This window comes from Leptodactylus fuscus, unplaced genomic scaffold, assembly GCF_031893055.1.
Source record: "Leptodactylus fuscus isolate aLepFus1 unplaced genomic scaffold, aLepFus1.hap2 HAP2_SCAFFOLD_185, whole genome shotgun sequence".
Lineage (NCBI taxonomy): Eukaryota > Metazoa > Chordata > Amphibia > Anura > Leptodactylidae > Leptodactylus > Leptodactylus fuscus.
This window is the reverse complement of record NW_027440208.1, coordinates 22,250-94,338: the sequence shown is the minus strand read 5'-3', so window position 1 is coordinate 94,338 and position 72,089 is coordinate 22,250. Positions and strand designations below refer to the sequence as shown.

The window sequence follows — 72,089 nt, the reverse complement described above, 5'->3', positions numbered from 1 at the left end:
ATATTTTTGTGCAATTTTTGAATATTTTCATGGCAACCCTCACCTTCCCAATTACCACAGGTTTAGAACCTCTTAAACTACTGTATATTTGAGGTTGCCTTAAGGACCAACTGCCAGACGTTAAAGTTTTCTTTACCAGATTCCAATCAAAGTTTTACCGCTGTAACACATCACAATATTCTTACACAAGGCATAAAAGTCAAATACTGGCATTGCTACAAACAGCTTACACTATACAATTACAGATTGAACTATATATTCGTAATTTTCCATACATTATACCAGTGATGTTACAATCAATCACTTATAGCTGAAATCTTAGTTCCCCGCCTTGTCTCCTCCTCCACCTTCTTGCTAAGTTCTACCAAAGCATGTACTGTATACTTCTGCTGTAATCCTTTTCTCAAATGAACCTTCCATTTTCTTGTCTAAACTCTACCAAAAGGGTCCATTCAAATAGACGCCATTAGGAATCTATCCTGGTCCGGTTTCTGCTCTGTTTGGCCACATCTGTTCCTTCAGATCTTCTAATAAACTCATATGGGGGCAACCACACATTGGATCCAAAAGCCCCCTTCTTTGGTGGATAGCTAGTCAGCCAAACGATAGTCTGGGTAGTGGCTCGCACTGTGGCCTATTACTCTAAGCCAGACTATCGTATTCCTGGGCAGTGAAAGCACAGTGTCCATTACTCTACGCCAGGAATCCGACTATACTGAATCCCCGATCCTAGGATATCTGGGCAGTGGAAAGCACAGTGTCCATTACTCTACCCAGAAATCTAGGGAGCCAGAATAGCCCAAGGATCGAAACCTATCACAGTTCTCTTAGAAATCTTATAACAGATGTAAAGCGCAAACAGAAGCAGACAAAGGCCTACTATGCAGAAATGCAATACTTTGGAGATCAATACCAGACAGCATCTCCCTTTTTAGGTTCTTCCGACTATATAACAGTCTCGAGAGACATATAAAGCATGCAGCAGACTGACCTTGATCAATGCAGGGACCCAACACAGGAACTCGGATACTAGTTTATGGCAAGTCAAGGGCTTACCTACAGCGCTGTTTTATGTATCCGGGGTCCTGGGTGAATCTCCCAATCGATTGATCCTGGTCAGCCCTTCTATTGGCTACAAGCAATGTCTTTCCTCGAGCCCCACGTTTTAAGGGCGCCATGTTTTTGTAAAAACAAAGCCCGTAAGAAAGTCGCAGAAATGCAGTTTTTCTCCAATTCCACCTCATTCTGAATTGTTTTCCAGCTTCCCAGGACATTGTACAGAATAAGTAATGGCGGCATCAGGAAGAACAATTTGTCCCGCAAATATTAAGACCTCACAGGGCTCTGAGAGCGGAGAAATAAATATGTTATGGGGTTTGGAAGGGAGGGGGGGAGTCAAAAATGAAACGAAAAAAAATGAAACGAAAATTGAAATATGCTGTCAGCGGGAAGGGGTTAACAGCGGGAGGTGTGACAGCGCAGATGTCATGGTCATGGTGGTGAGAAACTCTACTGACTCCTTCAGCTTTCCTAGACTTTTGCAGAGCTGAGGTGGCACCTGATGGTCAGGGGGTATAGGGGGGCTGAGATAGCAACTAACACATGAGTATTATAGACAGTAAGTGGGGCCCAAGAGCCCTAAGTTATGCCTCTGCTGAGGGTGCAGATCACATTCCCCTGGGGTATCACTCCGCCTGGATCACCAAACCTCATCATATACAGGTAAGTAAGGATGGAGATTAGCAGCGAACATGTCAGGTCAGAGGTAAATAACATCCTGAGATAAAGATGGAGAAGATCTCCGATCCCAAGCAGATCACTAAGAGCGGACAAATATCAGTACCGGAAATGGAAGGGTTAAACACGTCACTATACAGGAGTCAGGGGGTGATGGTATATGGCGCCGCTCGGTGGTGGGTGTGTGGAAGTGTTTGTTCTTTGCAGATTATTGACACTTTGATCATTTCTATGTGACCATGATCTATAGGGATCTCCTGGGATCGGCCTCCAGTGATTGAGCAGATTTGGGGTGGTCACCTCTAGTGACCCCTGCACTGTATAGTGCCCCCTCAGTAGCCCCTCACTGTATAATGTATGAGACTATGTAGGTGGTATGTATTTCCACCGATCTCCTATTGTTTAACCAAAATTAATAACAGAAATAGCAGTCATCGATCTCCGTATGTGCCCCCTTATAATACCCCTGTATGTGCCCCCTTATAATGCCCCTGTATGTGCACCCTTATAATACCCCTGTATGTGCCCCCTTATAATGCCCCTGTATGTGCCCCCTTATAATGCCCCTGTATGTGCCCCCTTATAATGCCCCTGTATGTGCCCCCTTATAATGCCCCTGTATGTGCCCCCTTATAATACCCCTGTATGTGCCCCCTTATAATGCCCCTGTATGTTCCCCCTTATAATGCCCCTGTATGTGCCCCCTTATAATGCCCCTGTATGTGCCCCCTTATAATACCCCTGTATGTGCCCCCTTATAATGCCCCTGTATGTGCCCCCTTATAATGCCCCTGTATGTGCCCCCTTATAATGCCCCCTGTATGTGCCCCCTTATAATGCCCCCTGTATGTGCCCCCTTATAATGCCCCTGTATGTGCCCCCTTATAATGCCCCTGTATGTGCATCCCTTATAATGCCCCTGTATGTGCCCCCTTATAATGCCCCCTGTATGTGCCCCCTTATAATGCCCCCTGTATGTGCCCCCTTATAATGCCCCTGTATGTGCCCCCTTATAATTCGCCTGTATGTGCCCCCTTATAATGCCCCTGTATGTGCCCCCTTATAATTCGCCTGTATGTGCCCCCTTATAATGCCCCCTGTATGTGCCCCCTTATAATGCCCCTGTATGTGCCCCCTTATAATGCCCCTGTATGTGCCCCCTTATAATGCCCCTGTATGTGCCCCCTTATAATACCCCTGTATGTGCCCCCTTATAATGCCCCTGTATGTGCCCCCTTATAATGCCCCTGTATGTGTGCCCCCTTATAATGCCCCTGTATGTGCCCCCTTATAATGCCCCTGTATGTGCCCCCTTATAATGCCCCCTGTATGTGCCCCCTTATAATGCCCCCTGTATGTGCCCCCTTATAATGCCCCTGTATGTGCCCCCTTATAATGCCCCTGTATGTGCATCCCTTATAATGCCCCTGTATGTGCCCCCTTATAATGCCCCTGTATGTGCCCCCTTATAATGCCCCCTGTATGTGCCCCCTTATAATGCCCCCTGTATGTGCCCCCTTATAATGCCCCTGTATGTGCCCCCTTATAATGCCCCTGTATGTGCATCCCTTATAATGCCCCTGTATGTGCCCCCTTATAATGCCCCCTGTATGTGCCCCCTTATAATGCCCCTGTATGTGCCCCCTTATAATTCGCCTGTATGTGCCCCCTTATAATGCCCCTGTATGTGCCCCCTTATAATTCGCCTGTATGTGCCCCCTTATAATGCCCCCTGTATGTGCCCCCTTATAATGCCCCTGTATGTGCCCCCTTATAATGCCCCTGTATGTGCCCCCTTATAATGCCCCCTGTATGTACCCCCCTTATAATGCCCCCTGTATGTGCCCCTTATAATGCCCCTGTATGTGCCCCCTTATAATGCCCCTGTATGTGCCCCCTTATAATGCCCCCTGTATGTGCCCCCTTATAATTCCCCCGTATGTGCCCCCTTATAATGCCCTTGTATGTGCCCCCTTATAATACCCCTGTATGTGCCCCCTTATATTGCCCCTGTATGTGCCCCCTTATAATGCCCCTGTATGTGCCCCCTTATAATGCCCCTGTATGTACCCCCTTATAATGCCCCTGTATGTGCCCCCTTATAATGCCCCTGTATGTGCACCCTTATAATGCCCCCTGTATGTACCCCCTTATAATGCCCCCTGTATGTGCCCCTTATAATGCCCCTGTATGTGCACCCTTATAATGCCCCCTGTATGTACCCCCTTATAACACTCCCTGTATGTGCCCCCTTATAATGCCCCCTGTATGTACCCCCTTATAATGCCCCTGTATGTGCCCCCTTATAATGCCCCTGTATGTGCCCCCTTATAATGCCCCTGTATGTGCCCCCTTATAATGCCCCTGTATGTGCCCCCTTATAATGCCCCCTGTATGTGCCCCCTTATAATGCCCCTGTATGTGCCCCCTTATAATGCCCCCTGTATGTACCACCTTATAATGCCCCCTGTATGTGCCCCCTTATAATGCCCCTGTATGTGCCCCCTTATAATGCCCCCTGTATGTACCACCTTATAATGCCCCCTGTATGTGCCCCCTTATAATGCCCCTGTATGTGCCCCCTTATAACACTCCCCTGTATGTGCCCCCTTATAATGCCCCCCTTAGTGGCCCCTCGCAGTATATACTCCCTTAGTGGCCCCTCGCAGTATATACTCCCTTAGTGGCCCCTCGCAGTATATACTCCCTTAGTGGCCCCTCACAGTATATACTCCCTTAGTGGCCTCTTGCAGTATATACTCCCTTAGTGGCCTCTCACAGTATATACTCCCTTAGTGGCCTCTTGCAGTATATACTCCCTTAGTGGCCTCTTGCAGTATATACTCCCTTAGTGGCCTCTTGCAGTATATACTCCCTTAGTGGCCTCTTGCAGTACATACTCCCTTAGCGGCCTCTTGCAGTATATACTCCCTTAGTGGTCCCTCACAGTATATACTCCCTTAGTGGCCCCTCACAGTATATACTCCCTTAGTGGCCTCTTTCAGTATATACTCCTTTTGTGGCCCCTCACAGTATATACTCCCTTAGTGGCCCCTCGCAGTATATACTCCCTTAGTGGCCCCTCACAGTATATACTACCTTAGTGGCCTCTTGCAGTATATACTCCCTTAGTGGCCCCTCACAGTATATACTCCCTTAGTGGTCCCTCACAGTATATACTCCCTTAGTGGCCCCTCACAGTATATACTCCCTTAGCGGCCTCTTGCAGTATATACTCCCTTAGTGGCCCCTCACAGTATATACTCCCTTAGCGGCCTCTTGCAGTATATATACTCCCTTAGCGGCCTCTTGCAGTATATACTCCCTTAGTGGCCCCCTCACAGTATATACTCCCTTAGTGGCCCCTCACAGTATATACTCCCTTAGTGGCCCCTCACAGTATATACTCCCTTAGTGGCCTCTTTCAGTATATACTCCCTTTGTGGCCCCTCACAGTATATATTCCCTTAGTGGCCCCTCACAGTATATACTCCCTTAGTGGCCTCTTGCAGTATATACTCCCTTAGTGGCCCTTCACAGTATATACTCCCTTAGTGGCCCCTCACAGTATATACTCCCTTAGTGGCCCCTCGCAGTATATACTCCCTTAGTGGCCTCTTGCAGTATATACTCCCTTAGTGGCCCTTCACAGTATATACTCCCTTAGTGGCCCCTCACAGTATATATTCCCTTAGTGGCCCCTCACAGTATATACTCCCTTAGTGGCCTCTTGCAGTATATACTCCCTTAGTGGCCCTTCACAGTATATACTCCCTTAGTGGCCCCTCACAGTATATACTCCCTTAGTGGCCTCTTGCAGTATATACTCCCTTAGTGGCCCTTCACAGTATATACTCCCTTAGTGGCCCCTCACAGTATATATTCCCTTAGTGGCCCCTCACAGTATATACTCCCTTAGTGGCCTCTTGCAGTATATACTCCCTTAGTGGCCCTTCACAGTATATACTCCCTTAGTGGCCTCTTGCAGTATATACTCCCTTAGTGGCCTCTTGCAGTATATTGCCCCCCTTAGTGGCCCCTCACAGTATATACTACCTTAGTGGCCTCTTGCAGTATATACTCCCTTAGTGGCCTCTTGCAGTATATACTCCCCCTTAGTGGCCTCTCACAGTATATACTCCCTTAGTGGCCCCTCACAGTATATACTCCCCCTTAGTGGCCTCTTGCAGTATATACTCCCTTAGTGGCCTCTTGCAGTATATACTCCCTTAGTGGCCTCTTGCAGTATGTACTCCCTTAGTGGCCCCTCACAGTATATACTCCTCCCTTAGCGGCCTCTTGCAGTATATACTGCCTTAGTGGCCTCTTGCTGTATATACTCCTCCCTTAGTGGCCTCTTACAGTATATTGCCCCCTCACTGTATGGCGCCTCCGTAGTGATCCCCACACCTAATAATTCCCCTTTTAGTGCCCCATCATCCATAAGATCATTGTGAAGGCCGCCTTAGTTCATCCATTGGGTGTTGGATGGGGTTGAGGTCCGGGCGGGTTACCATACTCCCCCATCCATGTCTTCATGGCCCTGGAGCACTGGAGCACCGCCATACTGGACACAACAGAAGCCCCACACTCTTTATTTCTCATTTATTAGTAGTATTAGATACGTCCAGGTCTGGTGGAGAACAAACCTCAGCCAAGTCTATAGACAATGGAGACCTCCCTATAGGATACAGAGCTGGAGACGCTGAAGAACCGGACATAGGTGAAGGAACATCTCATATCTTCAATTTCTTCTGGAACCCGGCAGCTACCAGCAGACTTTATACTCCTTGGTGTCACCTTCTACCGGATCTCCATAAACCTCGACCTCACACAGCGACAATGGCTCGGCGCGTCCTGGGATGACCACACTGACGTACTGACCCTCCATCCCGTTACAGCAGAATGACAAGGTGAGAGACGAAACATCGGTGACCGCGCCGCACCTGGAGGAGAAATCCAGGAGAACCTTGTAATGGCTGACGGCTCGTTCCTCCATAGATAACGTCATGTAAACAATGTAGAATGTTTGTGTTCGGCTGTTTCCAAAGTCCCATGACTAGCTGAGGAGGGAGGACCCCTTTAAGGCCTAGAGGACAGGTCAGACTTAAAGGGATTGTCCAGGAGAATTCCTTGTTTTCATAGTAGGATGGATGGGGTGCAAGAGGTATAACACAAACCTACCTGACCCTGATGCTGCAATGTCTACAAGGGAGGTCCGGCTGTCCCGCTGTCTTGTTTTTAAAAAATTATCCTGGACAACCCTTTAAGATGGCCGGCTGCTCCTATCAAAACCATCCAGAGCATCGTAGGCCTAAAACTAACTGTTTTTGCAAATATAAGTAATTAAACATTCTGCAGACCTTTAAAGATTTTCTCTAAATATCTTGTGGTCATGGTCTTGTTGTCAGAAAATCCACCATGATGTCCTTATCGTGTCCAGGATATCTTCTGATACATGTAGTGTCCCTGCCTGATAACCCAGGTACAATAAGAAAATCATGGCTGGGTTCCTGACAAGTCCCAGACCATAGAAAGTATCTGCATTTGTGGTCGGAACCACTGGCAACCGATCAAGATAAAAGACTGTCACTACTAAGAAAGGGAGAGAAAAATCTTTAAAACTTTGCAGAATTGTTAATTACTTATATTTGCAAAAATGTTTAACTTTTAATTATCTACAAAATATAGATACGATTATGTACATGGGAGACCCCTTTAAAGTCCAAGAGAGAACATTAGAGAGAAGCACAAGATGGGACATTGTGGAGGAGGAAGAGAACAAGATGGGACATTGTGGTGAGGAACACAAGATGGGACATTGTGGAGGAACACAAGATGGGACATTGTGGAGGAGGAGCACAAGATGGGACATTGTGGAGGAGCACAAGATGGGACACTGTGGAGGAGGAGCACAAGATGGGACATTGTGGAGGAGGAAGAGAACAAGATGGGACATTGTGGTGAGGAACACAAGATGGGACATTGTGGAGGAACACAAGATGGGACATTGTGGAGGAGGAGCACAAGATGGGACATTGTGGAGGAGCACAAGATGGGACATTGTGGAGGAGGAGCACAAGATGGGACATTGTGGAGGAGCACAACATGGGGACATTGTGGAGGAGGAGCACAAGATGGGACATTGTGGAGGAGGAGCACAAGATGGAACATTGTGGAGGAGGAGCACAAGATGGGACATTGTGGAGGAGGAGCACAAGATGGGACATTGTGGAGGAGGAACACAAGATGGGACATTGTGGAGGAGCACAAGATGGGACATTGTGGAGGAGCACAAGATGGGACATTGTGGAGGAGGAGCACAAGATGGGACATTGTGGAGGAGGAGCACAAGATGGGACATTGTGGAGGAGGAGCACAAGATGGGACATTGTGGAGGAGGAGCACGAGATGGGACATTGTGGAGGAGGAGCACGAGATGGGACATTGTGGAGGAGGAGCACAAGATGGGACATTGTGGAGGAGGAGCGCAAGATGGGACATTGTGGAGGAGGAGCGCAAGATGGGACATTGTGGAGGAGCACAAGATGGGACATTGTGGAGGAGCACAAGATGGGACATTGTGGAGGAGCTCAAGATGGGACATTGTGGAGGAGGAACACAAGAAGGAACATTGTGGAGGATGAGCACAAGATGGGACATTGTGGAGGAGGAGCACAAGATGGGACACTGTGGAGGAGGAGCACAAGATGGGACACTGTGGAGGAGGAGCACAAGATGGGACATTGTGGAGGAGGAACACAAGATGGGACATTGTGGAGGAGCACAAGATGGGACATTGTGGAGGAGGAGCACAAGATGGGACATTGTGGAGGAGGAGCGCGAGATGGGACATTGTGGAGGAGGAGCGCGAGATGGGACATTGTGGAGGAGGAGCGCGAGATGGGACATTGTGGAGGAGGAGCGCGAGATGGGACATTGTGGAGGAGGAGCGCGAGATGGGACATTGTGGAGGAGGAGCGCGAGATGGGACATTGTGGAGGAGGAGCGCGAGATGGGACATTGTGGAGGAGGAGCGCAAGATGGGACATTGTGGAGGAGGAGCGCAAGATGGGACATTGTGGAGGAGGAGCGCAAGATGGGACATTGTGGAGGAGCACAAGATGGGACATTGTGGAGGAGCACAAGATGGGACATTGTGGAGGAGGAGCACAAGATGGGACATTGTGGAGGAGGAGCACAAGATGGGACATTGTGGAGGAGGAGCACAAGATGGGACATTGTGGAGGAGGAGCACAAGATGGGACATTGTGGAGGAGGAGCACAAGATGGGACATTGTGGAGGAGGAGCGCAAGATGGGACATTGTAGAGGAGGAGCACAAGATGGGACATTGTGGAGGAGGAGCACGAGATGGGACATTGTGGAGGAGGAGCACGAGATGGGACATTGTGGAGGAGGAGCGCGAGATGGGACATTGTGGAGGAGGAGCGCAAGATGGGACATTGTGGAGGAGGAGCACAAGATGGGACATTGTGGAGGAGGAGCACAAGATGGGACATTGTGGAGGAGGAGCACAAGATGGGACATTGTGGAGGAGGAGCACAAGATGGGACATTGTGGAGGAGGAGCGCGAGATGGGACATTGTGGAGGAGGAACACGAGATGGGACATTGTGGAGGAGGAGCACGAGATGGGACATTGTGGAGGAGGAGCACGAGATGGGACATTGTGGAGGAGGAGCGCGAGATGGGACATTGTAGAGGAGGAGCGCGAGATGGGACATTATGGAGGAGGAGCGCGAGATGGGACATTGTGGAGGAGGAGCGCGAGATGGGACATTGTGGAGGAGGAGCGCAAGATGGGACATTGTGGAGGAGGAGCGCAAGATGGGACATTGTGGAGGAGCACAAGATGGGACATTGTGGAGGAGCACAAGATGGGACATTGTGGAGGAGGAGCACAAGATGGGACATTGTGGAGGAGGAGCACAAGATGGGACATTGTGGAGGAGGAGCACAAGATGGGACATTGTGGAGGAGGAGCACAAGATGGGACATTGTGGAGGAGGAGCACAAGATGGGACATTGTGGAGGAGGAGCACAAGATGGGACATTGTGGAGGAGGAGCACAAGATGGGACATTGTGGAGGAGGAGCACGAGATGGGACATTGTGGAGGAGGAACACGAGATGGGACATTGTGGAGGAGGAGCACGAGATGGGACATTGTGGAGGAGGAGCTGCACAAGATGGGACATTGTGGAGGAGGAGCACAAGATGGGACATTGTGGAGGAGGAGCACAAGATGGGACATTGTGGAGGAGGAACACAAGATTGGACATTGTGGAGGAGGAGCACAAGATGGGACATTGTGGAGGAGGAGCTGCACAAGATGGGACATTGTGGAGGAGGAGCACAAGATGGGACATTGTGGAGGAGGAGCACAAGTTGGGACATTGTGGAGGAGCACAAGATGGGACATTGTGGAGGAGCACAAGATGGGACATTGTGGAGGAGGAGCACAAGATGGGACATTGTGGAGGAGGAGCACAAGATGGGACATTGTGGAGGAGGAGCACAAGATGGGACATTGTGGAGGAGGAGCACAAGATGGGACATTGTGGAGGAGGAGCACAAGATGGGACATTGTGGAGGAGGAGCACAAGATGGGACATTGTGGAGGAGGAGCACAAGATGGGACATTGTGGAGGAGGAGCACGAGATGGGACATTGTGGAGGAGGAACACGAGATGGGACATTGTGGAGGAGGAGCACGAGATGGGACATTGTGGAGGAGGAGCTGCACAAGATGGGACATTGTGGAGGAGGAGCACAAGATGGGACATTGTGGAGGAGGAGCACAAGATGGGACATTGTGGAGGAGGAACACAAGATTGGACATTGTGGAGGAGGAGCACAAGATGGGACATTGTGGAGGAGGAGCTGCACAAGATGGGACATTGTGGAGGAGGAGCACAAGATGGGACATTGTGGAGGAGGAGCACAAGTTGGGACATTGTGGAGGAGGAACACAAGATTGGACATTGTGGAGGAGGAGCACAAGATGGGACATTGTGGAGGAGGAGCACAAGATGGGACATTGTGGAGGAGGAGCACAAGATGGGACATTGTGGAGGAGGAGCACAAGATGGGACATTGTGGAGGAGGAGCACAAGATGGAACATTGTGGAGGAGGAGCACAAGATGGGATATTGGGGAGGAAGACAAGATAGTGGAGAAACACAATGAGACAATGTAGAAGAAGTCAGGACATTGTGAAGAAAGAGCAGATGAGGTAGTATGGAGGAACATAATATGGGAGCTTCTAATTGCATTCTAGTGTACAATAAAGAAAAGTGGATTATTGACCTGATAGGAAAACTTACACCGGGTTCTTGTTGTCGGGTGAGTTCCCGATTCGGACCTCGGCTCCCAGCAGTCGCTCCTTACAACAGTCCCCTCGGTTTGTTAGGACAACATTGGATATCTTGTAGATCTGTTTGAGATTCACCTTCCACCAGGGATCTCTTACTGCGGGCGTGTGTGTGCAGTAACCCTTGTGGTAATCTGTGTCTCTGACACCATCTATGGCATTCTTGGCGTATCCCATTACGTAATATTGGAAGTCAGATATCTGGGAGGCTTCTCCATTTCTCGCTATATTTGTAGCTGAGGAGATAAGAAGAGAAGATCCTTCAGTTATAAGAAGCTGAAATGTCCATGGTGGGTTTTTGTCTTACGACAGAACAGATGTAAAGAGGCAGATGTGTTTGTTTAGACTCTGTTCGCACTTGTGTTGGTCACTATTCAGCAGATTTGTAGGAAGAATACTGATACTGAGATCTGATCTCACCTCCAGGTCCAGGAGGACTACACCCCCGAGCCAGGGCCAGAGACCCCAGGAGAGTCAGAGACAACAGAAGATTCATCCTGGAGGAAGAAGAAGATGGAGGAGAAAATGACTGATCCCAAGAAAGTTATAAAATGTCACATACCCCTGATATGAATGATGGAGCCCCCTATAGTCAGTGACTAGTCCCTGCAGTCATATCTGGCCTGTACTCACATGAGGAGTTCCCTGCAGTCTCGGTGACTGGAGCGCTCTCAGAGCTGTCTATTTATATCTTTATGCTCTCCCCTCCCGCTTTGACTCTGGACACACTGTATGGTTTTCCAGGGAATCTACTCCCTGATGTTTACTCTAGACTTATGGAAACAAACAGACGGATCGGACGGCGAGGAGATCAAGAAACAATCAGTAATATCATTTCTTTCTGTGTAAAATGAACAGAATGAAATGAAAAAAAAACCTCAAAAATTTTTTCTGCAAAAATCGCAACATAAGAAAAATCTTCAACCCCCTGTACAAAGCACAACACAAACCACCGCTGACATCACTACTACTAATGCTGTGATGTCACAATATAGGAATAATACACGTATAATGTATACCCTGGTACAAGTCTGTCAGTGGAGAATAAGTTCTACTGCTCAGAGAAGCCAAAAAACTGACCCGACAATCTGGAGCATTACATGTATAGGCCAGAAAAAGAAACTGGCATGAAACTCTACAGTCAATTCTTAGAAATGAAGGCTATTCCATACAAGAAATTGCCAAGAAACTGGCTCCATGGTGCTGTACATTATTATATTAATCCCATGGTGATGTACATTATTATATTAATCCCATGGTGCTCTGTACATTATTATATTAATCCCATGGTGCTCTGTACATTATTATATTAATCCCATGGTGCTCTGTACATTATTATATTAATCCCATGGTGATGTACATTATTATATTAATCCCATGGTGCTCTGTACATTAGTATATTAATCCCATGGTGCTCTGTACATTATTATATTAATCCCATGGTGCTCTGTACATTATTATATTAATCCCATGGTGCTCTGTACATTATTATATTAATCCCATGGTGATGTACATTATTATATTAATCCCATGGTGCTCTGCACATTATTATATTAATCCCATGGTGCTCTGCACATTATTATATTAATCCCATGGTGCTGTACATTATTATATTAGTCCCATGGTGCTGTACATTATTATATTAATCCCGTGGTGCTCTGTACATTATTATATTAATCCCGTGGTGCTCTGCACATTATTATATTAATCCCATGGTGCTGTACATTATTATATTAATCCCATGGTGCTCTGTACATTATTATATTAATCCTATGGTGCTGTACATTATTATATTAATCCCATGGTGCTGTACATTATTATATTAATCCCGTGGTGCTCTGTACAATATTATATTAATCCCATGGTGCTGTACATTATTATATTAATCCCATGGTGCTCTGTACATTATTATATTATTCCCATGGTGCTCTGTACGTTATTATATTAATCCCATGGTGCTCTGTACATTATTATATTAATCCCATGGTGCTCTGTACATTATTATATTAATCCCATGGTGCTCTGTACATTATTATATTAATCCCATGGTGCTGTACATTATTATATTAATCCCATGGTGCTGTACATTATTATATTAATCCCATGGTGCTCTGTACATTATCATATTAATCCCATGGTGCTCTGTACATTATTATATTAATCCCATGGTGCTCTGTACATTAATATATTAATCCCATGGTGCTGTACATTATTATATTAATCCCGTGGTGCTCTGCACATTATTATATTAATCCCATGGTGCTGTACATTATTATATTAATTCCATGGTGCTGTACATTATTATATTAATCCCATGGTGCTCTGTACAATATTATATTAATCCCATGGTGCTGTACATTATTATATTAATCCCATGGTGCTGTACATTATTATATTAATCCCATGGTGCTGTACATTATTATATTAATCCCATGGTGCTCTGTACATTATTATATTAATCCCATGGTGCTGTACATTATTATATTAATCCCATGGTGCTCTGTACAATATTATATTAATCCCATGGTGCTCTGTACAATATTATATTAATCCCATGGTGCTGTACATTATTATATTAATCCCATGGTGCTGTATGTTATTATATTAATCCCATGGTGCTCTGTACATTATTATATTAATCCCATGGTGCTCTGTACATTATTATATTAATCCCATGGTGCTGTACATTATTATATTAATCCCATGGTGCTGTACATTATTACAGTGTTGGCCAAAAGTATTGGCCCCCTGCAATTCTGTCAGATAATACTCGTGTTCTTCCAGATAATAATTACAAACACAAATTATTTGGTATTTTCTTCATTTAATTTGTCTTCAATGGAAAACCACAAAAAGAATTGTCAAAAAGCCAAATTGGATATAATTCCACAGCAAACATAAAAAAGGGGGTGGACAAAAGTATTGGCACTGTTTGAGAAATCATGTCATGCTTCTGTAATTTGTGTAATTACCAGCACCTGTTACTTACCTGAGGCACCTAACAGGTGGTGGCAATAACTAAATCACACTTGCAGCCAGTTGAAATGGATTAAAGTTGACTCCACCTCTGTCCTGTGTCCTTGTGTGACCACATTGAGCATGGAGAAAAGAAAGAAGACCGAAGAACTGTCTGAGGACTTGAGAAGCAAAATTGTGAGGAAGCCTGAGCAATCTCAAGGCTACAAGTCCATCTCCAAAGCCCTGAATGTTCCTGTGTCTACCGTGCGCAGTGTCAGTAAGAAGTGTAAAGCCCATGGCCCTGTGGCTAACCTCCCTAGATGTGGACGGAGAAGAAACATTGACAAGAGATTTCACCGCAAGATTGTGCGGATGGCGGATAAAGAACCGCGACTAACATCCAAACAAGTCCAAGCTGCCCTGCAGTCCGAGGGTACAACAGTGTCACCCCGTACTATCCAGCGTCAGCGTCTGAATGAGAAGGGACTGTATGGTAGGAGACCCAGGAAGACCCCACTTCTTACCCACAGACAGAAGCCAGGCTGGAGTTTGCCAAAACTTACCTGAGAAAGCCAAAACCGTTCTGGAAGAATGTTCTCTGGTCAGAGGAGACAAAAGTAGGAAAAGCATCAACATAGAGATTACAGGAAAAAGAGGCCTTCAAAGAGAAGACGACGCCCCCTACAGTCAGACATGGCGGAGGTGCCTAATGGTTTGGGGTTGCTTTGCTGCCTCTGGCACTGGACTGCTTGACCGTGTGCATGGCATTATGAAGTCTGAAGACGACCAACACATTGTGCAGCATCATGTAGGGCCCAGTGTGAGAAAGCGGGGTCTCCCTCAGAGGTCAGGGCTCTTCCAGCAGGACAAGGACCCAAAACACACTTCAGGTCAGCACTAGAAAATGGTGGTGAGAGAAAGCCCTGGAGACTTGTAAAGTGGCAGCAATGAGTCCAGCCCTGAATCCCATAGAACACCTGTGGGGGAGGGGGAGAGATCTCTTGGTGGCAGTTTGGAGAAGGCCCCCTTCACATCTCAGGGGGGACCGCGAGCAGCAGCCAAAGAAGAAGGGTCTGAGATTCCAGCAGAGCCTTGTAAGAAACTCATTGCTGGTTAGCGGAAGCGGTTGTGCGCAGTTATTGTGTCTAAAGGTTGTGCGACCAAGTATTAGGCTGAGGGCGCCAATACTTCTGTCCAGACCATGTTTGGAGTTTTCTGTAAAATGATCAATGATGTGACTTTTTTTTCATTCTCTTTTGTGTTTTTTCATTGCAAACAAAATAACTGAAGATATTACCAAAGAGTTTGTGCAGTGTAATCATTATCTGGGGGACAGCGAGGATTATCTGACAGGACTGCAGGGGGCGATACTTATACTGTATATACCCTGTGTCACTTATATACTATAGAAGAGTCTGTGCTGTGTAATCATTATCTGGGAGACACCGAGGATTATCTGACAGGACTGCAGGGGGCGATACTTATACTGTATATACCCTGTGTCACTTATATACTATAGAAGAGTCTGTGCTGTGTAATCATTATCTGGGGACACCGGGGATTATCTGACAGGACTGCAGGGGGCGATACTTATACTGTATATACCCTGTGTCACTTATATACTATAGAAGAGTCTGTGCTGTGTAATCATTATCTGGGGACAGCGAGGATTATCTGACAGGACTGCAGGGGGCGATACTTATACTGTATATACCCTGTGTCACTTATATACTATATAAGAGTCTGTGCTGTGTAATCATTATCTGGGGACAGCGAGGATTATCTGACAGGACTGCAGGGGGCGATACTTATACTGTATATACCCTGTGTCACTTATATACTATATAAGAGTCTGTGCTGTGTAATCATTATCTGGGGACACCGGGGATTATCTGACAGGACTGCAGGGGGCGATACTTATACTGTATATACCCTGTGTCACTTATATACTATATAAGAGTTTGTGCTGTGTAATCATTATCTGGGGGACAGCGAGGATTATCTGACAGGACTGCAGGGGGCGATACTTTTGGCCAACATTGTATGTGGAGAGGACAGGTGAGGATGAGATCAGAGATATATGGAGGGGACAGGTGAGGATGAGGTCAGAGATATATGGAGGGGACAGGTGAGGATGAGGTCAGAGATATATGGAGGTGATAAGTGAGGATGAGGTCAGAGATATATGGAGGGGACAGGTGAGGATGAGGTCAGAGATATATGGAGGGGACAGGTGAGGATGAGGTCAGAGATATATGGAGGGGACAGTTGAGGATGAGGTCAGAGATATATGGAGGGGACAGGTGAGGATGAGGTCAGAGATATATGGAGAGGAAAGGTGAGGATGAGGTCAGAGATATATGGAGGGGACAGGTGAGGATGAGGTCAGAGATATATGGAGGGGACAGGTGAGGTCAGAGATATATGGAGGAGACAGGGGGGATGAGGTCAGAGATATATGGAGGAGACAGGTGAGGATGAGGTCAGAGATATATGGAGAGGATAGGTGAGGATGAGGTCAGAGATATATGGAGGGGACAGGTGAGGATGAGGTCAGAGATATATGGAGGGGACAGGTGAGGTCAGAGATATATGGAGGAGACAGGGGGGATGAGGTCAGAGATATATGGAGGAGACAGGTGAGGATGAGGTCAGAGATATATGGAGAGGATAGGTGAGGATGAGGTCAGAGATATATGGAGAGGACAGGTGAGGATGAGGTCAGAGATATATGGAGGGGACAGGTGAGGATGAGGTCAGAGATATATGGAGAGGACAGGTGAGGAGGTCAGAGATATATGGAGGGGACAGGTGAGGATGAGGTCAGAGATATATGGAGGGGACAGGTGAGGATGAGGTCAGAGATATATGGGGGGGACAGGTGAGGAGGTCAGAGATATATGGAGGGGACAGGTGAGGATGAGGTCAGAGATATGTGGAGAGGACAGGTGAGGAGGTCAGAGATATATGGAGGGGACAGGTGAGGTCAGAGACATATGGAGAGGACAGGTGTGGATGAGGTCAGAGATATATGGAGGGGACAGGTGAGGAGGTCAGAGATATATGGAGGGGAAAGGTGAGGATGAGATCAGAGATATATGGAGGGGACAGGCGTGGATGAGGTCAGAGATATATGGAGGGGACAGGTGAGGTCAGAGATATATGGAGAGGACAGGTGTGGATGAGGTCAGAGATATATGGAGAGGACAGGTGAGGATGAGGTCAGAGATATATGGAAAGGACAGGTGAGGATGAGGTCAGAGATATATGGAGGGGACAGGTGAGGATGAGGTCAGAGATATATGGAGAGGACAGGTGAGGATGAGGTCAGAGATATATGGAGGGGACAGGTGAGGATGAGGTCAGAGATATATGGAGGGGACAGGTGAGGTCAGAGATATATGGAGGGGACAGGTGAGGTCAGAGATATATGGAGAGGACAGGTGAGGATGAGGTCAGAGATATATGGAGGGGACAGGTGAGGTCAGAGATATATGGAGAGGACAGGTGAGGATGAGGTCAGAGATATATGGAGGAGACAGGGGGGATGAGGTCAGAGATATATGGAGGAGACAGGTGAGGATGAGGTCAGAGATATATGGAGAGGATAGGTGAGGATGAGGTCAGAGATATATGGAGAGGACAGGTGAGGATGAGGTCAGAGATATATGGAGGGGACAGGTGAGGATGAGGTCAGAGATATATGGAGAGGACAGGTGAGGATGAGGTCAGAGATATATGGAGGGGACAGGTGAGGAGGTCAGAGATATATGGAGGGGACAGGTGAGGATGAGGTCAGAGATATGTGGAGAGGACAGGTGAGGAGGTCAGAGATATATGGAGGGGACAGTTGAGGTCAGAGACATATGGAGAGGACAGGTGTGGATGAGGTCAGAGATATATGGAGGGGGCAGGTGAGGAGGTCAGAGATATATGGAGGGGACAGGTGAGGATGAGATCAGAGATATATGGAGGGGACAGGTGTGGATGAGGTCAGAGATATATGGAGGGGACAGGTGAGGATGAGATCAGAGATATATGGAGGGGACAGGTGTGGATGAGGTCAGAGATATATGGAGGGGAAAGGTGTGGATGAGGTCAGAGATATATGGAGGGGACAGGTGAGGTCAGAGATATATGGAGAGGACAGGTGTGGATGAGGTCAGAGATATATGGAGAGGACAGGTGAGGATGAGGTCAGAGATATATGGAGGGGACAGGTGAGGATGAGATCAGAGATATATGGAGGGGAAAGGTGAGGATGAGGTCAGAGATATATGGAGGGGACAGGTGAGGGTGACGTCAGAGATATATGGAGGGGACAGGTGAGGAGGTCAGAGATATATGGAGGGGACAGGTGAGGATGAGATCAGAGATATATGGAGGGGACAGGTGTGGATGAGGTCAGAGATATATGGAGGGGACAGGTGTGGATGAGGTCAGAGATATATGGAGGGGACAGGTGAGGTCAGAGATATATGGAGAGGACAGGTGAGGATGAGGTCAGAGATATATGGAGGGGACAGGTGAGGTCAGAGATATATGGAGAGGACAGGTGAGGATGAGGTCAGAGATATATGGAGGAGACAGGGGGGATGAGGTCAGAGATATATGGAGGAGACAGGTGAGGATGAGGTCAGAGATATATGGAGAGGATAGGTGAGGATGAGGTCAGAGATATATGGAGAGGACAGGTGAGGATGAGGTCAGAGATATATGGAGGGGACAGGTGAGGATGAGGTCAGAGATATATGGAGAGGACAGGTGAGGATGAGGTCAGAGATATATGGAGGGGACAGGTGAGGAGGTCAGAGATATATGGAGGGGACAGGTGAGGATGAGGTCAGAGATATGTGGAGAGGACAGGTGAGGAGGTCAGAGATATATGGAGGGGACAGTTGAGGTCAGAGACATATGGAGAGGACAGGTGTGGATGAGGTCAGAGATATATGGAGGGGGCAGGTGAGGAGGTCAGAGATATATGGAGGGGACAGGTGAGGATGAGATCAGAGATATATGGAGGGGACAGGTGTGGATGAGGTCAGAGATATATGGAGGGGACAGGTGAGGATGAGATCAGAGATATATGGAGGGGACAGGTGTGGATGAGGTCAGAGATATATGGAGGGGACAGGTGTGGATGAGGTCAGAGATATATGGAGGGGACAGGTGAGGTCAGAGATATATGGAGAGGACAGGTGTGGATGAGGTCAGAGATATATGGAGAGGACAGGTGAGGATGAGGTCAGAGATATATGGAGGGGACAGGTGAGGATGAGATCAGAGATATATGGAGGGGAAAGGTGAGGATGAGGTCAGAGATATATGGAGGGGACAGGTGAGGGTGACGTCAGAGATATATGGAGGGGACAGGTGAGGAGGTCAGAGATATATGGAGGGGACAGGTGAGGATGAGATCAGAGATATATGGAGGGGACAGGTGTGGATGAGGTCAGAGATATATGGAGGGGACAGGTGAGGATGAGATCAGAGATATATGGAAGGGACAGGTGTGGATGAGGTCAGAGATATATGGAGGGGACAGGTGTGGATGAGGTCAGAGATATATGGAGGGGACAGGTGAGGTCAGAGATATATGGAGAGGACAGGTGTGGATGAGGTCAGAGATATATGGAGAGGACAGGTGAGGATGAGGTCAGAGATATATGGAGGCGACAGGTGAGGATGAGGTCAGAGATATATGGAGGGGACAGGTGAGGATGAGGTCAGAGATATATGGAGGGGACAGTTGAGGATGAGGTCAGAGATATATGGAGGGGACAGGTGAGGATGAGGTCAGAGATATATGGAAAGGAAAGGTGAGGATGAGGTCAGAGATATATGGAGGGGACAGGTGAGGTCAGAGATATATGGAGGAGACAGGGGGGATGAGGTCAGAGATATATGGAGGAGACAGGTGAGGATGAGGTCAGAGATATATGGAGAGGACAGGTGAGGTCAGAGATATATGGAGAGGGCAGGTGAGGATGAGGTCAGAGATATATGGAGAGGACAGGTGAGGATGAGGTCAGAGATATATGGAGAGGACAGGTGAGGAGGTCAGAGATATATGGAGGGGACAGGTGAGGATGAGGTCAAAGATATATGGAGGGGACAGGTGAGGAGGTCAGAGATATATGGAGGGGACAGGTGAGGATGAGGTCAGAGATATGTGGAGAGGACAGGTGAGGAGGTCAGAGATATATGGAGGGGACAGGTGAGGTCAGAAACATATGGAGAGGACAGGTGTGGATGAGGTCAGAGATATATGGAGGGGACAGGTGAGGAGGTCAGAGATATATGGAGGGGAAAGGTGAGGATGAGATCAGAGATATATGGAGGGGACAGGCGTGGATGAGGTCAGAGATATATGGAGGGGACAGGTGAGGTCAGAGATATATGGAGAGGACAGGTGTGGATGAGGTCAGAGATATATGGAGAGGACAGGTGAGGATGAGGTCAGAGATATATGGAAAGGACAGGTGAGGATGAGGTCAGAGATATATGGAGGGGACAGGTGTGGATGAGGTCAGAGATATATGGAGAGGACAGGTGAGGATGAGGTCAGAGATATATGGAGGGGACAGGTGAGGATGAGGTCAGAGATATATGGAGGGGACAGGTGAGGTCAGAGATATATGGAGGGGACAGGTGAGGTCAGAGATATATGGAGAGGACAGATGAGGATGAGGTCAGAGATATATGGAGGGGACAGGTGAGGTCAGAGATATATGGAGAGGACAGGTGAGGATGAGGTCAGAGATATATGGAGGAGACAGGGGGGATGAGGTCAGAGATATATGGAGGAGACAGGTGAGGATGAGGTCAGAGATATATGGAGAGGATAGGTGAGGATGAGGTCAGAGATATATGGAGAGGACAGGTGAGGATGAGGTCAGAGATATATGGAGGGGACAGGTGAGGATGAGGTCAGAGATATATGGAGAGGACAGGTGAGGATGAGGTCAGAGATATATGGAGGGGACAGGTGAGGAGGTCAGAGATATATGGAGGGGACAGGTGAGGATGAGGTCAGAGAAATATGGAGAGGACAGGTGAGGATGAGGTCAGAGATATGTGGAGAGGACAGGTGAGGAGGTCAGAGATATATGGAGGGGACAGTTGAGGTCAGAGATATATGGAGGGGACAGTTGAGGTCAGAGACATATGGAGAGGACAGGTGTGGATGAGGTCAGAGATATATGGAGGGGACAGGTGAGGAGGTCAGAGATATATGGAGAGGACAGGTGTGGATGAGATCAGAGATATATGGAGGGGACAGGTGTGGATGAGGTCAGAGATATATGGAGGGGACAGGTGTGGATGAGATCAGAGATATATGGAGGGGACAGGTGAGGTCAGAGATATATGGAGGGGACAGGTGAGGAGGTCAGAGATATATGGAGGGGACAGGTGTGGATGAGGTCAGAGATATATGGAGAGGACAGGTGAGGATGAGGTCAGAGATATATGGAGGCGACAGGTGAGGATGAGGTCAGAGATATATGGAGGGGACAGGTGAGGAGGTCAGAGATATATGGAGGGGACAGGTGAGGATGAGATCAGAGATATATGGAGGGGAAAGGTGAGGATGAGGTCAGAGATATATGGAGGAGACAGGTGAGGGTGACGTCAGAGATATATGGAGGGGACAGGTGAGGTCAGAGATATATGGAGGGGAAAGGTGTGGATGAGGTGAGAGATATATGGAGAGGACAGGTGAGGATGAGGTCAGAGATATATGGAGGGGACAGGTGAGGTCAGAGATATATGGAGAGGACAGGTATGGGTGACTTTGTATGTCCGTGTTGTATATACACCAGTATATCTATTAGACCTTTCCAATCCTTTCTTGATAAGTTCAGGTACCTGCTGTCCACCCTCCGGCCCCAGGGCCGCACCCTACGAGAATCCAGCGACTATTCAGTAAATAAGTGCAGGGTCAATATCTCGTGAGGTTCTGTGTGCGGAGGGTTTTGTGGTTTCATAGAAGTAAGTCTCTGTGTGTTTCTCGCCCTCAGTGATATTTATTTGTCATCAGGGAGTGAGATCGCTCTTATGTATATCCGGGGTCAGTAACCGCAGAGAGCCCAATATACAGGGAGCCCGGAGTCCCCGACCATCCTGACCGCATAGACCACACTCTCATATTCACCATGACACTTATGGGGTTTATGTGTTGTGTAGTTGTTAGGGCTTTGCAGGGGCCTAGATATTGGGGGTTTAGAGGGTCCGATCACTCGCAGTCCTGTAGACTCAGGTGGTCTTTCCAATATCAGAAGACAACAGATTATTGATAGAACATGTTATATAGGGGCCCTGTGATAGATTTTGCATTGGGGCCCGAGGCTTCACTTACACCTCTGTAGTTGTGTGCGTATATCCTTTACCCCCGGACAGAGAATGGGAGAGAAAACCCAAGAACCAACCGGATCTGCCTCATATTGTCCCGTAATATAACACTAAACCTCTGGGCTACACTAAAAAGACCAACCCATAACCACGAGTGTCGCCCACCACCCTTATTAATACACTATATGGCGTGACACAGGTGCAGCCCCATCCAAATGATTTATTTCAGTGACACCCATTGCAAACAAGGTCTTACAATCGGACACCGGCCATCCCCATAAACAAACACTACTAGTATCACGGGTCACACTGGGTGACGGTAAACTTGGCCCCGTCAGGACGCCTCTGGTGATACAAGTCTGATTTCAATCATCTCGGTCTCTTGTATTATTGTGGAGTAGAAATATCTGGAAGTAACAAAACCTCAGCTGTGACGCAGGATGTAACGTGCGGGTTGTCTTAGGCTGCATTCACATGCACTGAATTTGGTGTGGAAGCTTCCCACCTTCCATTGACTTCAATGGTTCCTTTTTTCTGCTAAGAGTTTATGTAACTGTACTTCCTCCGAGCACCTTTAGGGGCACTATTCTTCTTCCTCTTATGAATTTGCTGAATGATTTGCATATTAGCTGTGAGACGCCATGTAGTGAGCGCCCTCTAGTGTCAGCTGCAGGAGAATACACTTTATATTGTCGTCCTACAGATGAGTGATCACATAACCCAAGCGTTACTAATATTTACCGAAAATGTTACAAGTACCCCATCCTGCCCGAGACCCCAATTTACCCCGGCACCATGCTTAATATAGGATAATACTATATTATTAATGCTAAAGCACTTTAGACCTCCAGGGATATTATATGGTATATACAGTATATCTATAACCATCATGTGTAACATATAGCAATGTATAAAGTGACCCAGCCATTGTATTTAGGTAAATGGATAGTGCAGGTGAATAGAAGAAACTTTCTATTATATCTTATTACAGAAATCTGTTTCCTTCTCCACCTATCAGGCTCAGTTTGTTCTTACATAGAAGTCTACGGAGAGGGGAGGGGGAGGAGACTGCTGGATAAGACACACAACTCACTGCAGCTTCTGTACTCGACATTCAAAGGACTGAAAGAGGGGAAAAATGTTCAAATATGTTTATAATAAATTCCACCATCAGACCCGCCCACTTCCAGTTTGGCTCCACCCATATCCCATCCATATCCCTTTGTGTCCCCACAGAGTATAATGTCCATATAGTGGCCCTGACACAATATACTGTCCCCTTGAAATACTTATTGTATATTGTCCCCAAATTATAATATCCTCCACATTATAATGTCTCCTGCATACGCCCCCATCTGGACATTCCCTCCAACAATCTCCTCTCCATAGACTTCTGTGTGTGTGAGCTGATAGGATACAGACTCTATATAGACAAACAGACAAGAAGGAGGAGATAAGTCTAAAACATGGAGAAGGAAACAGACCTTCTTATAGTCACACGTATTAGAAGAAGAGAGTGGAGTTGCACTTCTTGCACTTGGTTTTTCCCTTCTTCACCCTAAACCCCCCTATATATCAGTCACTGTAGACCACCAGATGCACGGCTAGCACCATCCACTGTAACATGTATGATGTCATCTATGTGAATAGATGGAAAAGTTGTCGTCTTTGAGGACAATTACACATCTAGAAACTCCTCAACCCAATCCAAGTAGCAATTGCCCCCCAAAGGAAGAACCTCCAATGGGGCGGCCGGAGTAACACCCGAGACCTCCGAGACCTCAAGAGGCAGAACAAGAAACCTGCACCCCGAACCAAATCGTGGAAATGATCACTGAGGAGATTATAGACGATTCTGTAGGTTCTTGTCCTAAAATAAAGATGTCTTGGTTGAAAACAAGAGAGACATTTATTGATGCATCAGTGGAGAAGATTGAAGGCTCCTTCCAACATCAAACAAGTAAATGAAAGCCTCCCCTAGAATACGGAGCTGGAGATGGAGGAACTGTCCGAAACGTGAGATCTGATGCTTGGACTTGGCGGCTACCAGCAGGCTTTATGGTTCTCTGTGACCTCTTGTCCATAGACCTCGACCTCACATAGTGTCATGTACTCGGAGCGCCCCGGGGTCACCACACTGACGTACTGACCCACCATCCCATTACAGCAGAACGTCAAGGTGGCATCTGCAGGATTTGTGATCTTACCACACCTGGAGGAGAAATAAGAAATAAACTTGTGATGACCGACTGTTCGTTCCACCATATTCACCACGTTCAGGTCAAATATCAAAGATCAGAGTGAAGAGACATGAAACCGTCCTGCAACTTCTAGATCTAATGGGACCAATGAGAAGGACAAAGTGGGTGAGGGATGTGAATGGCGTCATTGTAGAATTGATTAAACCCATCGTGTGACCTGCACCCCATATAATAAAACTAAGGGGGGCAAATTATAGTCACAGAATCAGCCCCCAAAGATTCAGGAGGGCAAATAGTAATCCTGGCTCCATCACTCAGGAGACGTCCGTCAGGCTGTCCATAGACGAGGTGAGAACTGACAGCCAGATACATGACAGAGGGGTCACATGTGCTGTGGGCCAGTAAGATTACCAATATTTATAGCCAAGGATAGTCAGACCTCGGCCAATACAGTAGGGTGAAAAATATATCGTAATGTCACATTTATACCCTGGAGATCAAGAGAAGAATATGTGAAGACCATCACAAGAAACGTGAGGGACATTGAGAAGCTCAAAGCTTAAGACAGAACAATGAGACATTGTGGAGGAACGCACAAGAGGAGATTGTGGAGGAAGACATTATGGAACACACTGGGGGGTCACAAGAAGGGTCATTATGGGGGGTCACAAGATGGGGTATCATGGAGGAACATAACATAGGATATTGTGGAAGAATGAGCAAATTGTCAAGGAACATTTACTTCGGTACCTGGATGGGAAGGCATTAATTAACCAGAGCCAGCACGGCTTTATGAGCAATAAATCTTGTCAGACTAACCTGATTTCCTTCTACAACAAAATCACTGAATGGTTGGACCAAGGGAATGCCGTGGACATAGTATATCTTGACTTCAGTAAGGCATTTGATAAAGTATCACATAACCTTCTTATTGAAAAAATGATTAAGTATGGCTTTGACAAAAAATCAGTTCGGTGGATTCACAACTGGCTTAATGATCGGGCACAACGAGTAATACTAAATGGCTACACATCCAACTGGAAGAACGTCAAAAGCGGGGTGCCGCAGGGCTCTGTTCTGGGCCCAGTACTGTTTAATATCTTTATAAATGATCTGGACGATGGAATTATTGGGGAACTCATTTGCAGATGATACGAAGATAGGAGGAATAGCCAACACTAGAGAGGAGAGAGAGTGTATTCAAAAGGACTTAGACACACTGGAACAATGGGCGGAGGCCAACAAAATGGGATTTAACAGGGACAAATGCAAAGTTCTACATCTGGGTAACAGAAATGTAAAAAACATATATAGTATGGGAGGAATAGAACTAAGTGATAGCATAGGGGATAAGGACTTGGGCATAATAGTAGATCACAAATTCAACATGAGCCAACAGTGCGGTGCTGCTGCAAAAAAGGCGAATACAATTCTGGGATGTATTAAGACAAGCATTGAATCTAGATGAAGAGAGGTCATTATTCCGCTGTACTCTTCCCTGGTCAGACCACACCTGGAATACTGTGTACAGTTCTGGGCGCCTCAATTCAAGAAAGACATCGATATATTGGAGCAAGTCCAGAGAAGAGCAACCAAAATGGTGGAAGGTCTGCAAACCATGTCCTATGAGGAGCGGCTAAAAGAACTGGGATTGTTTAGTTTGCAGAAGAGAAGGCTGAGGGGAGATTTAATAGCAGTCTACAAATATCTGAAAGGTAGTCACAGTGCAGAGGGATCTCCCCTATTCTCATTAGCACAAGGAAGTACAAGAAGCAATGGGATGAAACTAAAGGGAAAGAGATACAGATTAGACATTAGGAAAAACTTTCTGACAGTGAGGGGAGTGAGAGAGTGGAATAGGCTGCCACGGGAGGTGGTGGGCGCTCCATCAATGGAAATCTGCAAGCGGAATCTGGAGAAACATATAGCTGGGATGATTTAGGAAAACCTGCACTTGCAGGGGGTTGGACCCGATGGCCCTTGAGGTCCCTTCCAACTCTACCATAAGATAAGATAAGATAAGATAAGAAGACAAGGTAGAACGTACTGGAAGATCACTAGATGTGGCATTGTGGAGGAACACAAGAGGGGACATTCTGGAGGATTATAAGAAAGGGCATCCTAGAAGATCACATGTAAAAAGTATGGAGTAACATAAGATGGGACATTGTGGAGGAGCATGTGATGGGACATTGGCAACTCACACAAGATGGGACATTCTAGAGGATCACAAGAAGGAACCTTGTGGAGGAACACAAGATGGGACATTGTGAGGGAACACAAAATGGGGCATCAAGTAGGATCATAAAATGAGGCATTGCGGAAGAGCACAAGACAGTGAATCCTTGAGGATCGCAAGCGGAAACTTTGTAGATTAGTATAAGATGAGACGTTGAGGAGGAGCCAAATAAAACAGCAGGATGTGGAGGAGCATAAGATGGGAGATTATGGAGGAGCATAATATGGGACATTATGGGACATTGTGCTAAAACAAAATTTCGGTTATATGATCAGAACATCTTACACTGGGTTGTTGTTGTCGGGGGAGTTCCCAATTCGGATCTCGGCTCCCATCAGCATGTCCTTACAACAGTCCCGTCTGGTTGTGATGACAACATTTGATATCTTGTAGATCTTTTTCAGGTTCAGCTTCCACCAAGGATCTTCTTCCTTTTCAGTGAGGATACAGGAGCCCCCCCTGAATTCGGGGTTTTTGTTACCATCTATGGCATTTTTAGCATGCCCCTTGATCCTGTAGATATAGTCAGATATCTGCGAGGCTTCTCCATTTCTTGCTATATTTATGGCTGAGGAGACAAGAACAGAGAGCTGAGACATGAGGCCGACTGTCCACCATTGGCAATCAGGTTGGATCCACTGCAACAATGGAATAGAAGTGGAGACTATATCTGTAGGGCAAGTGATCTGATCTCACCTCCAGGTCCAGGAGGACGACACCCCAGAACCAGGGCCAGAGACCCCAGGAGAGTCAGAGACGACAGAAGGTTCATCCTGGAGGAAGGAGAAGATGGAGGAGAGAATGACTGATCCCAATAAGATGCTTTAGTGGCATAATTCATGGTGGGCGACAGATTAACATGAGTGAGAACATAAAGCGCCATTACACAGAAATACTGAGAAACCCTATAAATACCCTAAACATGAGTATGGATTAACAGAGTAATGAACATACGGGAGCTGATGGCGGCGTCAACCCCTCAATATCAAGTCTAGGTCAACCGGCCGTGGTAATAAAGACCTACATGAAAGGAGCCTGACCGGCTAAACCCCGGGATATACAGGGCTACCGTCTCCCCCATGTTATATAGTGTCCAACCTCATACAGCTATAGAGTGACCACTCAGGACAGATAAGGGTAACGAATAGAGATGAGCGAATAAGATTCGAAACTGCAGTTTTGAATACCTTGCTCCATAGGAATGAATGGGAGCGGCCCGCGCCAGCTTTCGGCGCTTAACCCCTTGCTGTTCGCCCGCTTACATTCATTCCTATGGGAGCGAGGTATTCGAATCAACTCTAGTAACAACTAATGGATGTTATTAGAGTTGAGCGAGTACTGTTCGGAACAGCACGCTCACAGCACGCTCCCATAGAAATGAATGGAAGCGGCCGGCACGCGGGGGGTTAAGCGGCTGGCCGCTGGCAAAGTCTGCGTGCCAGGTGCTTCCATTCATTTTTATGGGAGCGTGCTGTTCGGATCGGCTGATCCGAACAGTGTTCGCTTATCTCTAGATGTTATAAATTCTTATCATGAGTCTCTCGTCTACTGAATATCTCAAGATCATCAGGAGATAGTAAATAACGAGATAAATAAGGAGAATTGCACGTAAAACCACATATCCTTAATGGTAGATCCCGATACCTGTAACATGGCTCTGGGGGTCATGACCTCTAGGAGGGGTCTAATGAATAAACTTAACACATAAATACGTCAAATAATGAAAAACACAAATCCCTCCTCCATCCTTAGAACACAATTACTATGAAGCCCATACACATGAGGTATCTCTGAGTCCGAAACCGCCCGGTCTACAAAATTATACTAATATCATTTTCTGCCCGGCCCCTTAAGCCCCCTCTTCCGGAACCCTATGTTCCCTCCCGGGGTCTCCTCTTGCCGCTTCCTGGGGTGGTCCACATCCGCAGACGTTCGTCTGGGTTCCCTTTTCGGTTCTGCGTCCTCTCCTCCTCCTCTGAGTCAGCTGCAGGCTGATTGTCCAGATTTTACCCTCCCCTGGTTGGAGTATCATCAACTGACCGACTTCTGGCGTAAGTTCTCGCTGCAGCCCCTCCTTTCCTCTCCCCCCACTGCTTTGGAGGCCTTATTGGCGTGACCTGAGACTCCCTCCCATGTCCTCTCCCTTCTCTATGACATCCTTTTGAAGGCTGCGACTCCTGGACTCCCCCCCTATGTGCGTTCATGGGAAACCGACTTAGGCGCCCACGTTCCTGCTGCTGATTGGGACCGATGCTTCCTCCTGTCTCATAAACTACCCCTGCCTTGTAGTGCACAAGAGAAGAACTTGAAGATTCTGTCCCGTTGGTACCGATGCCCGACCCTGCTGCATAAGTTTTATCCTGCGGTCTCTGACCTCTGTTGGCGTTGTGGAACTGCGGAAGGCACCTTTTTTCATGTCTGGTGGGAATGTGGCTTAATCCAACCCTTCTGGTCCTCGGTGTTCGCTTTGTACGAGAAAGTCTCTGGCTGTTCCCTGTCCCCATCCCCTCAGTTAGCCCTCCTTTCCGTTATCCCAGGTAAATTGTCGAAGGTGAAAGGCGATATCCTGCGTCACTTTCTCACGGCCGCCAGAGCTGTTAACCCCCGCCATTGGCGCAGTCCTGCACCTCCTTCCCTTGTGGAATGGCTTCATGAGTTCCTCCATATTCGTAGAATGGAGAGCCTGGTCGCGAGGGATTCACCCGATTCTTCCAGGTTCAAAGATCTCTGGCGGCCGTGGGTGGTGTCCCAGGAGACCTCGGATTTCTCCTCCCAGTTTGATTGACCGCCCTGTCCCCCCAGTGCACCTCTTTCCATCCCTTCTGTGTTCGAAGTTTGTCTTGTCTCTCCCCCCCCCCCCCCCCCTGCAGTCTAGTTTGTCTCTTTTGTGTTGTTTGTTCTCACATTCAGTTTCATCAGTTTGGGGCTGTGCCCCTACAGTTTTATATGTTCTTATTTAGGTTCCCAGCTTGTTTATCCTCTAGTTGGGGGTCTCCCCCTCGATTTGTATTCTATTGTATGGTCCTGTATGGCTGTCTTCCTTGGGAACCTAGGGCCTGTGGCCCTGTCACTCTGCATTTGGAGTATGTTCTTTGTTTTGTTTTTTCTATTATTGTTCTTGTTTTGCTTAACTCCTCGAAAACTCAATAAAAACCTGATTACACCTAAAATCATTTTCCCATATAGAGAACTCCATAGAGGGGACAAAGAGAATCTAAAGTGACAAATGGCTGTTATATAGCTGTGTCACCAAAATGTAATACAATGTGATCAAAGTGATAGACGTTCCCCAAAAAGGAATAATTAACAAATACCCCCACCCCCCATACACAGAAATATAAAAAAAAATTATGGGTGTCAGAGTAAAGAAAAATAAAAAAATTTGCAAAGTTTTAGATTTTTATTAATGGGATAAATTGTAAATAAAACTGTAAATGTGGTGTCCTGGAACAGGCCTGAAACATAGAATATAGGTGGAGTATAGAATGTAGGTGATATATAGGATATAGGTAATATATAGGATATACCTGCAGATGATGACATTCTGGCTAAAGAGTTAACACTGTAAAAAAGAAGCCCATAGGAAGGTCGAAAAAATGCAATTTTTCTCCGATTGCACCCCATTCTGATTTTTTTTTCAACTTTTTAGTACATTGTACAGAAAAATAAATTGAAGAATCATGAAGAACAATTTGCACTGCAAACAATAACCCCTAATATGTCTCTGAGAATGAAAAAAGTTAAGATATATATAAAATTATAGGGTTTGCAATACGGTCATAAAAAAACTCCCAAAAAAGTCACCAGCAGGAAAGTCTTAAACTAGTAAGTAGTGCAATAGTAAAAAAAAATAGTAATAGATTGTATTCCCCTGTCCTACAGTCGGCCTCTCCTCTCCTGATATGGCTGATAACAGATAGTAATAGATTGTATTCTCCTGTCCTACAGTCGGCCTCTCCTCTCCTGACATGGCTGATAACAGATAGTAATAGATTGTATTCCCCTGTCCTACAGTCGGCCTCTCCTCTCCTGACATGGCTGATAACAGATAGTAATAGATTGTATTCCCCTGTCCTACAGTCGGCCTCTCCTCTCCGGACATGGCTGATAACAGATAGTAATAGATTGAATTCCCCTGTCCTACAGTCGGCCTCTCCTGACATGGCAGATAACAGATAGTAATAGATTGTATTCTCCTGTCCTACAGTCGGCCTCTCCTCTCCTGACATGGCTGATAACAGATAGTAATAGATTGTATTCTCCTGTCCTACAGTCGGCCTCCCCTCTCCTGACATGGCTGATAACAGATAGTAATAGATTGTATTCCCCTGTCCTACAGTCGGCCTCTCCTCTCCTGACATGGCTGATAACAGATAGTAATAGATTGTATTCCCCTGTCCTACAGTTGGCCTCTCCTCTCCTGACATGGCTGATAACAGATAGTAATAGATTGTATTCCCCTGTCCTACAGTCGGCCTCTCCTCTCCGGACATGGCTGATAACAGATAGTAATAGATTGAATTCCCCTGTCCTACAGTCGGCCTCTCCTGACATGACTGATAACAGATAGTAATAGATTGTATTCCCCTGTCCTACAGTCGGCCTCTCCTCTCCTGACATGGCTGATAACAGATAGTAATAGATTGTATTCCCCTGTCCTACAGTTGGCCTCTCCTCTCCTGACATGGCTGATAACAGATAGTAATAGATTGTATTCCCCTGTCCTACAGTCGGCCTCTCCTCTCCGGACATGGCTGATAACAGATAGTAATAGATTGAATTCCCCTGTCCTACAGTCGGCCTCTCCTGACATGACTGATAACAGATAGTAATAGATTGTATTCCCCTGTCCTACAGTCGGCCTCTCCTCTCCGGACATGGCTGATAACAGATAGTAATAGATTGTATTCCCCTGTCCTACAATCAGCCTCTCCCCTCCTGACATGGCTGATAACAGATAGTAATAGATTGTATTCCCCTGTCCTACAGTCAGCCTCTCCCCTCCTGACATGGCTGATAACAGATAGTAATAGATTGTATTCCCCTGTCCTACAGTCGGCCTCTCCTCTCCTGACATGGCTGATAACAGATGGTAATAGATTGTATTCCCCCGTCCTACAGTCGGCCTCTCCTGACATGGCTGATAACAGATAGTAATAGATTGTATTCCCCTGTCCTACAGTCGGCCTCTCCTCTCCGGATATGGCTGATAACAGATAGTAATAGATTGTATTCCCCTGTCCTACAGTCAGCCTCTCCCCTCCTGACATGGCTGATAACAGATAGTAATAGATTATATTCCCCTGTCCTACAGTCGGCCTCTCCTCTCCTGACATGGCTGATAAAAGATGGTAATAGATTGTATTCTCCTGTCCTACAGTTGGCCTCTCCTCTCCTGACATGGCTGATAACAGATAGTAATAGATTGTATTCCCCTGTCCTACAGTCGGCCTCTCCTGACATGACTGATAACAGATAGTAATAGATTGTATTCCCCTGTCCTACAGTCGGCCTCTCCTCTCCGGACATGGCTGATAACAGATAGTAATAGATTGTATTCCCCTGTCCTACAGTCGGCCTCTCCTCTCCTGACATGGCTGATAACAGATAGTAATAGATTGTATCCCCCTGTCCTACAGTCGGCCTCTCCTCTCCTGACATGGCTGATAACAAATAGTAATAGATTGTATTCCCCTGTCCTACAGTCGGCCTCTCCTCTCCTGACATGGCTGATAACAGATAGTAATAGATTGTATTCCCCTGTCCTACAGTCGGCCTCTCCTCTCCTGACATGGCTGATAACAGATAGCAATAGATTGTATTCCCCTGTCCTACAGTCGGCCTCTCCTGACATGACTGATAACAGATAGTAATTGATTGTATTCTCCTGTCCTACAGTCGGCCTCTCCCCTCCTGATATGGCTGATAACAGATAGTAATAGATTGTATTCTCCTGTCCTACAGTCGGCCTCTCCTCTCCTGATATGGCTGATAACAGATAGTAATAGATTGTATTCCCCTGTCCTACAGTCGGCCTCTCCTCTCCGGACATGGCTGATAACAGATAGTAATAGATTGTATTTCCCTGTCCTACAGTCGGCCTCTCCTCTCCTGACATGGCTGATAACAGATAGTAATAGATTGTATTCTCCTGTCCTACAGTCTGCCTCTCCTCTCCTGATATGGCTGATAACAGATAGTAATAGATTGTATTCTCCTGTCCTACAGTCGACCTCTCCTCTCCTGACATGACTGATAACAGATAGTAATAGATTGTATTCTCCTGTCCTACAGTCGGCCTCTCCTCTCCTGACATGGCTGATAACAGATAGTAATAGATTGTATTCTCCTGTCCTACAGTCGGCCTCTCCTCTCCTGATATGGCTGATAACAGATAGTAATAGATTGTATTCCCCTGTCCTACAGTCGGCCTCTCCTCTCCGGACATGGCTGATAACAGATAGTAATAGATTGTATTTCCCTGTCCTACAGTCGGCCTCTCCTCTCCTGACATGGCTGATAACAGATAGTAATAGATTGTATTCTCCTGTCCTACAGTCTGCCTCTCCTCTCCTGATATGGCTGATAACAGATAGTAATAGATTGTATTCCACTGTTCTACAGTCGGCCTCTCCTCTCCTGACATGGCTGATAACAGATAGTAATAGATTGTATTCCCCTGTCCTACAGTCGGCCTCTCCTCTCCTGACATGGCTGATAACAGATAGTAATAGATTGTATTCTCCTGTCCTACAGTCGGCCTCTCCTCTCCTGACATGGCTCATAACAGATAGTAATAGATTGTATTCCCCTGTCCTACAGTCGGCTTCTCCCCTCCTGACTTGGCTGATAACAGATAGTAATAGATTGTATTCCCCTGTCCTACAGTCGGCCTCTCCTCTCCTGACATGGCTGATAACAGATAGTAATAGATTGTATTCCCCTGTCCTACAGTCGGCCTCTCCTCTCCTGACATGGCTGATAACAGATAGAAATAGATTGTATTCCCCTGTCCTACAGTCGGCCTCTCCTGACATGACTGATAACAGATAGTAATAGATTGTATTCCCCTGTCCTACAGTCGGCCTCTCCTCTCCTGACATGGCTGATAACAGATAGTAATAGATTGTATTCCCCTGTCCTACAGTCGGCCTCTCCCCTCCTGACATGGCTGATAACAGATAGTAATAGATTGTATTCCCCTGTCCTACAGTCGGCCTCTCCTGACATGACTGATAACAGATAGTAATAGATTGTATTCCCCTGTCCTACAGTCGGCCTCTCCTCTCCGGACATGGCTGATAACAGATAGTAATAGATTGTATTCCCCTGTCCTACAGTCGACCTCTCCTCTCCTGACATGGCTGATAACAGGTAGTAATAGATTGTATCTCCCTGTCCTACAGTCGGCCTCTCCTCTCCTGACATGGCTGATAACAGATAGTAATAGATTGTATTCCCCTGTCCTACAGTCGGCCTCTCCTCTCCTGACATGGCTGATAACAGATAGTAATAGATTGTATTCTCCTGTCCTACAGTTGGCCTCTCCTCTCCTGACATGGCTGATAACAGATAGTAATAGATTGTATTCCCCTGTCCTACAGTCGGCCTCTCCTGACATGGCTGATAACAGATAGTAATATATTGTATTCCCCTGTCCTACAGTCGGCCTCTCCCCTCCTGATATGGCTGATAACAGATAGTAATAGATTGTATTCCCCTGTCCTACAGTCGGCCTCTCCTGACATGACTGATAACAGATAGTAATGGATTGTATCCTCCTGTCCTACAGTCGGCCTCTCCCCTCCTGATATGGCTGATAACAGATAGTAATAGATTGTATTCTCCTGTCCTACAGTCGGCCTCTCCTGACATGACTGATAACAGATAGTAATGGATTGTATTCTCCTGTCCTACAGTCGGCCTCTCCCCTCCTGATATGGCTGATAACAGATAGTAATAGATTGTATTCTCCTGTCCTACAGTCGGCCTCTCCTCTCCTGACATGGCTGATAACAGATAGTAATAGATTGTATTCTCCTGTCCTACAGTCAGCCTCTCCTCTCCTGACATGGCTGATAACAGATAGTAATAGATTGTATTCTCCTGTCCTACAGTCGGCCTCTCCTCTCCTGACATGGCTGATAACAGATAGTAATAGATTGTATTCTCCTGTCCTACAGTCGGCTTCTCCCCTCCTGACATGGCTGATAACAGATAGTAATAGATTGTATTCCCCTGTCCTACAGTCGGCCTCTCCTGACATGACTGATAACAGATAGTAATAGATTGTATTCTCCTGTCCTACAGTCGGCCTCTCCTCTCCTGACATGGCTGATAACAGATAGTAATAGATTGTATTCCCCTGTCCTACAGTCGGCCACTCCTCTCCTGACATGGCTGATAACAGATAGTAATAGATTGTATTCCCCTGTCCTACAGTCGGCCTCTCCTCTCCTGACATGGCTTATAACAGATAGTAATAGATTGTATTCTCCTGTCCTACAGTCGGCCTCTCCTCTCCTGACATGGCTGATAACAGATAGTAATAGATTGTATTCTCCTGTCCTACAGTCGGCCTCTCCTCTCCTGACATGGCTGATAACAGATAGTAATAGATTGTATTCCCCTGTCCTACAGTCGGTCTCTCCTCTCCTGACATGGCTTATAACAGATAGTAATGGATTGTATTCTCCTGTCCTACAGTCGGCCTCTCCCCTCCTGATATGGCTGATAACAGATAGTAATAGATTGTATTCTCCTGTCCTACAGTCGGCCTCTCCTCTCCTGACATGGCTGATAACAGATAGTAATAGATTGTATTCTCCTGTCCTACAGTCGGCCTCTCCTGACATGACTGATAACAGATAGTAATAGATTGTATTCTCCTGTCCTACAGTCGGCCTCTCCTCTCCTGACATGGCTGATAACAGATAGTAATAGATTGTATTCCCCTGTCCTACAGTCGGCCTCTCCTCTCCTGACATGGCTGATAACAGATAGTAATAGATTGTATTCCCCTGTCCTACAGTCAGCCTCTCCTCTCCTGACATGGCTGATAACAGATAGTAATAGATTGTATTCCCCTGTCCTACAGTCGGCCTCTCCTCTCCTGACATGGCTGATAACAGATAGTAATAGATTGTATTCCCCTGTCCTACAGTCAGCCTCTCCTCTCCTGACATGGCTGATAACAGATAGTAATAGATTGTATTCCTCTGTCCTACAGTCGGCCTCTCCTGACATGGCTGATAACAGATAGTAATAGATTGTATTCCCCTGTCCTACAGTCGGCCTCTCCTCTCCTGACATGGCTGATAACAGATAGTAATAGATTGTATTCCCCTGTCCTACAGTCGGCCTCTCCTCTCCTGACATGGCTGATAACAGATAGTAATAGATTGTATTCCCCTGTCCCACAGTCGGCCTCTCCTCTCCTGACATGGCTGATAACATATAGTAATAGATTGTATTCCTCTGTCCTACAGTCGGCCTCTCCTGACATGACTGATAACAGATAGTAATAGATTGTATTCTCCTGTCCTACAGTCGGCCTCTCCTGACATGGCTGATAACAGATAGTAATAGATTGTATTCTCCTGTCCTACAGTCGGCCTCTCCTCTCCTGACATGGCTGATAACAGATAGTAATAGATTGTATTCCCCTGTCCTACAGTCGGCCTCTCCTCTCCTGACATGGCTGATAACATATAGTAATAGATTGTATTCCTCTGTCCTACAGTCGGCCTCTCCTGACATGACTGATAACAGATAGTAATAGATTGTATTCTCCTGTCCCACAGTCGGCCTCTCCTGACATGGCTGATAACAGATAGTAATAGATTGTATTCTCCTGTCCTACAGTCGGCCTCTCCTCTCCTGACATGGCTGATAACAGATAGTAATAGATTGTATTCCCCTGTCCTACAGTCGGCCTCTCCTCTCCTGACATGGCTGATAACAGATAGTAATAGATTGTATTCCCCTGTCCTACAGTCGGCCTCCCCTCTCCTGACATGGCTGATAACAGATAGTAATAGATTGTATTCCCCTGTCCTACAGTCGGCCTCTGCTCTCCTGACATGGCTGATAACAGATAGTAATAGATTGTATTCCCCTGTCCTACAGTCGGCCTCTCCTCTCCTGACAGGGCTGATAACAGATAGTAATAGATTGTATTCCCCTGTCCTACAGTCGGCCTCTCCTCTCCTGACATGGCTGATAACAGATAGTAATAGATTGTATTCCCCTGTCCCACAGTCGGCCTCTCCTGACATGGCTGATAACAGATAGTAATAGATTGTATTCCCCTGTCCTACAGTCGGCCTCTCCTCTCCTGACATGGCTGATAACAGATAGTAATAGAATGTACTCACATGAGACGTTTCCTGCGGTCTCGCTGACTGCAGTGGTCTCGGTGCAGTTATTTATACCTATCTACACTCCAGTCTCTCCTCCCACTCTGACTCTGTACACACTCTGTGGTTTTCCATGGAATATAGATAATATATAAATGTAATCAGACTGGATTAGTTACTGTGATCATAATATCAAGAGATCAAATTGTAAACACACTCCAGGATCCACATTATACTCATGTAATCATATATGTATTATATACAGTACTAGCCTCGGCCTGCGGCTTCAGCAATTAGCAAATTGCTGCTGTCGATGGTTTGCCTGCTCCGGCGTTTCGACAGCTGTCAAGCTGGCAAGTCGCTGAACGCTTACTTCATGCTGTGCCCGTTATTGTTCCAGCATCTCAGCAGCTCGCTGGGATGCCATATAATGAGAGTGTTGTTGGCGACGATGATCCCCCTGAGCTCCACTTGAGGAGAACTCTGTGACTTCTGGCTCCTTCATAGCTCTCGGTGTTTGCAACAAATTAGATGTTCTTTTTCCCGCCATTTTTAATATTAGCAAACTGACAATGTGGAGGAAAGGGGTTTCCCCTCCAGTGTGTCAGTACTGCCTGGAGCAGATCAGATAATATGCAGATGCTTGTACACAATGGATGGAGGGTTATCTGAGTGTTACATAGAGAGATAACAGACCTGGGAGCTGAGATAAGCGGCTGCAGGAGCAGTGTAATATAGTATGTGACCATAAATCCAGAACAGTAGTGAAGCCATGTCATTTACCAGGATACAAAGTAGCCGATGTGTTACTGCAGGTTACAGAGAATCTATGGGGCAAATCTCATCCAAATCCACTCTGTGGTTTCTGTGATTGAGGAGCAAACATCCAAAGTGTCACATGTATAATATTAGTAGGATTGTACAGTCACTGTACGGTGATAAATACACTATGTATTATAGATATATATAGTCCTAGGAGTCCTGACAGTGTCATACACTATGTATTATAGATATATATAGTCCTAGGAGCCCTGACAGTGTCATACACTATGTATTATAGATATATATAGTCCTAGGAGTCCTGACAGTGTCATACACTATGTATTATAGATATATATAGTCCTAGGAGTCCTGACAGTGTCATACACTATGTATTATAGATATATATAGTCCTAGGAGCCCTGACAGTGTCATACACTATGTATTATAGATATATATAGTCCTAGGAGTCCTGACAGTGTCATACACTATGTATTATAGATATATATAGTCCTAGGAGCCCTGACAGTGTCATACACTATGTATTATAGATATATATAGTCCTAGGAGCCCTGACAGTGTCATACACTATGTATTATAGATATATATAGTCCTAGGAGTCCTGACAGTGTCATACACTATGTATTATAGATATATATAGTCCTAGGAGCCCTGACAGTGTCATACACTATGTATTATAGATATATATAGTCCTAGGAGCCCTGACAGTGTCATACACTATGTATTATAGATATATATAGTCCTAGGAGCCCTGACAGTATCATACACTATGTATTATAGATATATAGTCCCAGGAGCCCTGACAGTGTCATACACTATGTATTATAGATATATATAGTCCTAGGAGCCCTGACAGTATCATACACTATGTATTATAGATATATAGTCCCAGGAGCCCTGACAGTGTCATACACCATGTATTATAGATATATATAGTCCTAGGAGTCCTGACAGTATCATACACTATGTATTATAGATATATAGTCCCAGGAGCCCTGACAGTGTCATACACTATGTATTATAGATATATATAGTCCTAGGAGCCCTGACAGTGTCATACACTATGTATTATAGATATATATAGTCCTAGGAGTCCTGACAGTGTCATACACTATGTATTATAGATATATATAGTCCTAGAGTCCACATATTGGTCTTCTGTATCATTACCTGGATTATTCCTTGGGGGATTCTGACCTTGATCTGCTCATTATTTCCTTGGTAAGTTTATAGATTTGTCATTCTAGCCCAGGTACGAGTCCCGGATTCCCCTTTTACTACATCATGTGACCAGTGTCCTATTGTGGACTCCGTCATATACACCAAGTAATTTTCCGCCTTCTTCTTAATCAGCTCTTTACAATTGTCTTAGAGTAAACATTTCCTCTGAAGTTCTGGGGAAGGAGACTATATACATATTGTGTAATCTCTGTATAGTGATATCTTCTAGAGCTTTCTCTGCAGTCGGGCAGGGAACACTTTTATTTATCCTCAGAAATAATTTCTTAGTTAATGGACGACTTCCCTGAGACGTTAGTATTGGATTTGCTGCAGTGCCTGAAAAATAAGTCTTAGCTCTTTTTTCTTAAGAAAATCCTTGTATGAGGCACTATCTTATTTATTAAATCAACAGAGCGAGGAAGGACTGAGCAGCCTGACAATATTATTCCAAAAACCAGGACACACAAGGTCACACCAGTACTACAACTGTCCATACTAAGGCACAGTCTGTATCCAAAAGCCACCCCCGAGGAGGTCACACTGGGGTGCAGCCACAACATCTAGTCCTCAGCCATAAACAAGGACTATTCTTTCTCCAGGTTCCCTCAGGATAGTGGTCCTTACAAGGAGACCTGACCTGAGCCCAAACAATCCTGACTCCATGTCAGATAGGACAACATGGGACAATGCACCTCAGTACAGACAACACAAGAGATACAAATAGCGCAGGAAATAATCGGGATATTACACAACACACCATCACGACCTCTCCCCTCTTATAATATGTGAGCTGGTCATGTGACGTCACCGACTTACAACATGACCTAACATGTTATAATAAGCTAAGAACAGTCCATCGTACAATTATATCCTGGTCAAAGGGCAACAAAGAAATGTCATCACCCGATACAAAGAAGAGAAGTCTTAGTTGGGCTTCAGATAGACAACAAAAGTCTCCAGTTATTGGCCAGACTTAGATGTCCCACTCAAGAGGTTTCCAGGGTCTTTGCATTTCCGTGGTCAGGAGCTTTCTAGGACCTGCAAACCAGTCCACAGTTCTTTAGGGACTCAGCACTGTCCATACAAACTCTTTGCCCCAGTATATCCCCCACAGTATATCACATAGTATAGGTCTGCTATTTGACCCATTAGGTGTCAAAGATCACCACAGGTGGAACAGTCCCTGCCGACATCGATAGTAGATCCAGAGGAGATAGAGGCAGAAAACAAAGACATAGAAGGTGGAGGAGACCTGGTAATGGGTCCATGATCCCTCCGCTCAGAAGCTCACAGCGAATCTACACCAGGGTCTTCTCCTCCATCTTAAACTTACTCTTTAAATGTTGCTTTATCCACCTCACGCTCAAGTACCCTCCATCACTACCCTCATCCGTGTAGGAAGACCATACACCCAAATATCCATTGCCGACTGCGACCTCATCATGGCTGGTGGACCACACAAGGTCTTCAGGCGTTGACAGTCCTGGGCTGGTGTGAATCCAGGAGGTCCTTCACTATGTGAGGCACTAACGTGGTCATCCATCACTGGTGGGTCTGTCTCTTCCTCCTTAACCCCAGCTTGGCTTTCAGAATTGGCACTTCCACCTAAACTAGGGGTTTAGGTGGCTGAGTGGCCCACACATCTCCTGCCTCTGGGTCACCCATAAGATTTGGTTCTGCAGATTCGCTGACCTCTATGGAGTGTGTCTCCTCCAACACTGAGTTAGGTTCAGAGTATTCGCTCCCCTCTGCATCATCCACAACATCATCACACTCAGACAGGTGAGGATGAGGTCAGAGATATATGGAGAGGACAGGAGAGGATGAGGTCAGAGATATATGGAGGGGACAGGTGAGGATGAGGTCAGAGATATATGGAGGGGACAGGTGAGGATGAGGTCAGAGATATATGGAGAGGACAGGTGAGGATGAGGTCAGAGATATATGGAGGGGACAGGTGAGGTCAGAGATATATGGAGGGGACAGGTGAGGATGAGGTCAGAGATATATGGAGGGGACAGGTGAGGATGAAGTCAGAGATATATGGAGGGGACAGGTGTGGATGAGGTCAGAGATATATGGAGGGGACAGGTGAGGATGAGGTCAGAGATATATGGAGGGGACAGGTGAGGATGAGGTCAGAGATATATGGAGGGGACAGGTGAGGATGAGGTCAGAGATATATGGAGGGGACAGGTGTGGATGAGGTCAGAGATATATGGAGGGGACAGGTGAGGATGAGGTCAGTGATACATGGAGAGGACAGGTGAGGATGAGGTCAGAGGTATATAGAGGGGACAGGTGAGGATGAGGTCTGAGATATATGGAGGGGACAGGTGAGGATGAGGTCAGAGATATATGGAGGGGACAGGTGTGGATGAGGTCTGAGATATATGGAGAGGACAGGTGAGGATGAGGTCTGAGATATATGGAGGGGACAGGTGAGGATGAGGTTAGAGATATATGGAGGGGACAGGTGAGGATGAGGTCAGAGATATATGGAGGAGACAGGTGAGGATGAGGTCAGAGATATATGGAGGGGACAGGTGAGGATGAGGTCAGAGATATATGGAGGGGACAGGTGTGGGTGAGATCAGATATATATGGAGGGGACAGGTGTGGATGAGGTCAGAGATATATGGAGGGGACAGGTGAGGATGAGGTCAGAGATATATGGAGGGGACAGGTGAGGATGAGGTTAGAGATATATGGAGAGGACAGGTGAGGATGAGGTCTGAGATATATGGAGGGGACAGGTGAGGATGAGGTTAGAGATATATGGAGGGGACAGGTGAGGATGAGGTCAGAGATATATGGAGGAGACAGGTGAGGATGAGGTCAGAGATATATGGAAGGGACAGGTGAGGATGAGGTCAGAGATATATGGAGGGGACAGGTGTGGGTGAGATCAGATATATATGGAGGGGACAGGTGTGGATGAGGTCAGAGATATATGGAGGGGACAGGTGAGGATGAGGTCAGAGATATATGGAGGGGACAGGTGAGGATGAGGTTAGAGATATATGGAGGGGACAGGTGAGGATGAGGTCAGAGATATATGGAGAGGACAGGTGAGGATGAGGTCTGAGATATATGGAGGGGACAGGTGAGGATGAGGTTAGAGATATATGGAGGGGACAGGTGAGGATGAGGTCAGAGATATATGGAGGAGACAGGTGAGGATGAGGTCAGAGATATATGGAAGGGACAGGTGAGGATGAGGTCAGAGATATATGGAGGGGACAGGTGTGGGTGAGATCAGATATATATGGAGGGGACAGGTGTGGATGAGGTCAGAGATATATGGAGAGGACAGGTAAGGATGAGGTCAGAGATATATGGAGGAGACAGGTGAGGATGAGGTCAGAGATATATGGAGAGGACAGGTGAGGATGAGGTCAGAGATATATGGAGGGGACAGGTGAGGATGAGGTCAGAGATATATGGAGGGGACAGGTGTGGATGAGGTCAGAGATATATGGAGGGGACAGGTGAGGATGAGGTCAGAGATATATGGAGAGGACAGGTGAGGATGAGGTCAGAGATATATGGAGGGGACAGGTGAGGATGAGGTCAGAGATATATATGGAGGGGACAGGTGAGGATGAGGTCAGAGATATATGGAGGGGACAGGTGTGGATGAGGTCAGAGATATATGGAGGGGACAGGTGAGGATGAGGTCAGAGATACATGGAGAGGACAGGTGAGGATGAGGTCAGAGGTATATAGAGGGGAAAGGTGAGGATGAGGTCTGAGATATATGGAGGGGACAGGTGAGGATGAGGTCAGAGATATATGGAGGGGACAGGTGTGGATGAGGTCTGAGATATATGGAGAGGACAGGTGAGGATGAGGTCCTAGATATATGGAGGGGACAGGTGAGGATGAGGTTAGAGATATATGGAGGGGACAGGTGAGGATGAGGTCAGAGATATATGGAGAGGACAGGTGAGGATGAGGTCTGAGATATATGGAGGGGACAGGTGAGGATGAGGTTAGAGATATATGGAGGGGACAGGTGAGGATGAGGTCAGAGATATATGGAGGAGACAGGTGAGGATGAGGTCAGAGATATATGGAGGGGACAGGTGAGGATGAGGTCAGAGATATATGGAGGGGACAGGTGTGGGTGAGATCAGATATATATGGAGGGGACAGGTGTGGATGAGGTCAGAGATATATGGAGGGGACAGGTGAGGATGAGGTCAGAGATATATGGAGGGGACAGGTGAGGATGAGGTTAGAGATATATGGAGGGGACAGGTGAGGATGAGGTCAGAGATATATGGAGAGAACAGGTGAGGATGAGGTCTGAGATATATGGAGGGGACAGGTGAGGATGAGGTTAGAGCTATATGGAGGGGACAGGTGAGGATGAGGTCAGAGATATATGGAGGAGACAGGTGAGGATGAGGTCAGAGATATATGGAGGGGACAGGTGAGGATGAGGTCAGAGATATATGGAGGGGACAGGTGTGGGTGAGATCAGATATATATGGAGGGGACAGGTGTGGATGAGGTCAGAGATATATGGAGGGGACAGGTGAGGATGAGGTCAGAGATATATGGAGGGGACAGGTGTGGGTGAGATCAGATATATATGGAGGGGACAGGTGTGGATGAGGTCAGAGATATATGGAGGGGACAGGTGAGGATGAGGTCAGAGATATATGGAGAGGACAGGTGAGGATGAGGTCAGAGATATATGGAGAGGACAGGTGAGGATGAGGTCAGAGATATATGGAGGGGACAGGTGAGGATGAGGTCAGAGATATATGGAGGGGACAGGTGTGGATGAGGTCAGAGATATATGGAGGGGACAGGTGAGGATGAGGTCAGAGATATATGGAGAGGACAGGTGAGGATGAGGTCAGAGATATATGGAGGAGACAGGTGAGGATGAGGTCAGAGATATATGGAGAGGACAGGTGAGGAGGTCAGAGATATATGGAGGGGACAGGTGAGGATGAGGTCAGAGATATATGGAGGGGACAGGTGTGGATGAGGTCAGAGATATATGGAGGGGACAGGTGAGGTCAGAGATATATGGAGGGGACAGGTGAGGAGGTCAGAGATATATGGAGAGGACAGGTGAGGATGAGGTCAGAGATATATGGAGGGGACAGGTGTGGGTGAGATCAGATATATATGGAGGGGACAGGTGTGGATGAGGTCAGAGATATATGGAGAGGACAGGTGTGGGTGAGATCAGATATATATGGAGGGGACAGGTGTGGATGAGGTCAGAGATATATGGAGGGGACAGGTGAGGATGAGGTCAGAGATATATGGAGGGGACAGGTGAGGATGAGGTCAGAGATATATGGAGGGTGCAGGTGAGGATGAGGTCAGAGATATATGGAGGGGACAGGTGAGGATGAGGTCAGAGATATATGGAGGTAACAGGTGAGGATGAGGTCAGAGATATATGGAGAGGACAGGTGTGGATGAGGTCAGAGATATATGGAGGGGACAGGTGTGGATGAGGTCAGAGATATATGGAGGGGACAGGTGAGGTCAGAGATATATGGAGGGGACAGGTGAGGAGGTCAGAGATATATGGAGAGGACAGGTGAGGTCAGAGATATATGGAGAGGACAGGTGAGGATGAGGTCAGAGATATATGGAGGAGAAAGGTGAGGATGAGGTCAGAGATATATGGAGGAGACAAGTGTGGATGAGTTAATGTTGGCATTATCCTTCAAAGTCCAAGGTTCGGGCCGTCTTCCGGCCATTGTTCCCTAGAGGTTTTCTCCACAGGGCTTTTTCCTCTCCTGCGGGCTGTAAGATGATTGTTCATGAGTTTAGTTCATATTTTTTGGTATTTGCCTGAACAGTTAGTTTTTGAGTTATTTGTTCCTGGCATTGGCAATACCTGTGGAAATAAATAAATTGAAATAGGGGGCAACACGTTGGCTCAGTGGTTAGCACTGCAGCCTTGTAGCGCAGTAGTCCTGGGTTTGAATCCTGCCAGGAACAACATCTGCAAGGAGTTTGTAGGTTCTCCCTGGGTTTGCGTGGATTTCCTCTCATACTACAAAGACAGACTTATTCTTTATTCTTATGGTAGAGTTGGAAGGGACCTCAAGGGCCATCGGGTCCAACCCCCTGCGAGTGCAGGTTTTCCTAAATCATTCCAGCTATATGTTTATCCAGATTCCGCTTGAAGATTTCCATTGATGGAGCGCCCACCACCTCCCGTGGCAGCCTATTCCACTCTCTCACTCTCCTCACTGTCAGAAAGTTTTTCCTAATGTCTAATCTGTATCTCTTTCCCTTTAGTTTCATCCCATTGCTTCTTGTACTTCCTTGTGCTAATGAGAATAGGGGAGATCCCTCTGCACTGTGACTACCTTTCAGATATTTGTAGACTGCTATTAAATCTCCCCTCAGCCTTCTCTTCTGCAAACTAAACAATCCCAGTTCTTTTAGCCGCTCCTCATAGGACATGGTTTGCAGACCTTCCACCATTTTGGTTGCTCTTCTCTGGACTTGCTCCAATATATCGATGTCTTTCTTGAATTGAGGCGCCCAGAACTGTACACAGTATTCCAGGTGTGGTCTGACCAGGGAAGAGTACAGCGGAATAATGACCTCTCTTCATCTAGATTCAATGCTTGTCTTAATACATCCCAGAATTTTATTAGCCTTTTTTGCAGCAGCACCGCACTGTTGGCTCATGTTGAATTTGTGATCTACTATTATGCCCAAGTCCTTTTCCCCTATGCTATCACTTAGTTCTGATAGGAAATAAAAAAAAAAACAGTACATTGTCATCCCTATATTATATATCCCTATATCATATATCCCTATATGGGGCTCACAATCTACTATTTAAGAAAAAATAAATAAATTGAAATAATAGTAAGTAAAACATTATTTTATTTCTTTGAGTTTAATAAAGCTGTGGCCAATATTTCCTGTAGTTTGGGTGGTTTTAGGAAGCAGTGAGGGATATCCCATATCCAAAAGTCATGGCATTACATAAACTAGGACATGATTTAATAGACTTTTATTTTTCAGCTACCAGCAGACTTTAGTAACCTCAGGGACTGGTTCTCCATAAACCTCGACCTCGCACAGTGTCAGGTACTCGGGGCGTCCTGGGATGACCACACTGACGTACTGACCCTCCATCCTGTTACAGCAGAATGGCAAGGTGAGAGACGAAACATCGGTGACCCTTCCGCACCTGGAGGAGAAATACAGAAAAATCCTGACTGCTCGTTCCTCCATATTCTGAGAGATCTGCAAAGTTGAGCAGGCGGTGAGCAACCCATCTGGTCTCCAATCCTCTGACTCCCAAACTGTTCTCCTGTCCTCTGTCCCCCAACTGCCTCCAATTGTTCTCCTATCCTATTCCTCTAAGCTGTTCTCCGTGTCCACTGCCAAACCCAACTGTTCTCCTCTCTTCTGCCCTCTAAGTTGGTCTCCTGTCCTCTACCACCCCCAGTTGGTCTCGTGTCCTCTTCCCCCGACTGCTCTCCTGTCCTCTGCCCCCATAACTGTTCCCCTGTCCCATACCCTCCAGCTGTTCTCCTGTCCTCTTCCTTTTTTACTACCTTGTTGTTCTCCTGTCCGGTGCCCCCAGCTGTTCTCCTGACTCTTGGCTATTTTCCTGCCCTCTTCTCTAGCTATACTCGTGTCCTCAGTTCCAAACAGTTCACCTGTCCTCCAGCTTTTCTCCTGTCCCTCAGTTATTCTGTTGTCCTCTGCCACCCAGCTGGTCTCCTACCCCCTGGCTATTTTTCTGCCCACTTGTTCCAGTGTTCTCTTGTCCTAAGCAGTTCACCTGTCCCCCAGTTGGTCTCCTGTCTGGAGTTTGTATGGAGATCCGCATGGAGTTTGTATGTTCTCCTTGTCTTTGTGTGGCTGTCCTTTGGGTGCACCATAGATGTATTGAAAGGAAACTTAGATTGTAAACCCTACTTGGGACAGTGTTAACCATATCTGTAAGGGGGAGTTCACACTACCATTGTCAATGTCTGTTGTGGTTTTCCATAATATATGACAGCAACGGATATAAAATGTCACAAAGAAAGGTCACAGACTGATTCTGTCTCCATTCCCATTGGCGCTAATGTAAACAACATGGTGGAAGTTATCTCTGGTCATGATTGTTTACATTTGTAATGGAAGACTAAGTTGTACATGCAGAAAGATAGAAGAACTATAGAAGCGTCCATCATGTTATTTACATCAGTGTCAATAGGAATGGAGGCAGAATCATGTGACCGTTCTCTGCAGCAGTTTAATGTCCGATGCTGTCATTCTATTAGATCAGACTGTAATAAGGTAAAAGTGACCATTGATGGTATTATATGGAGGGTGGGCTCTGAGGACTGGAGGACCCCAGGAGACAAATGTCACAGTCTATAGAACTTACACTGGGTTATTGTTGTCAGGGGAGTTCCCAATTCGGACCTCGGCTCCCATCAGTCGCTCCTTACAACAGTCCCCTCGGTTTGTTAGGACAACGTTGGATATCTTGTAGATCTGCTTCAGGTTCACCTGCCACCATGGAGGGAGGTCTCCCTTAGTATGAGTGCAGGAGCCCTTCATGTAATTGGAGTTTTTTTCACCATTTATGGCCAATTTGGCAATTCCCTTGTTTGATTCTGAATGAAAATTGGATATCTGAGAGGCTTCTCCATTTCTTGCTATCTCTATGGCTGAAAAAATATGAAAGAGAGAACTGTCACTGATATGAAGATGAAATGGAAGGACATTATTATCCCTCCTCCATTATTATCCTCCTCCATTATTATCCCTCCTCCATTATTATCCTCCTCCATTATTATCCTCCTCCATTATTATCCCTCCTCCATTATTATTAGAGATGAGCGAACACCGTTCGATTGAAAAGGTATTCGATCGAATATCAGGCCGTTCGAGGTATTCGTTTCCAGTCAAATACCACGCGGCAAACGCAGTAAAAGTCCATATCCCCTCTCACCTTCCCTGGCGCGTTTTTTGCACCAATAACTGTGTAGGGGAGGTGGTACAGGAACTACGACAACATAAGCATTGCAAAAAAATTTATAAGAATAGCCAGCGCCATCTTTGTGACAGTTGCGGTGAGAGATACGGAGAGAAAGATATCTGCTGAGGGCTAGAGAGGATTAGCTTCTAGTAGGCAGGGAAGAACTAAAGAAGAAAACCAACAGCTCTTCTCAGAGCTATACACTACAGGGAGAGGAGTCCAGCTTTCCATGGGGTGTCCCCCCAAAACAGGAATACAGAGCAATTCAGTCCAGTTCTATACGCTCAACCCAGCTTTCCTCAGTGTATAGACCATTAAAATGCATAAGGCTTGCGCAAAGGGACGAGGACGGGGGAGTGGAAATGCAGATGGGGAGCAAGGTTGCGGTCAACCAACAGCGTCTACTGCGCCTACAGCTCTGTGGCAGCAAGCATTACGCTTCTCCACAGTCCCCGGCTTGATGGCCACATTAAGTAAGGTGCAGGCCCGAGCACCAGGAAGAGGTGTTACAATGGCTGGCGGACAATGCTTCCAGCACATTCTCCACCAGCCAGTCAGCCTCTACCTCAACTCCTCCTCCTATCCAACAGACTGCTCCTCCTTCCTCACAACATGCCCAATCTTCCCAGCAACCTAATCCCATTTTACCGGAATTCATGAAATATCTAGACTCCAATGTCATCGGACTCCAATTTACATACTCACATAATGTTACCAAAATTTCATTTTTAGATGTGTGGCTAGAAGGTGACCCTAATACATGTCTAATTAACACTAGTGTGTATAGAAAAAACATGGCAGGTAACACACTCTTATTGGCTAGTAGTCATCCCCCAAACCACACACTACAATCCATCCCAGTGGGTGAATTGATACGCACTATACATACATGTTCAAATGAAGTTTTATATGAGGAACATAAAAAGATTACGTTAGATAGACTACATAGCAGAGGATACCTGAAATGGTCATGGAAACGGGCAGAAAACATAGTTGATTCCATACCCAGGGAAGATCTACTTAAAGAAAAAACATCTAAAAAATCCAGAAAAGGACATAGAAAATGAAATACTCTGCAGCGTCCTATAGTCTTCTCCACCCCATTTAGTAACCAATTCAAGGCCATTAAAAATATCATATATGGTAATATCCCAATACTTATGCAGGATCCAATTACCAAACAGATCAAATTGTAGCTAGAAGGGGATGTACCATAGGAGACAAGGTGTCACACAGCTTATATGTCAGGGATATACCCATATCAGATACATGGCGGAGTGTTAGAGGTTTCCACAAATGTGGTCTTAACCGGTGCAACATGTGCAAATATGCATATAAAGCTAAAACATTCACAGATTCAGATCAAAGTAGAACATACACCATCAAAGAGTTCATGAATTGCAACAGTCATCCTATCGTACACATGGTTGAATGTCAAACATGTAATCTCAGATATGTAGGACTAGCTGTTACCCGCGACTTGGTCTGCGGTGATTGTAGCAGTGGGTATATACAGGCGCGGGTAAGGTTTTCGTACTGTGTATAAGGTCTGGGATATGAAATGTAACTTTGTATCTTGTTTTTTCTGTAATTCAGAGAATACGTGAGACTTTTGTGTTGCAGTTACTTTGTATTTGAGCTGCTATATATACGGTGTTGTGAGAAACTTTACATAGTGACTTTGGGACAGAAGTATTTGAAGTTAACCCTTTCCCGCCGATGGCATTTTTTGATTTTCGTTTTTTGTTTTTGACTCCCCTCCTTCTAAACCCCATAACTTTTTTATTTCTCCGCTCCCAGAGCCATACGAGGTCTTAATTTTTGCGGGACAAATTTTTCTTCATGATGCCGCCATTATTTATTCTATATAATGTACTGGGAAGCAGGGAAAACATTCAGAATGGGGTGGATTTGAAGAAAAAATGCATTTCTGCGACTTTCTTACAGGCTTTGGTTTTACGGCGTTCACTGTGCAACCAAATTGACATGTCCCCTGTATTCTGTGTTTCGTTACGATTCCAGGGATAACAAATTTATATGGTTTTATTTACATTTTGACCCCTTAAAAAAATCCAAAACTGTGTTAAAAATTTTTTTTTTGAAAAGTCGCCATATTCTGACAGCCGTAACTTTTTTATACGTCAGTGTACGGGGATGTATAGGGCGTCTTTTCTTGCGGGGCCGGGTGTACTTTGTAGTTCTACCATTTTCGGGAAATGTTATTGCTTTGATCACTTTTTATTCAAATTTTTATCAGAATCAAAACAGTGAAAAAACGGCGGTTTGGCACTTTTGACCATTTTTCCCGCTACGGCGTTTACCGAACAGGAAAAATATTTGTATATCTTTGTAGAGCGGGCGATTTCGGACGTGGGGATACCTAACATGTATGTGTTTCACAGTTTTTAACTACTTTTATATGTGTTCTAGGGAAAGGGGGGTGATTTGAATTTTTTATCCTTTTTATTTGTTTTTATATATTTTTTTACTTTTTTTAAACTTTTTTTTTTGCATTTATTAGACCGCCTAGGGGTATTGACATGGGTGGGCGGTGTCGCGGATTGTCAGAGCGGTGGGGGTCGGCAAACATGGCTGCTCCGGAGCGTTAAAGAGCGCCTCCTGGAGTATCGGTAAGGTGAGGGGCAAAGTGGTAACGTATCTGTATATGAGATTGTGTGGGGTTAGGGGCGAGGCTGTAGAGGGTAATAGGAATTTTGTGGCTTGCTATAGTCCAAAGTGTGTGAGATTGCAGAGATGGTGATGTGAGTTTGGGTTTTGTGGGGGTCCTGGGAAAAACGTATGTGCGCTATTGTGACGAAAAGTAGCCTATTGCGCAATGGGGTGTATTAACTATGTTTGTGGAAACTTTCAGCCAAATCGGTCCAGCGGGTTTTGCGTGATTGAGGAACAAACATCCGAACATCCAAACACACAAACCCACAAACTTTCACATTTATAATATTAATAGGATGTTCCATATGAAACATCAAGACTCGTATTTCGGAACACATAACTGATAGTACCAAGCAAGCAGAGAATATTTCTAACTTATCTCGCCACTTTTCCGTAATACATAATAACGTTGATTCTCTGAAATTTTATGCAATAGAACGTGTAAATATGCCTTGGGGAAGGAACATCGTTCCGAAACGCGTAGCAGAGGGCTATACGCCCTGTCTCAGCCATATCCCCATAGGAACATGAAGAAGGTTTTATAAAGCATGATTAATAAAGATTGAAGATTTGATTCATCCTCGGTCTTGTGGATGTTGGATTTTTACGTCTCTTCTGGTTCAAAGCTGTGACTTACTGGGTTAAGTCCACCGGTTCCGTGCACCACAAGCTCCACGTCGGATATCACATAAAGGGGTGAGCTGAATATTCCTATTGTTTTTATGCACACGAGAAATACAGCGCTACCCACCCCCGTACACAAGCCTTAAATGGCCACATCTCCAAACTCCTGGCCCAGGAGATGTTGCCGTTCCGGCTTGTGGAAACTCAGGCCTTCCGTGACCTGATGGCAAGTGCAGCACCTCGCTATGCCGTCCCTAGCCATCACTATTTCTCCCGCTGTGCCGTCCCCGCCATGCACCAGCACGTGTCACGCAACACGTTCCATGCCTGGCCCACGTTTTCAATTTAGTGGTGCAACGGTTTTTACCAGAGCTACTGGTGACAGTGCAGCGCTTATGCGCACCCTTTGGCAAGTCCACAGTAGCCGCTGCTAGCCTCCGAGGCCTCCAGCAACGCCTCCATCTGCCAGAACACTGGCTGATGTGCGACGTCCCCATCCGCTGGAACTCGACGTACCACATGTTGAGCAGGGTGTGTGAGCAGCAGAGACCCTTGATGGAGTACCATGTCCAAAACCCAAGGGTTCCTCAGAGTCAGCTCCCGCATGAGTGGCCATGGATGGCAGACTTATGCAAGATCTTGCGTGTCTTTGAGGAGTCAACCATGAGGGTCAGCTGTGACAACGCAATTGTGAGTGTAACAATCCCGCTCCTGTGTGTGATGTGTTATCTAACACACCAAAGACCCTCTATTACCCCACTATCACAGCCTAACAACTACACACTATACACACTCACTACAACCTCTATCAAAGTGGGGGGAAATACCAGGAAACCTTCTTTACTCTCCAAATGGAGGGACACAAACCCCAATGTAAGCTCCACAAACATTACCAAGCCCCCCTTTATATCACGTTCCCCATGACAAGCACAGATGGAATAGACAATGGGAAATCCTTCAGTCCCCCCCCTGACCTGTCATTGTGGATGTGTGTGATGTGGGGAGACCTTCCAAAATTTGTTATGTCAGTCCAGGTAGCTGCAACGGGGCTAAGGGATAGCAGTAGGGAATCTCGCCCTGCACTACTCCCACTAGCTATCCCGGTCCCTGCCTCACGGGTGTGGGTCGGCTGTACTCAGGCTAAGCCTGACCCCGACAGCTCCTCTCTCACTGATTCCGTAGGCCTAGAGGGAAGTGGGAGAAGGAATGCCCTATAAGATCTCTAGGGACTGGAGACTAAAGGGGGTCACCCCTAACGAACAAGTGAAGCTGCTACTGACAGGGACTGACAAGGGTGTGCGCTGACTAACAACACAAGCAGCACACAGGAAAAATGTGGGAAAGGATTCCCCCAAACCAATATGGGAAGGAACCGTACACTAGGAAACAAACACAGGGAAACTGAGTAGAAATCAAAGGATAAGGCAATTCACTCACACAGTCAATTATACACAGAGGGAGGATTGGTGAACACAGAAGGGAAAACACACAAACCAACTCGTTCACCCAAACCTCCCAAAAATCAACCACGGAACTTCCTCTATCCCAGAACACCACCTACTCCTCCTGCTAAGGCCTAGCTCTGTAAAAGCGACACTCAGCACAGAACCATGGGAGGCAAGGGTATAAATACAGAGTAGAGACCACTCCTCCCAGGTGCAAATGGGAGGACAGACTAATCAACCAGGAGATAAAGCTGCCTACCATCAGTGCGCGCGTGCAAGTCAGAAGGTGTGCACCAATACCCACGACAGGACAACCCCGCAGCGCCAGGATGCCACCCCAGACACTGCGCAGCCAAAAACTCCCCAGGTAAGAAAAATAGAAATTAAAGAACCTAAATACTCCTAACAAAATTCACTTTTATGGCCCTTAACATGAGCCCGTACAAATGAAGTTCCAGGCCCTTAAGCTGAGCCCCAGCAGAGATTGGGGCCCTTCAGGTGACTTCAGCCTCTACCTGCAGAGATTGAGGCCCTTTGGGTGAGTAGAGCCTTGCACCAGCAGAGTGTTAGCCCCGGTGGTTCCAGAACCATCCCTCTCATTGTGTTGGATTGATGCAGTGGATGGGACTGAGGACCAGACATTGACCTTGATTGTGATTGGGAAATTGATAACATTTTAGCACCAAGTCCTGGGGGTAACTTTTATTTAGAGGACCACAAAGGGGGAGAAATGGCTGCAACCACTACTAGCGGTAATGGTCCTCTAATATCGGACTCTACATGACCTCTACAGGGTTTAGACAGCCCTAGACTGTATAAGGAAAGGGCTTTGGACTCATTGGCTGGTTTCTTATTCTATTTTCAAAATATTGGTGACGTTTTTTTAGTATTAGTCCATAAAAAGGGGGCACATAGGCGGGTCACTCACCTTCTACCAGGACGCATGGTGAGAGGAACAGGACCTGCAAATGGCGGACTCTTTGGAGCAACTGATCCAGGAGAGGGTGGCCAGCCAGGGCCCTGGCTGGTTGCTTAGCCTCCTTCAGCGGTCATGCGAATCGGGGGCCAGCGGATCGGTTTCCAGGGCGGCCGGGCGGCCGCTGAGGGTATCTCGCCCTCCATCTCGGCTGAGTCCCAGCCCGCCGGCGCGCGGGGGTGTCGGCGCTGCAAGGCAGAGAAGGGAGGCCGGGGTTCGTGGTCGGCAGTCAGCCTCTGGCAGCGGCAGCACAGGTGAGCGTTCCAGGAGACCTTCGATGCGTGCCCGGGGGAGGGTGGGGGGTGGGGGAGGGTCCCCAGCTTTGCCTCTGCGTGCCTCCTCTGATGCTAATATGGCCGCCGCCACGCGGCCTGAAGCAACGGTCGCTGCCGCGGCTGCTGTGGGTGGTGCTTCCCCTCTGCTCTTTGATGACGCGCCGCCGGGGGGCGTGCCCCTGGCGCGCGTCGCTGAAGCGGCCGGAAGTGACGGGGCGGAAGGGGCGGGGCTCAGCGCTTCTCTCGCCGGAGCTGCTGGAGACGCAGCTCCGGCTGCTTTCTCTGCCACAGCTGCTGCCGCAGGCTCCTCGGGCGGCGGTATGGATCCTCCTCGTCCGGCGGTCTATGCTCCTACAGTTCAGGTGGGTGTGTGCGGCGCAGGTCATGAGGGCGGGGCCTCCGGGGTCGGCGGGGGGGCGGGCCTACATGATGCTGCGGCCGACGGTGCGGTGGGGGTGGCATTAGGGGAGGGTCCCGCAGGTCACAGGGGTCAAGGGGTCACCCGAGGGGTTCGGTCGGCCCTCCTTCACAGCGGGGCGTCTGCGGGTGTAGGGGACTGGGTGCGGGAGGGCAGGGGCTCGCGTCATCGCTCTAACATTTCGCCTTTCTCTGAGTCTTCATCAGAAGACGACAGGTACCGCCACGGAAGTGGGCGTCACTTGGATGCATCGCGAAGACACAGCAGCCGGAGGAGTTCTCGTAGTCGCAGGAGCCGTACAAGACATCGCACCCCGCGCAGTCGTTCGTCCTCCAGGTCAAGGCGGAGCTACAGTCATTCAGACCGAAGGCTGCGGGACGGGTCGCATCGTGCCTCTTCGCATCGGGAGAGTCGTCGGGGTTCTGCAGTGGACGGCCGTCCGGAGAGGGCTACATCTTCTTCGGCTGGACTACGACATCAAGACGCACAGCCTCTACCGACCGCTCCTGTCCAGGCTCCTCTTCCGGTCCATCCGGGGCCGCAACCTGGTGAGTACGCCTGCCGCACGGCTTGGGCACCTCACACCACGACACCCACACCGACACTTGCACCTGGCCAGGATCTTTCATCCTTCATTAGGCAGTTGTTAGAGGTTTCAGGTAGTCCTCAGGTTAGGGCGGACCCGGTGTCCGCCGCTGCACCCGGGGGGGCTGCTCCTGCCCCGGTCGCGGACTTAGCATCGAGTTGCATGCTCCGGGACACTATGTTCTGCGGAGTCACTCCGCTGGGGACACACGTCCCAGCGGAACTTAGGGATAAGATTGTCAAGGGAGAGTTCATAGACATCTGGTCCTTGTTGTCGGCAGTGTTAGGAGTATTTTGTGTCGTGGGTATTGGTGCACACCTTCTGACTTGCTCGCACGCACTGTTGGTAGGCAGCTTGATTTCCTGGTTCATTAGTCTGTCCTCCCATTTGCACCTGGGAGGAGTGGTCTCTACTCTGTATATAAACCCATGCCTCCCATGGTTCTGTGCTGAGTGTCGCTTTTACAGAGCTAGGCCTTAGCAGGTGGAGTAGGTGGTTATCTTGGATAGAGGAAGTTCCGTGGTTGGTTTTTGGGAGGTTTTGGGTGAACAAGTTGGTTTGTGTGTTTTCCCTTCTGTGTTCACCAATCCTCCCTCTGTGTATAATTGACTGTGTGAGTGAATTGCCTTATCCTTTGATTTCTACTCAGTTTCCCTGTGTTTGTTTCCTAGTGTAAGGTTCCTTCCCATATTGGTTTGGGGAATCCTTTCCCACATGTTTCCTGTGTGCTGCTTGTGTTGTTAGTCAGCGCACACCCTTGTCAGTCCCTGTCAGTAGCAGCTTCACTTGTTCGTTAGGGGTGACCCCCTTTAGTCTCCAGTCCCTAGAGGTCTTATAGGGCATTCCTTCTCCCACTTCCCTCTAGGCCTACGGTGTCAGTGAGAGAGGAGCTGTCGGGGTCAGGTTTAGCCTGAGAACAGCCGACCTACACCCGTGAGGCAGGGACCGGGTTAGCTAGTGGGAGTAGTGCAGGGCGAGATTCCCTACTGCAATCCCTTAGCCCCGTTGCAGCTACCTGGACTGACATAACAGTACACTCAGCCGGTAAAAAAAAAAAAAAAAAAAAAAAAAAAAGGGTTCGTTTGCATTATGACGGACCTGAAACAGTTGTACCAGGCGGTGCAGCAGATCTCCACTGAGATGGAGGGGATCAAGCTACGAATGGATGCCATCCAAGCTTCTGGCGTATCTCAAGTACAGCAGTTGGCTCAACACACAGCCTCTCAGGTGGAGGGCATACAGAGGCAGGTGAGTAGCGCCCCTGTGGGTCGGCCTCTGGAGCCAAAAGTCAGCTTACCTGAACCCTTCCGAGGTAAGAGGTCAGATTTTTTCCGATTTCAAAAGGACTGTCTTTTGTATTTCCGGCTACGGCCGTTTTCCTCCGGTTCTGAGGTACAGAGAGTTGGGATTATTATTACTTTATTGAGAGATGATCCCCTCATCTGGGCACATTCGTTACCAGCCAACTCAGCTTGCTTACTAACTGTAGAGGCGTTTTTCTCCACAATGGGGTTACTGTATGACGACCCAGACAGGGTACGCACGGCTGAGTATAACCTACGACGTGTGGTGCAAGGGGATCACGCTATAGAGAAATATTGCACAGAGTTTCGTAGGTGGGCAGCAGAAGTACACTGGAATGACCCCGCTCTACTTAGTCAGTTTGAGACAGGAACCACGTCTCGGACCAGGTTAAAGATCATCTAGTTTCTCACCCTGTTCCTGGAGATCTAGATGAGGCCATGCAGCTGGCAATTAGAGTTGGACGGCGCCTCCGGGAGCGTGGAGACAAGAGTCCTGGGGGGCTTAGCCCTCCTCAATTCTCCGTTTTTAGAGAGGACCCGGGGGACCAACCCATGCAGATTGGGGCCACTGTGCGAAGTGCTAGACCCAAGAGTGAAGGGTCCCGCACAGTACGCTGTTTTGTGTGTGGAGGAATGGGACATTTAGCAAGGGTATGCCCCTCCAGAGAATGGTTCGCCAAGGAGGGTAATAACCCCAGGTCTATTGAGAGTAAGGGGAGAAAACCTACTAAGGAGGGAGGTGTGCATATTTCCTGTACTCAGACTGCCGGGTTGACCCTTGATGGATGGGTAAATGGGCAGAAGTGCCGGATTTTGGTTGATTGTGGTTCGGCAGTCAACCTTATTGACTCAGAGTTTTGCGAGCAACTAAGGGTGAGTCCTTTGGTCTTGAAGTCTCAGATACCGGTGTGGGCTATTGATAAGACCCCTCTACAGCAATCTGTCATCTCCAAACAGGTGGAGGGTCTGGAGTTTATTGTGGGTGGCCACAGGGAAGAGATTGACTTGTTCTTGTTGTCTAAATTACCAGCACAAGTAGTGTTGGGGTGGCCCTGGCTGAAGCAGCATAACCCTATTATCAACTGGGAGACCGAGACAGTAGTTTCTTGGGGGCAGGGGTGTAATGGTCGATGTCTGCCCATATCCGTGATGTCTTTGTCTATAGATAATTTGCCTCAAGAAATATGTGAGTTCAGGGAGGTCTTTGAGGAAAGGGCAGCCAAGACATTACCACCACATCGCACCTATGATTGCTCGATTAAATTTATACCTAATGCTGTGCTACCCAAGACAAGGTTGTACAATCTCACTATTCCGGAGAGGGAGGCGCTCAAAGAGTATATTGAGGGGAGTCTAGAGGTGGGGCATATTCGCCCATCTAAGTCCCCAGTAGCAGTGGGGTTTTTCTTTGTTAAGAAGAAAGATGGAGGGTTGCGCCCTTGTTTGGATTTTAGGGAGATTAATAAAATCACGGTGCGGAATCCCTATCCCATCCCGTTGATCTCGGATCTTTTCAGCCAGATTACGGGAGCTCGCTGGTTTAGTAAAATAGATTTACGTGGGGCGTATAACTTGCTGAGAATCAAGAAGGGGGATGAGTGGAAAACAGCGTTTAACACACCCCTAGGACACTTTGAGAATCTGGTGATGCCTTTCGGTCTAACCAATGCGCCTGCGTTTTTTCAGAATTTTATTAATGATGTACTAAGTGCCGTCATAGGGAGGGGGGTTGTGGTCTATCTGGACGATATACTCATTTACACCCCGGATTTGGAGACTCATTGGGAGAGAGTGAGAGAGGTTTTAAATCTCCTGAGGGTTAACCAATTAAGTGCTAAGCTGGAGAAATGTGTGTTCGCGGTCAATAAATTATGTTTCCTTGGCTATATCCTATCGGACAAGGGGTTCGAGATGGATCCTGAGAAGGTCAGGGCAGTCTTGGAGTGGCCGCGACCTGAGAACCTAAAGGCGGTCCAACGGTTCTTGGGATTCTCCAACTATTATCGCCAGTTTATTAAGGGATTTTCTGAGGTTGTGAAACCCATCTCGGACTTGACTAAGAAGGGGGCTGACTGTGCTAAGTGGTCGCCAGAGGCGCTAGCCGCGTTTGAAGAATTGAAGAAGCGATTCTCCTCCGCTCCCATTTTGAGACAGCCGGATGAGAGGTTGGCCTTCCGAGTGGAGGTGGATGCCTCCTCGGTGGGGGTGGGTGCAGTACTTTCTCAGGAGTTCGAGGAGGGTACGCATCCCTGTGCCTTCTTTTCTAAGAAATTCTCTGCCTCTGAACGGAATTATGACATCGGAGATAGAGAACTACTAGCAATAAAACTAGCGTTCGAACATTGGCGTCATTTCCTGGAGGGGGCCAGAAGGCCAGTCCAGGTATTTACCGATCACAAGAATTTGGTTTATCTTGGGTCGGCGAAGAGATTAAATGCACGGCAGGCCAGATGGGCTCTATTTTTTGCGCGGTTCCATTTTACCGTGACTTATGTGCCGGGTTCAAAGAATGTTAAGGCTGATGCTTTATCCCGGTATATGTCGACTGAGGAGGAACGAGAGGCGCCGGCCACTATTCTTGGGGATGGAGTGGTGGTAGCAGTATTGGGCACAAAATTGGAGAAAGCCTTGATCGAAGCGCAACACGCTGCACCTTCCAAGATACCTAGAAACAAGCTGTTTGTCCCAACTACTCTCCGACAAAGTCTACTGAGGGAGTGTCACGAGTCGGTTCTTGCTGGTCACCCGGGGGTTTCAGAGACCATGAGATTGGTGTCTAGGAATTTTTGGTGGCCAGGGTGGAGTAAGGATGTCTTGCAGTTTGTTCAAAATTGTTCGGTCTGTGCAAGAGCCAAGGCGTCGCTTACCCGTCCCCACGGTCTTCTACATCCGTTAGAACCTCCTAAGGCACCTTGGACTCATCTGTCTATGGATTTCATCACGGGCCTTCCAGTGTCTAAGGGTTTCACGGTCATTTGGGTAGTCGTTGACCGCTTCACGAAAATGTGCCATTTGATCCCGTTTTCCAGGCTGCCATGTGCCAAGACACTATCAGGGTCATTTATTAAAGAAATTGTAAGGTTGCATGGTCTTCCTGAGGAGATCGTTTCGGACAGGGGTCCGCAATTTGTGGCTAAATTCTGGCGGGCTTTTTGCAGCAGGTTGGGAGTTACACTGTCGTTTTCCTCCGGGTTTCACCCGGAGTCTAACGGGCAAACAGAGAGGAAGAATCAGGATGTGGAACAGTTTTTGAGGTGTTTTGTTCGAGAGAATCAGAATAATTGGGCTGACTTTCTTCCCCTGGCAGAATTTTCCTTAAACAACCATGATTCCAACGCCACAGGTACCACACCTTTTTTTTGCTCCGGTGGTAGACATCCTGTTTTCGGAGTATTTTCTTCCATTTCGTCCCCAGTTCCGGAGGAGGAGCTATTTTCTAAAAAGCTGCAAGGGGTATGGTCCCGTATCCGAGAGAATCTGGTGCGGGCGTCGCACCAGGCTAAGGTCCAGGCGGATAGGAAGAGAGGGGAGTTGCAGTTCTTCCCTGGTGAGATGGTTTGGTTGTCCACCAAGAATATCAGGTTGAAGGTTCCTAGCAAGAAGCTGAGTCCCAGGTTTGTGGGTCCTTTTAAGATCATCAAGATGGTAAATGAAGTGGCGGCGCAGCTGCAACTACCTAAAAGGTGGAAGATAAACCGGGTGTTTCATGTCTCCTTGTTAAAGAAGGCCAAGAAGGGAACGTCTCCAGTTAAAGTTCCACCAGTTTCTGAGTCCGGGGAGTATGAGATATCCCGAGTTCTGGATAGCAAATATGTTCGGGGGAAGCTACGGTATCTGGTGGCATGGAAGGGATACGGTCCTGAAGATAATTCTTGGGTTCTGGAGTCGGATATGTCAGCCCCCAGACTCGTGGAGAAATTCCACAAGGAGTTCCCGAAGAAGGATGCTCCTAGGGAATCCGGAGTCTTCTCCTTGAGGGGAGGATCCTGTTAGGAGTATTTTGTGTCGTGGGTATTGGTGCACACCTTCTGACTTGCTCGCACGCACTGTTGGTAGGCAGCTTGATTTCCTGGTTCATTAGTCTGTCCTCCCATTTGCACCTGGGAGGAGTGGTCTCTACTCTGTATTTAAACCCATGCCTCCCATGGTTCTGTGCTGAGTGTCGCTTTTACAGAGCTAGGCCTTAGCAGGAGGAGTAGGTGGTTATCTTGGATAGAGGAAGTTCCGTGGTTGGTTTTTGGGAGGTTTTGGGTGAACAAGTTGGTTTGTGTGTTTTCCCTTCTGTGTTCACCAATCCTCCCTCCGTGTATAATTGACTGTGTGAGTGAATTGCCTTATCCTTTGATTTCTACTCAGTTTCCCTGTGTTTGTTTCCTAGTGTACGGTTCCTTCCCATATTGGTTTGGGGAATTCCTTTCCTACATGTTTCCTGTGTGCTGCTTGTGTTGTTAGTCAGCGCACACCCTTGTCAGTCCCTGTCAGTAGCAGCTTCACTTGTTCGTTAGGGGTGACCCCCTTTAGTCTCCAGTCCCTAGAGGTCTTATAGGGCATTCCTTCTCCCACTTCCCTCTAGGCCTACGGTGTCAGTGAGAGAGGAGCTGTCGGGGTCAGGTTTAGCCTGAGAACAGCCGACCTACACCCGTGAGGCAGGGACCGGGTTAGCTAGTGGGAGTAGTGCAGGGCGAGATTCCCTACTGCAATCCCTTAGCCCCGTTGCAGCTACCTGGACTGACATAACAGGCAGACCATATTGCCGTCGATAAGGAGCGGACTTTTGAAAAAGGTTCGGAACGTAAGCAGAGAGTGGCGAAAACTTTTGGCAACTGGTTACAGGCCTTCGCCACTCTTGCTTATATTACGTGTCAGGCTTCCCCGGTGAAGGGCCCTGAGCTCTTCATTTATATGGATACAGTTTACAGCGCGTATAAATTGCATGGGGGTTCGGCCTGGTGGCGGTACGATGAGGAGTACCGTCGCCGCCTGGCCCTGACCCCCTCCGTCGGTTGGGCCTCTAAGGCTACCGATGTTTGGATCCAGCTGATCCTTTCCCAACGCCCCCAGCGGCCTTTTCAGTCAGGTGCCGCCGGTGCGGGGCAGCAGCCCGCAGCGACGGCACAGCGTCTGAGTGGAACCTGCTGGCTCTACAATGAGGGCCACTGCAGATTTCACTCTTCCTGCCGCTTCAAACACGAGTGTTCGATCTGTGGCAGGTCGCACTCTGCCTTGCGCTGCTTCCGCCGTAACCGGCAAGGCGGCAAGCTGGGTGCTGCCGGCACCACAGAGAACGCCGGTGAACGTGCGGCTGCTGGAACAGTGGCTCGCCCTCTACCCCAGGAGGCGGGAGGCAAGCCTGCTTCTTGAGGGTTTCTCCGACGGTTTTTATATTCCCCACGCCCCTTCTTCGGTTATGTTTCTTTCCCCTAATTTAAAGTCTGTCAGGGATAATGAGGAGATGGCGTGGGAGAAGGTCATGAAGGAGGTGACGTTGGGCCGGATGGCCGGCCCCTTTTCCGATCCCCCGCTGTTGAATTTACGGGTCTCCCCCTTGGGCTTGGTGCCCAAAAAGGAGGCGGGCAAATTCCGGCTCATTCATCACCTCTCTTACCCTCCTGGGTCATCAGTTAACGACGGCATTTCGAAGGAGGATGCGGCAGTGTCGTACACCTCTTTCGACAGGGCTGTTTTTCTGGTTGGTAGGGCTGGTCCGGGTGCTCTGTTGGCTAAGTCCGACATTGAGTCGGCTTTCCGGCTGCTTCCGGTGCACCCCGACTGTTTCCACTTGTTAGGTTGTAGGGTTAAGGACAGTTTTTTCGTCGACATGTGCTTGCCTATGGGATGCTCTATTTCATGCTATTATTTCGAGCTTTTTAGCTCCTTTTTGGAGTGGTCTTTGCGTTATGAATCGGGCATCCCATCAGTTTTGCACGATTTCTTGTTTGTTGGTCCGGGAGGGTCGCCTGTTTGCGCGTATTTGTTAGCTACCTTTAGGTCCTTGATGTCCCGGCTGGGCGTTCCCCTTTCTGCCAAGAAAACGGAGGGCCCGTGTACGCGGCTGTCCTTTCTCGGTATCGAGATAGACTCGGTCGACATGGTGTTTAGGCTCCCGCCTGACAAGCTCGACCGTCTGCTGGGTATGATTGGGGATTTCCTTCTCGCCAAAAAAGTTACGTTGCACCAGATGCAGTGTCTCCTCGGCCTGCTGACATTTGCATGCCGGGTTCTGCCCATGGGGCGCGCCTTTTGTCGCCGGCTGTCGCTGGCTACGAAGGATGTGCTCCACCCCGACCATTTTATTCGCATTACGCGTACACTGAAGGAGGATTTGTGTGTTTGGAGCGTTTTTCTTTCTCAGTTTAACGGTCGGGCTGTTTGTCAGCAGGAGGAGGTTACAAATGCAGAGCTTTCTTTGTTTACGGACGCGGCTGGGGGCGACGGTTTCGCGGCTGTCTTCGGGGATGAGTGGTGCAGGGGGTCTTGGCCTCCGCAGTGGGTTGAATCGGGCTTGGTTAAGAACATGGCCTTGTTGGAATTTTTCCCGATTGTGGCCGCGATAGAGCTTTGGGGTGATGGGATGTCCAATCGTAGGATAGTTTTTTGGTGTGATAACCTTTCGGTAGTGCAGGTTATAAATAGTCAGTCTTCTTCCTCACCTCCGGTGCTGGCGCTGCTTCGGCATTTAGTTCTGGTTTGTTTGCAGCGTAACATTTGGTTTAAAGCTCGCCATGTGCCTGGGGTGCGGAATAGGATTGCTGATGCTTTGTCTCGCTCACGTTTTCAGGTCTTCCGTGCCCTGCATCCGTCGGCAAAGACAGAGGGTTGGAGTTGCCCCGATTCCTTGTGGAGCCTGGTAGGGAACAGCTGCTAGAGCTCATTTGGGGGTCGGTATCTGCGTCTACGTGGAAGAGCCACCACAGTGCCTGGGTCCTTTGGTTGTCCGTGTCTGGCGGTTCAGCACCCGCGGACGCTCAGATGTTGTTAGATGTTTCTTTGGAATTTTTAGTCAAACTGAGGAGCCAGGGGCTGTCTTATTGCGCGGTTGTTAAAAGGTTAGCTGGGGTTGCATTTATGCTCAAGTTGTTTGGTCGTTTGGATGTTAAAAAACACTTTGCTATCCGACAGGTTTTGAAGGGATGGAGGAAGGAGAAGTGTGGGGGGGATCGGCGGCGGCCGGTCTCGTTTAGCTTGTTAACTCACTTGTTTGGGGTTCTGGAGGTCGTGTGTCTGGATGGTTTCGAGTTGGTTTTGCTGAGGCCCTCCGTATTGGGGAGTTAGTCAGTCCCAGTAAAACTAGGCCCGGGGGTTTGGGCGCGGGTGATGTGGTTGTTTCCGATGCAGAGGTTAAAATTTGTCTTCGCCGCTCGAAAACGGACGTTTTCGGGCGGGGTACTTGGATTACCATTGGACGCACGGGGTCTGAGTTTTGCCCCGTGGTTTTGATTCGGGATTATTGTGCTAGGCGTCCCGCAGGGGACGTCCTTTTATTGCATGAATCTGGTTCGCCTCTCACTCGTTTCCAATTCCTGTCTGTTTTTTGTGCATGTTTAGTTGCTGTGGGGCTGGAGCCTCGGGACTTCGGCACCCATTCCTTCCGCATCGGAGCCGCCACGACGGCCGATGCTTGTGGTTTGGGCGATGAGGCGGTAAAACGCTTGGGGCGCTGGAGATCCGATTGCTTCCGGTCTTACATTCGGCCCGACCTGATGACTCCCTAAGCCTCGGCGTTCGCTGAGTGCGATGGGGTGCTGATCTGGGCCTTTATGTCTTTTTCTTGCATTTTTCTTCTATGTCTTGTGCCTTTGTTTTTCTGTGTTTTCTCTATAGAGGCTGTTCCGGTAGTGGTGTGGCTCATAGGCCACTCTTTCCTGTATTGGGCGGAGAGGAGAGCGGCGGTTCGGCTTGGGGGTCTACATTTCGGCCTGGACGGAGTGGACGTTCGTTGGAGAGGTTGTCGAGGTCTGCAGTGGAGGCAGGTTCTGCCCGAAATAGTGGCCGCGAGCCGTTTGACGGCAGGTCCTGCAGTTATTGTAGTCCATGCCGGAGGTAATGATCTGGGTCATGTGAAGCTAGCCGAACTCATTACCATGGTAAAGCAGGATCTCCGCCGAGTATATGACTTTTTCGGTAAGGTGGTCCTGGTGTGGTCGGAGGTTGTGCCTCGCCTTTGTTGGAGAGGCGCGCGAGACGTCGCCGCGATTGATAGGGCTCGGCGGGTTCTGAACATCCGGGTTTCCAAATTTGTTAGGTCTTTGGGTGGGGTAACCATACGGCACTTGGATTTGGAGGGTAATAACGAGAAGTTGTTAATGAGGGACGGAGTGCATCTCAACCCCATAGGGTCTGATATTTTTCTCTCTGGGCTGCAAGATGGGCTTGAGAGGGCCCTGGTTCTTTTGGGTGGGGGGGCCAACAGGCAGGTGTAGGGAGGGAGCGGTACACTGCCTGTTGTGTGGCGGGGGTGTCCATGCCCAATTTGAAGTATGGTAACCTACATGCTCGCTGGATCGCAGTGGAGCATTCAGGGCGAATTAAGAAGACAGGAAGAAGAAGAGCCGGAGGCGGGCATGGACGGTTTATCTTTTGTTTCTCGTTTTGAGGTTTTTATTTACCTTTGTTATCAGGTATAAATAAAGCTGTGGCCTACCCCACTTATACCACACTTAAGTTTCTGATGGTCTTTATTGTTAGTGAATAGTCACCAAAAGAGGGGTGTTATACACAGAGATGGGTCCAATGAGTCCTGATCAGGTGTTAATTGTCCAAACAACATGCTCCAGTACTTTACATGTAGATCAGAAACCACTTTCCCTTCTGACACCAGAGTTAACCAAGCTTCACCATCATCATCCTGCTGAGATGGAGCCACTAAAGGAAACCTTGCCTTCCAAGGCCTGTCCTGGAGCTGCGACTGAGCCAAATGCAAACACAGAGTCCTTTGGAACTGAACAAAATTCACCAGCAGTGTTTTTGGCCCTTAGGGTGAGTTCACATGGAGTAAACTGGGTAAACTGGCGTGTATGTTGGCGTGTAATTTTACACGTGTAAAATAAGTCTCCCATTGACTTCAATGACATTTTTTTACACGTGTAAAAAAACCACGTCAAAATACATGTGTAAAATGTCATTGAAGTCAATGGGAGTCTTATTTTACACGTGTAAAATTACACGCCAACATACACGCCAGTTTACTCTGTGTGAACAACCCTTTAGGGTTCCACTTAACGCGTGGACAAGTGCATGCGGCCAGGGATGCTACATCTCAATCACGGCACACTGGCTGAATGTAGTTGAGGCTGGGACCAGGTCGCAAACTGTGGCGGCCTGCCTTGTCTCCCCACCCAATATTCCTGGCAGGAGTGCTGAAACACCACCCTCCTCCTCCTTCACCATTAAATCGACCCCAGCTACGAGTTGGAAACGCTGCAGCACTGGTGTGGAGAGACGTCAGCAGGCTGTGCTGAAGCTCATCAGCTTGGGGGACAGACAGCACACTGCCTCCGAGGTCAGGGATGCCATCCTCGATGAGATGGCAATGTGGTTTTCACCGCTGCACCTGGGCCCAGGTATTTTGTCATGTGTGATAATGGCCGGAACCTGGTAGCGGCTCTGGAGCTTGCCAGCCTCCAACACGGCCCATGCCTGGTGCACGTTTTCAACTTATTGGTGCAACGGTCTTTAAAAACGTACCACAAGGTTCTCGAGCTACTGGTGAAAGTGCGGTGCTTGTGCTCCCACTTTGGCAGGTCTACAGTAGACATTGCTAGCCTCAATACACTCCAGCAACGCCTACATCTGCCTGAAGCACCGGCTGTTGTGCGAGGTCACCACACGCTGAAACCCTAGATACCGTCTGTTGAGCAGGGTGTGTGAGCAGCAGAGATCTTTGATGGAGTTCCATCTACAAAACCCAAGGGTTCCTCAGAGTCAGCTCCCGAAGTTTCTGCACCATGAGTTTCCATGGGTGGCAGACTTATGTGAAATCCCATCCCATCCTTTCCACTTGACAAGAAACATTAGCATGCGCTCATCACAATTCCTGATATGGCAGCTGTGTTAAGCAGGGTGCAGGGTACAACACAGACCAGGCCCGAGCACCAGGAACAGGTGTTACAATGGCTAGCGGATAATGCTTCCAGCTGCTTTTCCAGCAGCCGGTCAGCCACTACCTGCAGTCGTGTTCATACCCAAGAGTCTGCCCCTCCTTCCTCCCAACATGCCCAATCTTCCCAACAGAGTCATCCCACCCTTGCCCCCTCCCAGGATCTCTTTTCGGGTCTTTTTACTGTCTCTCCCTCTGTTGAGCCACTTTCTGAATCACAGGAGCTACCAGACGACTTTTTGTGTCCTGAGGCTCAAATAGTGAAGCATCCACCATTTCCTACCAATTTTGTGGTTGTGGACCCACAACCGGCGTTTCTGGGCCTCGGTGATGATGACAAGACACAGTTGCCATCAGGGCAAGCTGTGGTTATGTGCAGTTTGCAGTAAGGTGAGAGTGAGCAATTGGAAGAGGAGTTGGTGGACGACGAGGCCACCGACCCGAAATGGACAGGGGTGATGTCTAGCGTGAAAAGCAGGGTAGATGTGGAGGCAAGCACAGCAGAGAAAAAGGTGGCTAGAGGCAGAGGCATGGACAGGGGTGATGTCTAGGGGGGAAAGCAGTGTAGATGTGGAGGCAAGCTAATCATGAAAAAATGTGGTTATAAGCAGAGGCATGGACAGGGGTGATGTCTAGGGGGGAAAGCAGTGTACATATGGATGCAAGCGCAGCAGCAAAAAATGTGGCTAGAGGCAGAGGCATGTCCAGAGGCAGCAAGGCCAAAGATTTTCCGTGTCCTAGCCACTCGCGCAAAACTCACCCATGTTGGCAGACTTATGCGAGATCTCTTCGTGTCTTTGAGGAGTCCACCAAGAGGGTCAGCTGTGACGACACACTCGTGAGCGTCACAATCCCGCTCCTGTGTGTGATGCGAGAATCCCTCCTCGCCATCAGGGATAACGCATTGTACGCTGAGGAGTCAGGCATAGGTGCTGAAACATCCTAGCAGGATAGTCATGGCAGACTCCTGTCCGCTTCACAGCGTATATTGTTGGAGGAAGAGGAGGATAACGAAGTGGCAGATGATTTCATTGTCACACAAGAGGCTAGTGGCACCCCCTGGCCAAACTACTGCCACTGAGGGGCCTAGTGTCACCAGGAGGGACAAGTATAGGCTCATGTTGCGGGAGTACCTGGCCAACCACAGCCCTGTCCTCTCCGATCCCTCTGCGCCCTACACTTAGTGGGTCTACAAATTAGATTTGTGGCTGGAACTTGCGCTATACGCCTTGGAGGTCCTTCCCTGCCCTGCCACCAGCGTGCTATCGGAAAGGGTCTTCAGCGCAGCCGGTGGCATCATCACCGATAAGCACAGCCGGCTGTCAGCTTACAGTGCTGACCGGCTGACTTTCATCAAAATGAACAGCCAATGGATAGACCCATCATTTGCATGACAAATTTAGTGCGGTTTGCACACTTTACAAGTCTAAACTGAGTAGGGGCTCTGAAAAGAGCAACCTTACCACCTCTTGCGTGCGCTGTCATTTGGAAGGCAAGCCCTGGGCTCAGTGGGAGAGAACAAATGCAGGACAATCGTCGCCCAGCGTTGCCGACACTGCCACTTCCACCGTTTACACCAGCCTGGACACCTACACATCTGTCTCTGACAGTTTGGGGAAAGCCTCTTTGAAAGCCTACTCCTGCACTGCTACCTCAACCACAGCTGTGACCTGTACATGCTTCAGCACTGGGGTGTGGAGATGTCAACAGGACGTGCTGAAGCTGATCAGCTTGACCAACAGAAAACACACTTCCCCCGAGGTCAGGGATGCCATCCTGGCTGAGATGGCAATGTGTTTTTCCCTGCTACACCTGGGGCCTGGCATTTTTGCGCCTGTGATAATGGCTGGAACCTGGTAGCAGATCTGGAGCTTGCCAGACTCAAACACGGTCCACACATGACCCACGTTTTCAAATTGTTGGTGCAATGGTTCTTTGAAACCTACACCATTGTGCCTGATATACAGGTCAAAGTGCGGCCATTTTCGTAAGTGAGAACTAGCCTCTGCTAGGCAGAAAACATTCAGAGCACACTCCTCTCATCTTCGCACCGTTGGCTGGCGGAGGAAGAAGAGGGGGATGGAGTGGCATCTGATGTCCCTGTCCCACACGAGGCTAGAGGGTGCACTGCAGTGCATCCCATTGCTTCACCACAAATGGTGTGAAGGGGAGTGGAAAATGGAGGAAATGAAGAGTGACCCTTACAGTTGGGGCCAGCAAAGGCATGCCAAGTAACACACTGGCACACATGGCTGACTTCATGTTGAGTTGCTTTTCAAGAGACAAACGCATACTTCACATCATGGAGAGCAAACAATACTGGATTGAACAAAAAATTGGAATGAGCTGATCCCTGTTACGGATAGCCCTCAGCAGCACCTCTGTCCCTACGTCTACAAGCCGCAAAATGACACAAATATGGCGGCGGCCGTTCTTATAAATCGGAGGTCACATGTTTTCGGCAGCCAATGGGTTTTATCAAATTTTTTTCACTGCCTCCATTGTCGTAGTTCCCGTCCCACCTCCCCTGCACAGTTATCGGTGCAAAAAACGCGCCAGAGAAGTTGGGAGGGGATACAGATTTTTACTGATTTTGCAGTAAATCGAATACCTTGAAAGGCCTGATACAGAGCAATTTGATCGAATGGTGTTCGCTCATCTCTAATTATTATCATCCTCCATTATTACCCTCCATCTCAGTAACAACCAAGGGACTATAATACCGAACAACCGCTCTAACCACTGACATTCACTGAAATAATAGCCTCATTATTGGGTGTTCTGTATCCAGGTCCAGGTGACTGGTGGTTTGATGGATCCATCACTGTATATATATACACTCACCGGCCACTTTATTAGGTACACCATGCTAGTAACGGGTTGGACCCCCTTTTGCCTTCAGAACTGCCTCAATTCTTGGTGGCATAGATACAACAAGGTGCTGGAAGCATTCCTCAGAGATTTTGGTCCATATTGACATGATGGCATCACACAGTTGCAGTCGCAGATTTGTCGGCTGCACATCCATGATGCGAATCTCCCGTTCCACCACATCCCAAAGATGCTCCTCTATTGGATTGAGATCTGGTGACTGTGGAGGCCATTGGAGTCCAGTGAACTCATTGTCATGTTCAAGAAACCAGTCTGAGATGATTCCAGCTTTATGACATGGCATTGCATTATCCTGCTGAAAGTAGCCATCAGATGTTGGGTACATTGTGGTCATAAAGGGATGGACATGGTCAGCAACAATACTCAGGTAGGCTTTGGCGTTGCAACGATGCTCAATTGGTACCAAGGGGCCCAAAGAGTGCCAAGAAAATATTCCCCACACCATGACACCACCACCACCAGCCTGAACCGTTACCGATACAAGGCAGGATGGATCCATGCTTTCATGTTGTTGACGCCAAATTCTGACCCTACCATCCGAATGTCGCAGCAGAAATCGAGACTCATCAGACCAGGCAACGTTTTTCCAATCTTCAATTGTCCAATTTCGATGAGCTTGTGCAAATTGTAGCCTCAGTTTCCTGTTCTTAGCTGAAAGGAGTGGCACCCGGTGTGGTCTTCTGCTGCTGTAGCCCATCTGTAGCCTCAAAGTTGGACGTACTGTGCGGCGTTCAGAGATGCTCTTCTGGCTACCTTGGTTGTAACGGGTGGCTATTTGAGTCACTGTTGCCTTTCTATCAGCTCGAACCAGTCTGGCCATTCTCCTCTGACCTCTGGCATCAACAACGCATTTCCGCCCCCCACAGAACTGCCGCTCACTGGATGTTTTTTCTTTTTCGGACCATTCTCTGTAAACCCTAGAGATGGTTGTGCGTGAAAATCCCAGTAGATCAGCAGTTTCTGAAATACTCAGACCAGCCCTTCTGCCACCAACAACCATGCCACGTTCAAAGGCACTCAAATCACCTTTCTTCCCCAGACTGATGCTCGGTTTGAACTGCAGGAGATTGTCTTGACCGTGTCTACATGCCTAAATGCACTGAGTTGCCGCCATGTGATTGGCTGATTAGAAATTAAGTGTTAACGAGCAGTTGGACAGGTGTACCTAATAAAGTGGCCGGTGAGTGTATATACACTATGTACTATACTATACTATACTATATACATTGTATGCTGTGACAACATAACACCACCATACAGATAGCAGCACTATGTAATCTCATCATATAGTTCTAAAATTCTTGTTGTGTGCAGGTTGGAGGAGACCCCAGTAGAGGACGGTGCAGGTTATCTCACCTCTCTGTCCATGTTATAATCCTGCCTGTGTGATACAGATATATTACCGCACTGTGTGTAGATCTGATCTCACCTCCAGGTCCAGGAGGACTACACCCCCGAGCCAGGGCCAGAGATCCCAACAGTATCAGAGACGACAGAAGATTCATCCTGAAGGAAGAAGAAGAAGGTGGTAAAGAATATTACTAAATGTAATGAGAACTCAGAGACTGAGGAGAAATGTAGAAAATCATTTGTTTTCATGTCCCTGAGTTATTCTCCAGTCACTACCAGAGCTGCATTACTACACTTGCAACATCCCAGAGGGCTCCTGGTTTCAGTGTTTGTCTACTGTGCTTCAGATAGTAATAGGCAGATAACAGATAGTAATAGATTGTATCCCCCTGTCCTACAGTCGGCCTCTCCTGACATGGCTGATAACAGATAGTAATAGATTGTATTCCCCTGTCCTACAGTCGGCCTCTCCTGACATGGCTGATAACAGATAGTAATAGATTGTATTCCCCTGTCCTACAGTCGGCCTCTCCTCTCCTGACATGGCTGATAACAGATAGTAATAGATTGTATTCACCTGTCCTACAGTCGGCCTCTCCTCTCCTGACATGGCTGATAACAGATAGTAATAGATTGTATTCCCCTGTCCTACAGTCGGCCTCTCCTCTCCTGACATGGCTGATAACAGATAGTAATAGATTTTTATTCACCTGTCCTACAGTCGGCCTCTCCTCTCGTGACATGGCTGATAACAGATAGTAATAGATTGTATTCACCTGTCCTACAGTCGGCCTCTCCTCTCCTGACATGGCTGATAACAGATAGTAATAGATTGTATTCCCCTGTCCTACAGTCGGCCTCTCCTCTCCTGACATGGCTGATAACAGATAGTAATAGATTGTATTCCCGTGACCTACAGTCGGCCTCTCCCCTCCTGCCATGGCTGATAACAGATAGTAATAGATTGTATTCCCCTGTCCTACAGTCGGCCTCTCCTCTCCTGACATGGCTGATAACAGATAGTAATAGATTGTATTCTCCTGTCCTACAGTCGGCCTCTCCTGACATGGTTGATAACAGATAGTAATAGATTGTATTCTCCTGTCCTACAGTCGGCCTCTCCTCTCCTGACATGGCTGATAACAGATAGTAATAGATTGTATTCTCCTGTCCTACAGTCGGCCTCTCCTCTCCTGACATGACTGATAACAGATAGTAATAGATTGT

The 72,089-nt window shown here is 47.7% G+C and overlaps 2 protein-coding genes and 1 long non-coding RNA gene across 3 annotated transcripts; 1 reads left to right on the top strand and 2 right to left on the bottom strand.

The window, feature by feature from the left end:
- Window positions 1-6,505: 6,505 nt before the first annotated feature.
- On the bottom strand, window positions 6,506-11,627 carry LOC142187309 (fucolectin-4-like). The gene is made up of 3 exons (XM_075261534.1): window positions 11,552-11,627; window positions 11,085-11,367; window positions 6,506-6,683 (listed from the first exon to the last, which is right to left on the bottom strand). Exons 1-3 carry the CDS (start codon window positions 11,625-11,627, stop codon window positions 6,506-6,508), a joined length of 537 nt encoding a protein of 178 aa, XP_075117635.1.
- Window positions 11,628-20,215: 8,588 nt separating this feature from the next.
- Window positions 20,216-21,334, top strand: LOC142187311 (uncharacterized). The gene is made up of 3 exons (XR_012712549.1): window positions 20,216-20,282; window positions 21,156-21,187; window positions 21,281-21,334. It is a non-coding gene; the product is annotated as an uncharacterized LOC142187311 (long non-coding RNA).
- Window positions 21,335-24,481: 3,147 nt separating this feature from the next.
- On the bottom strand, window positions 24,482-71,017 carry LOC142187308 (fucolectin-7-like). The gene is made up of 6 exons (XM_075261533.1): window positions 70,942-71,017; window positions 47,627-47,912; window positions 46,285-46,432; window positions 30,333-30,336; window positions 27,167-27,449; window positions 24,482-24,653 (listed from the first exon to the last, which is right to left on the bottom strand). Exons 1-6 carry the CDS (start codon window positions 71,015-71,017, stop codon window positions 24,485-24,487), a joined length of 966 nt encoding a protein of 321 aa, XP_075117634.1. The 3' UTR covers window positions 24,482-24,484.
- Window positions 71,018-72,089: the final 1,072 nt, after the last annotated feature.

What these genes read in the sequence shown, in the direction of transcription:
- LOC142187309 (XM_075261534.1), bottom strand. Translation starts at nt 11,627, where the DNA reads ATGAATCTTCTGTTGTCTCTGACTCTCCTGGGGTCTCTGGCCCTGGCT. An exon ending in TAGTCCTCCTGGACCTGGAG is followed by an intron (nt 11,368 to 11,551) that starts GTGAGATCAGAT and finishes TTATCTCCTCAG; the next exon opens with CTACAAATATAGCGAGAAAT. An exon ending in CCCGACAACAAGAACCCGGT is followed by an intron (nt 6,684 to 11,084) that starts GTAAGTTTTCCT and finishes TTTCTCCTCCAG; the next exon opens with GTGCGGCGCGGTCACCGATG.
- LOC142187308 (XM_075261533.1), bottom strand. Translation starts at nt 71,017, where the DNA reads ATGAATCTTCTGTCGTCTCTGATACTGTTGGGATCTCTGGCCCTGGCT. An exon ending in TAGTCCTCCTGGACCTGGAG is followed by an intron (nt 47,913 to 70,941) that starts GTGAGATCAGAT and finishes ATATTTTTTCAG; the next exon opens with CCATAGAGATAGCAAGAAAT. An exon ending in CCCGACAACAACAACCCAGT is followed by an intron (nt 24,654 to 27,166) that starts GTAAGATGTTCT and finishes TTTCTCCTCCAG; the next exon opens with GTGTGGTAAGATCACAAATC.